Source organism: Xyrauchen texanus, chromosome 32 (genome assembly GCF_025860055.1).
Source record: "Xyrauchen texanus isolate HMW12.3.18 chromosome 32, RBS_HiC_50CHRs, whole genome shotgun sequence".
In the NCBI taxonomy this organism is placed as follows: domain Eukaryota; kingdom Metazoa; phylum Chordata; class Actinopteri; order Cypriniformes; family Catostomidae; genus Xyrauchen; species Xyrauchen texanus.
Window position 1 is genome coordinate 21,717,441 of NC_068307.1, and position 72,089 is coordinate 21,789,529.

Here is a 72,089-nt window from a genome sequence, read left to right on the forward strand (position 1 = left end):
CCAAAGCTTTTAAGAAGAGCTATGGTACCTTCTTATTGAGAGAGCAAAGTGAACTATTTTAAAAGTAGTGTAGATGTACATCAAGAATCTTTATAAAGGAATGTAATTTTGAGTCCAAGAAGTTGAGGTATATACCGTATACTTGAAAGATCAGTGGTGGGCTGTATATGGCTATGCTTGGAATGGAATACTAGCATGTTGCTTATTGTGTACTGCACAGAAGACACTGCATACTGCCTATTGTTTTTCATAGTATGTGAAACTATACAATATGCAATGTTTCAGTCAGTACTAGTATGCTACATTATTGTAACATGACCTACATACATGTTTAATTTTGTCCAGTTATAATCTTAGAAATAAATACATTTATTTTACAGTTATATTGTGGATGCTATTCTGGTTAAATACTCACACTGGATATGGAAGGTCAGGTCAAGTGCATTGTGTTGTGTAGATATAAACATAGAAGGTAATCCAGTTAAAATTGGCAAAACTATGCACAGTATACATTATATATATATATATATATATTGCAGATATAGTACAAGTGATATGGTAGCATACTGTTTTGAACAAAAGAAGCCCTTGTTTTTGATTGTCTTCTTTAAACAGTTCTATTCACTTTTTTAATGGGGCAAACAAGTGGTAGAACATTTCCAAAGAGTAAAATATTTTTGCATATTAAAAATAAAAATGAATGATATATAAAAAAGCTTTTGTGTAAGACTGGATAAAGAGGATTTGGATTGTAATATTAATTCACAAATAACTGGTCAGTTCTGTTACCATACATTGATGGCATTTGTAATGCCAAAATTGCCTGAGTAAGAACTTTTTAAGTGCCTTTTTTATTTCACTCAGAAACAGGCAAATGCCTGCAGAAAGTAAACCACACAAAATAATCATATAAATTCTCACATTTTTTAACCATTAAAGGATTAGTTCACCCAAAGCTGAAAATTCTCACATAATTTACTCACCCTCATGCCATCCCACATGTGTATGACTTTCTTTCTTCTGCAGACCACAAAATAAGATTTTAGAAGAATATCTCAGCTCTGTAGATCCATCCATCGATGACAGCAGTCTCTAGAGACTTCAATGGCAAGATGTACAGTGAAAAAGGACTTATATTTTAGTCTGTGCTCACCCAAAACCAACTGAATTGCTTCAGAAGACAATGATTAAACCACTGGAGTCTTATACTGACTTTATTTCCTTTTTTGGAGCTTCAAAGGCCTGATCACTATTCACCATTCATAGAAGGACCTACAGAGCTGAGATATTCTTCTGGAAAATTACGTTTGTATTAAGTAAAAGGAAGAAAGTCATACACGTCTTAAATCTGGCATAAGGGTGAGTAAATAATGAGAGAATTATTAATTTTTGGGTGAACAATCCCTTTAAAATTTCTTTAATGCATTTAAGCAACATTATGCCAACACTGTAAACTAATCCTACTCAAACATGTGACATCAAATAAAAAAGAAAACCACAACTTTAGTCATGTAATTTGTAATCAGTATCAGATTAAATTCAAAAGTCAAATTAGATTATTTTAAAATGTAATTCAAATTACATTACTGACTGCAATTTTAGTCATGTAATTTGTAATCTGTATCAGATTAAAATTCAGAAATAATCTACCCAGCACTGGTACCAAGGTATAAAATATAAACCTGATGAATTGGTTTTATTTTTATTTGTATTCGGGTCGATGACAAATAAGAAGAAAAAAGAAATCTAGATCAGCCCTTTAATGCATACCTCTGGTCTTTCGTGACCAGAGGTATGCATTAAATAAAAAGTTATTTTCAATACACTGATCATCATTTTAAATTGTAATGTATGAAACAATTACATTAAAATCAGTTTATGTGTAGGGTCTAAATTTCCCTTAATGCCGACAGAGTGTAAGTGTTGTGAATAATATATGTTCAAATAAATGCTAAATAAGCAGGATCACTTGGCACGTCATGTCCTGCACAATAGAGGAGGTTGAGTGGGCATGGGAAAAGATGTATGGTACAGGTACATCACGCTTAAAAAGGAAAATTCTCTCATCATTTACTCACCCTCATGCCATCCTGGATCTGTATGACTTTCTTTCATCAACAGAAAATTTCAGCTCTTTTGGCCTCTTTTTCATGAAAGTGAATCAGTGCTAAATTATTGAAGCTCCACAAATCAGATAAATCAGCATAAAACTAGTCTAATCCAAATGCCTCCAGTGGTTTAATCCATGTCTTCTGAAGCGATATGATAGATGTGGTGAGAAACCGATCAATATTTAAATTTCACTATCTTCTTTTGTTTTTGGTGATTCACATTCTTCATACATATCGCCACCTACTGAGCAGAGAGAAGAATTTCTAGCAAACATTGACTTAAATATTTATCTCTTTCTCACCCACACCTGTCATATAAATTCTGAAGTCATGGATTAAACCACCAGATTATGGATTACTTTTATGCTGCCTTTATGTGCCTTTTGGAGCTTCATAGTTCTGGTCACCATTCACTTAAATTGTATAGACCTACAGAGCTGAAATATTCTTCTGAAAATCTTAATTTGTAATCTGAAGAAAGAAAGTCATACAAATCTGGGATGGCAAGAGGGTGAGTAAATGATGAATTTTTGTGTGAATTATTTCTTTAAGTAGCACATGGGGGGCCACGTTGTCCTCCTTTTGAGATAGATTGTTCAACACTGATTTAGTTCTTGTATCTTTTAAGCCCAGAAATAGTTGTGTTCTCATTATAATGCATGATGCGCAATTCTAGTAATTTATTATACTAATTAACACACTCTAAATCAGGGGTTAGTATTTTTTTTTTATTTTTTTTTAAACGAACAATATTATTAAAAATATTATTATTAAATGTATTCTATTACATTAATACTTTTAAAGCTACTAAAGTTATTCAGCCAGTTCAGGTTTTCTAGTTTCCTTGTTAATGTTGTTTGATTAATAGCCTAGTCTTTATATGACATAGCCTACTAGACAGTGCTCAATTCCATGTACACTTCAAGTCCGACCATTTGATGCAAATTAGCTTTTTGCCCCACTGTTTAAATTCACTTTAGACATAAATGACTGCGTTTACATTAAATCCTCATCAAGACGGCCATTGGCGGAATTATAAAGTGTATTTGATAATTTCGCATCGCTCAAACATTAGCCGCCTGTCAATCAAACAACACGTCTACAGACATCAGGAAATATAAAGTCAATCTTTTATATTTCATCTATTCTAGATCGACCAATCATTGGTGCTCTTGCTATCGCGATTGATGAAATTAACATCCCTGTTCTAGATGTAAAACATAGGCTAATTACTGAAAACTACTAAAATGTTTTATCGAGGACATCTCTCTTTTTTCCGATAAACATCTAGACATTTTATTGCCCAGCCCTATTGATAACGTTGCATTAATCTCTCACATCAGCCTAATAATCTCAGTGATAGATAGTTAAATTACAGGCAACATTATAGACACAGAATCTAGTAAGCAGACATGAAATTTACCTCGATATGTTTCTTCAAATTAGAGGCAGGATTCATGCTGTTCATGCGAAAATCCCTTCCAGGTGCGGCCGAGATGCTCAGGTGTAAACTGCCTGAAGCATCCATTTCAGATGGCGCCAAATCTGAAGCTTGAGGTTTTTATGTGTGATTTGATTGGATGTGAGTCACAAGACTCTCCCTAGCCAATCACGTTGATAGATATAAATAAAATCAGGACAGGGAAGTAGCGAACGCAGACGGTGGGAAAATGGCACATTAAAAGTACAGTTACAGCACATAAAATGTACTCAAGTAAGAGTAAAAGTATACATTTTTAAAACTACTTATACTGTTGATACGCACCCCCTTTTTGAGCCCAAACCATGAACATGACATAGGCTACCTGAATTTATTAAGGCTCCGGCTTTTAAGACGACACAAAATCTGACTGCACTGCTTGGCTATTATGAATAAAACTATGCCTCATTTTTAAAAATAGACTTTGGAGACACGCTCATTTTGTTTATGAGACTCTAATATATAAGATATTATACAGTTTTACAACATGAATGCTGCTCAGATTGCATAGTTTGTTGAAGAACGATGACGAAGGGTAAATATTTCAGGCAAGATCTCATGTAAACAATGGAGAATATATCAATATTTCCTGGATTTATCGCGTTTATGAACAAAAAGTGCTGGATTCATCTGGCAATCACATTTTCATAACAAAGATATGAAGTCCCGTTTTGATATTGCATGTTTGTTTGTTTTTTTTTTTTGCTGTTTCTGGAGCATTGCTATCGTGAAACAGAGATCAGATATCAATGTTGAACCCTTAGACCTTTGAAAAGATGTATAATTTGTTAACATTAATTACATTTATAGACATTAAATTATATTGTAAATGTAAACAGAGTAACATCACTCCCGAGTGCGGTGAAATTGCGTATCAACAGGTTAAAACACAATTAGTACAATTCCTGAGAAAATGTAGTTAATTACACTAACGTGACTATTTGTAATTCGTTATATCTGCATTTCACCCCACGCTTCCTGTTGCACTTGCCATAAATGTGGCTGTCTTGTCGGCCACTTATCATGCACCTTACAGTCTAGCTGATCTCACAAAAGCTCATTGGGGGTTAAGATCCATATCTCTCTTTTCCAATTATCTGTTGTACAATGTCTGTGTTTCTTAACCCACTTTAACCTTTTCTTTTTGTGTTTTCTGTTTCAAAAGTGGCTTTTTCTTCGCAATTCTTCCCATAAGGCCTGCATCCCTGAGTCTTCTCTTTACTGTTGTACATGAAACTGGTGTTGAGCGGGTAGAATTCAATGAAGCTGTCAGCTGAGGACATGCAAGGAATCCATTTCTCAAACTAGAGACTCTGATGTACCTATCCTCTTGTTTAGTTGTACATCTGGCCTTCCACATCTCTTTCTGTCCTTTAGAGTTAGTTTTGAAGACTGTAGTGTACACCTTTGTATAAAATCTTCAGTTTTTGGCAATTTAGAGCACTGTATAGCATTCATTCCTCAAAACAGTTATTGACTGACAAGTTTCTAGAGAAAGCAGTTTCTTTTTTGCCATTTTTGACCTAATCTTGACCTTAAGAGATGCCAGTCTATTGCATACTGTGGCAACTCAAAAACAAACACAAAGACAACGTTAAGCTTAATTTAACTAACCAAATAGCTTTCAATAATGGCAAGTGATTTTCTAGTACCAATTTAGCAATTTAGCACGATTACTCAAGGATAAGGTGTTGGAGTGATGGCTGCTGGAAATGGGTCCTGTCTAGATTGGATAAAAAATGACTTTTTTCAAAAAGTGATGGTGAAGTAATGTCTTAACTATACTTTGTGATAAGTTGTAGTACCAGTTTCTTTCTGAAGCTAAATCTGTACATTATTCCTAACTTTTGTCCACCAGTGTGAGTATATATATTATTACTGCATACTTACCAAAAGTGTATAGGGCCATTAAAGACCCTAGATATGTAATATGAAGTGGAGGACTGCTCATCCATAAATCATATTTTTGCTATTCTTTCATATCTATATAAGTTTACTATCACAAGATATATATCTTTGTTTATAACAAGTATAAATGAGTACTACATTCATACAAATGACTCCTATAACACATTTATATTCTGTGTGACAACGGTGAATTGTCAGTATTCCATATGCGTGTACACACACATACTATTCATGTTATTTCTTTCTCAAAGTGTTGCTGATGTGTCAGTGATTGACTTGATATCTGACATTGCTATTTGACGAAGAAGCAGTGTGAAGTAAACTACAAGTGTAACACATGAACAGTATGTTTTGGCTATTGTCCTTTGGGTGTACTACTGAAATTATTAAAGTTTTGCAACTTTTTAGACTCAACAATTGCCTGATAAATATACACCTACAGGCCACTTTATAGGTACACCTGTACATCTACTTATTCATGTGATTATCTAATCATCCAATCGTGTTGCAACAGTGTAATGTATTAAATCATGCAGTTATGGTCTGGAGCTTCAGTTAATGTTCACATCAACCATCATTATGGGGGTGTAGAGGATTACCTAGTGAGGACACAGGAGGCAGGTTGATCCAAACAAAGGTAACGCTCTTTATTTCGTCAACTCAGCACTTTACAGCTTCACAACTTAATTCAGCTCTTTTCAGCTTCACAACTTAATTCAGCTCTTTTCAGCTTCACAATTATACTCAGCTTCACAACAGCAACTTCTATCTCTCTCCCCGTCTGGAGGTTCTGTGGCCGTTTTTATGCCGCTCTCTCCCCATGCTCACTGAAATTAGAGACAGGTGTTAGACATAATTTAGCTCAGGTGCAAGCGCCCTTACCGCTTTCTCTCCCCGGACGGGCGCTTGACCAGCCCCCTGCCACAGGGGGACAAAAATGTGATCTCAGTGATTTTGGCAGTGGCATGATTGTTGGTGCCAGACGGGCTGTTTGAGTGTTTCTGTACCTACTGATCTCCTGTGATTTTCATGCAGAACAGTCTTTAGAGTGTAAAGAGAATGGTGCGAAAAACAAAAACATCCAGCAAGTGTCAGTTCTGTTTGCAAAAAAGGCTTGTTAATAACAGAGGTCAGAGGAGAATGGCCAGACTGGTCCAAGCTAACAGGAAGGTGACAGTAACCCAAATAAATACATGCTACAACAGCGCAATGCAGAAAAACCTTTCTGAACAAACCAGAAGCCCCTCAGGGTACACTAATGTCAGCTTAGAACAGGAAATAGGGGCTGCAGTGGGCACAGGCTCACCAAAACTGGACAGTAGATGATTGGATAAACATTGCCTGATCTGACAAATCTGGATTTCTGTTGAGGTACACAAATGGTACTGCATCCTAGGTTTTCTATTCTTGGCTGACAGAAGTGGAACCCAATGTTCTCTTCTGCTGCTACAGCCCATCCGCCTCAAATTTTCGATATGTTGTGCTATTCTGCTCACTGCAATTGTACAGAGTGTTTATCTGAGTTACTGTAGACTTTGTCAGTTCAAACCAGACTGGCCATTCTCCGTTGACCTCTCTCATCAACAACCCAGATAGCACACGTACATCTCCGAGATGTTTGTTATATATCTTTTCATCTGGAAAGCATCTAATTTTAATAAACATCTCCTAAACATCTTACAAAGATCAGATTTATATACATTCTAAATCAAAAACATCTCAAAAGACATCTGCTGAATGTTTGATTGACAACGAGAAGAAACATCTTATAGACCTATTGCAGATGAGCAAACAACCTAAAAAATATGTCTACCAGATGTAAACACATACATCAAAAAGATGTCTGGGTGATGTACGTGTGCTATCAGGGAAGGCAATCCTGTCTTCAGAAATGCCACTCACTTGCACTTTTCTGAGTAAACTCTTGACACTGTTGTGCATGAAAACCCCTGGAGATCAGCAGTTACAGAAATCTTCAAACCAGCCCATCTGGCACCAACAATTATGCCAGTCGAAATCACTGAGATAAAATTTTTCCCCATTCTGATGGTTGATGTGAACATTAACTGAAGCTCCTGACCCGTATCTGCATGATTTAATACATTACACTGCTGCCACATGATTGGCTGATTAGATAATCGCATGAATAAGTAGATGTACAGGTGTACCTAATAAAGTGGCCTGTGAGTGTATATGTGTAGCTCAAAATGTGTTTGACAGCAAGTTGCATCTCAAACAATGTCAGTGTGGAAGTAATAAATCCGGTTCTAGATTTATTGCATCATCTGAATGATATGAAAAATAAAAAATCTAAATATATCAGAATATACACTGCCTGGCCAAAAAAAAATTATAATAATTCTTCTTAAGAGACTATGATAGGATCTTTAATGCAGTGATTATTTTGTTCAGCTGGCAACAATTATTTTAACACTAACTGATGCAGTGTGTTCTCATTTCTTAAACAACCATGTCGGAAGACATATCTCGTGGTTGTGGAAAAGATGTTACTGTGTTTGACAGGGGGCAAATTATTGGCCTGCATCAAGGAAAGAAAACAACTAAGGAGATTGCTGAAATCAATGGAATTGGGTTGAGAACTGTCCCAACGCATTATTAAAACCTGGAAGGTTAGTGAACCATCAGATTCACGGAAGACATGTGGTCGGAAAAATAATAATAATAATAAATAATAATACATTTTATTTGTAATGCACTTTACACATGAAGGAACATATCTCAAAGTGCTACAAGTGCACAGGTAAAAAAAAATAAAACAATAAAAATAGATTGAAACACTTAATAACAAAATTAAGAACAATTGGTGACAACAAAAACAGGACATGTTTTAAGAAAAAGCAGTTAAAAATAAGTGGGTCTTTAATTTATTTTTAAAAACCTCTATAGACTGTGGCGCCCTCAGGTGATTAGGCAGAGCATTCCACATTCGAGGCGCAGCTACCTGGAAGGCCCTATCTCCCACAGTACGGAGTTTGGACTTAGGAACCTGGAGTTTGTAGCTGTCAGAAGAGCGGAGATGTCGGTGTGAATTATGCAAAGTAATGAGTTCTTTAAGGTACACTGGTGCGCTACCGTAGACACACTGATAGGTCAGGAGACAGATCTTATAATCAATCCTGAGTCTAACAGGGAGCCAGTGAAGTTTTTGGAGGATGGGTGTGATGTGCTCAATTTTACGACCCCCCATCAGGACCCTGGCAGCGCAGTTCTGAATGTACTGCAATCTTTGTATGCTCCTGCCAGGGATCCCAACAAGTAGTGAATTGCAGTAGTCAAGCCTGGAGGAGACAAAGGCATGCACCAGCATCTCTGCATCAGAAAAGAGAGGGAGGGGCGGAGTTTGGAAATGTTCCGGAGATGAAAAAGTGCAGTTGTACAGGTGCGTTGGATGTGAGTGTTAAATGATAGGTGGAAGCCAAATCGAACCCCCAAGTTTATTATAGAGGACGTCAAGGAAATATCGTGGCCAGCAAATGAGTAGACTGTCAGGGGGGAAGATCGGAGTTGGTGTGGGGTCCCAATGAGGAGACCTTCAGTTTTGGTGCTGTTTAACTGGAGGAAGTTATCCGTCATCCATGCCCTTGTCTCCTCCAGGCAGGCATTTAAAAAAGTGGAGAATGAAGTAGTAAATGATATGGGGTCCAGCTTGACATAGAGCTGAGTATCATCAGCATAGCAATGGAAGGCAATGCCATGCTTGCTGATGATGTGGCCCAGTGGGAGCATATAAATGGAAAAGAGAATAGGGCCGAGAACAGAGCCCTGGGGCACTCCACAAGTAACTGTGTAGGGCCTCGACCTGGCTCCCCCCAGGGCCACATACTCAACTCTATCAGTCAGGTAGGATCGAAACCATTGAAGTGCTGTATGTGAGATGCCAATGAAGTGTTGCAGACGATGGAGTAAAATGGTGTGGTCAACAGTGTCGAAGGCGGCTGTGAGGTCCAAGAGAATAAGGAGAGATGGAGAGCCCTGGTCAGCAGCCACAAGAAGATCATTTGTGACTCTGACCAGGGCTGACTCTACGCTGTGGCCGGAGCGGAAACCAGACTGAAATTTTTCATAGAGACTATATGAATGAAGATGATTATGAATTTAAGTTGAAACAACTTTTTCAATGACTTTAGAGAGAAATGGAAGGTTGGAAATGGGCCGATAATTTGAGAAGATATCCGGATCGAGGGATGATTTCTTGTCTTCTCAACCTGTCTATGTGTAGGAAGAGTGAAATGAGAGAGTATTGGTACAGAGGTTGGGGTGATGGATGGAATGACATTGCGTTGTATTAGGTTAGCGCGGATGGTAGTTATTTTTGTGGTGAAAAAATCAAGGAATTTGTTACACTGGTCGTCAGTATTGTTTTTATGCGTCAGGGCAGGTGGACTGAGAAGATAATTTATTGTTTTAAAGAGCTGTTTTGGATTTCTTGGATTATTGTTAATGATATTGGAATAGTATTGTGACCGTGCCTGACTGAGTAATTTGGAATATGATCTTTGGTGCTCTCTATAAGCGATTTTATGGACAGTGAGCCCAGTGGCAACATAAGCCTCTCAAGGACCCTCCCAGCCGCCTTCTGTCTACGAAGCGCATCAGTGTACCACGGAGCAGGGCGTGTAAATGTTACAGTCCGTGTCTTGAGGGGCGCATGGACATCAAGTATCCCTTTTAATCCACTATTATAATGATCAACAAGCGCGTCAGTAGTAGAGTGATCGGCTGATATGATTAGTTTTCGTAGATCATGTGATAGATGTTCAAGGTTAATTTCTTTTGTTTTGCGAAAGCAGATTTTGTGATTAGGTTTATTGAGTGAGGTCAGCAATGAAAAGTCAAATGATATGGCATTGTGATCAGATATGCCAAAATCATGTACATGAACATTGTTAACTGGAAAATTTGTTACAATGAGATCCAATGTATGCCCTTTGGTATGTGTAGGGACTGTCACGAGTTGCCTGAGGTTGAGTGAATCAAAAAGTTGTAGTAGTTCTGTAGTATATAGACTTGTTGGAGAGTTAATATGAATGTTAAAATCTCCAAGAATTTCCAAAATTATTGAATGATAGTGATCGGAGATCAATAAAACGATTGGTGAAAATCACATTGTAAAGATTGATAGCTGGACGTGTAAACGGTGAGCTTTATGCACTTTGCTAGTTTTTAATTACTTTTATGCCATAAACCGGTGAGATTCGATACACCCTGCTACATATCTGTTCTTTGAAGTCAACATGGCAAAGAATTCAAAGTCCTTGGGCTCTGGAGTTATTTATAAACACTTATGTGCTCAAGTTTGGATGGTGCGGTGGGAGAAATCCAGCGGCAACTGGCGAGCATGTCTGTGATGCTACCGAAAGTTGTTGCTGTAATATGCCGATCAATTACTGCTATGGAAATTAAATTCTGTAGCACGAGTTGGTTACCCCAAATTATGTATCAACAAGTTCCCTTTTTGCTGGTCAGAGTGAATTGTGAGGGGGGTTACTACACTTGGTGACCTATATGAGAGTGGAGTGTTGAGATCCTTTCAAAATTTGGTTAAACTTTTAGGGATTCCCAGATCTAAGTTCTATAAGAATTTACAGCTGGGCCACCAGCTCTGTACCATTTTTGGGAGTAGTTTACACGCCCCTAAAGCAGAAGATACTCTGGGAGAGGTGATAACTGCTTTTGAGGCATCCGTGATGACTCCCTGCTGATTCAGAGTCTGGAGGACTGAGCTTTTGTTTCTCTCAAGAGATTATGGGAGAAAGATCTGAACTTGGTATTGGAGGAGGTAGTGTGGGCTAGGATTCTAAAAAACATCAAGTCTACATCTAGAGATGCAAGGGTTCACCTTATGCAATTCAAGATTTTACATAGAGTCTTTTGAGGAAGGGGCATCCAGAAGACTGGGGAATTTAGACCTGTTTGTGGAGAAATGGGGCAAATAATATCTTTTTTGGAGAGAGAGGTGTAGTGGATGTGTGTGATTATCATATTTTATGTTTTTTGTGTCTATAGATATATGACCAAATATGGTTAAATATTGATTCTGTTTATTAATGTTTTGTTGTTCTAGTTTAATAGATTAATCAATAAAAACACGTTAATCACAAAAAACAAACAAACGTCCTGGGACGTAACGAGCAACCCAATAATCAAGTAGTGAAACAACAGATCAGCTGAAAAAAATAAAATGCTATAATTTGCAATGGGTGCTATTATATTCTATTGGCAGCTCCTCTGCAGTCGTGACATCAGGGATGCAAGTTAAGTGTTCCCACCTTGAACAGAAATTGCACTGCACATATAAAGATTCAAGTGAATTAAATCAACAATACATCAAATTAGGTTTATGCTGTGAACTTGGTGAATCTAAGTGTCATTTACCATGGTAAAGCTGTCAGAGATATCATTGCATGGGTTTATTTTGCTCCTGGCTGTGCAGAGGGCATTAACATTAATTTGTGGGATAAAGAGAGGGGTATTTACCAAAAAATACTCCATACGATCCACTTTATCAATACATTGTGCTTGGTTATGGAACCTAGATAATAAAGAAATATCAGCAATGCCAAGTATATGCTGATGAAGAATACAAAAAGGACTTCTACAGACCATCATATCAGCCTCCAGAAATGACTTTAAAAGGCGATTGTGAATTTTACGGCAAATAAACTTACCGATATGCTCAATTATTGTGCATGCTATACAATTTCTGGACATTTCCACAGATTTTGGATCCATCTGGACATTGAGAGCTGTTCCTTTAGGTAATCCTCTGCAAACTAACAAAAAAAGTTAAGCAAGAACATTATTATACATAATGTAAACCAAATCTTTGCTGATTTTTAAATACTTTGTTTCCCTACTTTTAAAACTAAGACTCCACAGCTGCTCACATTCATCTGTTGCTCATGTTGTAAACTATGTGTAGTCCAAGTTGCAAGCATCAGATTGTGACTTTGCATGTTTAAAAATGTAACCTTTAAAAAGAAATATTTTATATTTGAGAGCACAGGTAAATTTTGATAGACACCAGTAAATAATTTTACTGCTTATGAAAAGTAAATCTTAAAGATGCAATAATTGTTTTGCCTCAGAAACTGTTTAGGTTTCACTGACCAATATGAAAGTGGTCTTGGACTTATACTAACACCTATTATTACATGGCTGTCTGGAATCCTCAATTCTGATTGGTCAATGGCAATCTAGTGGTCTGATATCTCCTTGTAACAGCCTGAGAAAGACATATCAGACCGGTCACCAGGGTACTGCCTGCCATCTTTACTGCTTCTCGGATCTTTGCATTCTCTTCTAGTAAGCTAATCAAATATTTTCAACTCAAATTAATGTTTCATGTGCATTTATTAATTAATTTGGCAAGTAGTCTTATAACAGGCTCAAAAAGTTAGATGGTCATTTTCATAAAATTCACAGCAACAAAACTCAGAGGTGGATTCAAGCAGTTCAACATATATGTTCTCACATAATTTCAACGCAGATCAATGTTTCATGAACATGTATTTGTTTATTTCCAAGTAGTCTTGTAAAATGCGTAATAATTAAGAGTCAGATGGCCATTTTTACAGAAAAAACTGAAAAAGAAATCTGACACAAACCTGAGGCGGATATACTTTAAGCTGTTCAGCGATTTATTTCTTCTAACATAATTACATAACCTTGCACTGCTTGCCTCTGTTCAGCTAACATTTCTTTTGTGTCCCCTTTTTTGCGTCCTTCCTTGTATGGTTTTGCAAGGTTTAAATTGTATGTGGTTTTCAAAATAAGTCCTTCCTGATTTTTTAGTACAACCATCTTCCCTCTGATAGTGGAAATGGAGTAGGGCCCAGAAAAATCTGGCTGGAGTCTACCCCCCTTCCATAATTTTTTTTTTTTTTTGCATTACAGAGAAAAACCTTGTTACCAACATTGAAAATGATGTGCTTGTACATTGTTTTTTGGAAGCGTTTTATATAGGCCTCCTGTTACTTTTTCTGGGATCTCACTATATCTTCACTTATTTTTGCCCTTTGTTTTAACAAGTTCTACTTGTTCTGCTCTGGTTTCAACAAATGATTCAGAAGTGTGGGGGAGAACAATGTGTGACAGCTAAAAGGTAAAAAAAAAATTGTTAGTGCACCTTTACCATAACTCAAGTGTTAAATAATATGCAGCCTATAGGTGCTGTTAGAAACTCAGTTAATCATAACAACAATGCTATATTTACACTGCTAGACTTAATGCACAAACCTTTGACACGTATTATATTATTTCTTGCTGTCCCACTTGTTTACTATTAATTCTAATCTCATGTTACAATTAATATCTGTTAGTCTTTAAAACATTGCAAACATCTATTCAGTCCTTTCTAATATTTTATATATGGCTAATTGATATTGGCACTAATAACTTTAATTCACATTTTCAATTATGTATTTTAAGAAAATGGAAACAGTTCTGTAAAGCTGCTTTGAAACAATGTGTACTGTGAAAAGTGCAATACAAATACATTTGACTTGACATTGACAGACGCATATCCAATTTTTGTCCCACTTGTTTACATTCACTATAATATAACCGTTTGTTATAAGGTTTTACATTAATATTAACACATTAATACCCTGCAAAAAGATGGAAACTAACATGTCTTTCGCGAACCACTTACAGAATATTCATGTACATAATATGTGCAAACAAAGCATGAAAAATTATTCTCGTGATTTCTACACATTCGTTCTACTAACGAGCTGATGAGATAAATCAGGTGTTTGATTAAGGAGACAATGTAGTGTTGGGAAGCACTGGTCTATGACCAGGGCCGGCCCAAGCCTTTATGGGGCCCTAAGCAGAATCTGATTTGGGGGCCCCTCGGTGCCGGCAATATGATTGAATATTGTCAATGCTTGATTATTCACACACTATAAAATCTAATATGTTGTACTAATAATATATTAAGATGTCAAGGCTATTTACGGATGATTAATCAAACTTTCCTAAAAAAGAAGATATGCTACATAGGCTATGTTAACTAACTAGCCAGCTAATGTTAGCTCATAACTTAGCCTAGCTACTTAACATACCTTTATCGTGCTGTTTTTTCTCTTCCTCTGTTTTCTTCTTTTTCCTTTCCTTTGCACCAGAGGATATGTCCTTTTTTGTGACATTGCTGTTTTGCTGTCTGAATGTGCTTGCATCCTGCAGCCCGTTAACATAATATTGCATTTAATATTGCGTTTTTGTATAATTACCATTGTCCATTGACAGTATAATCACAAAAAAAAAAAAAATTATGTGCTCTTGGGGGCCCCTGGTGGCCACCGGGGCCCTAAGCAGCCGCTTAGTTCGCTTATGCCTTGAGCCGACTCTATCTATGACCATAAACATCACCACAAAGACGCCTAACCAATTTAATATATTACGCTAGCATAAAAACGTGGTTGTTTTTTCATTTATGATGTCTTGTCAGTTACAAAATTCTATAAGTTATTTGTGCTAAACAAAGTTCCATTTGAGTAGATTTCAGATATCATTCTATTGGCTAGTTGATTTTACGAACGTTCCATGATTGTCAGACGTCACTGGTGGGCGATGGTATTTCCGGTCTAACATTACGTTAACTTCATCGACGATGCCGGTAACTGTCAGGTAAGACTAGCACCAGATAAACATGGCTTTCTACACCAGATCCCTTCAACATCTGCCAAGGATAACGATAAACGACGTACACCGAATAATTCAAGCATCATCATCGGCTCCCAAGAGCAAGAGGGAAAAGGGTTTCAAGATATACGTCTCTTCATTCATTGACAATTATGAAGGTAAGTTACGCTATGTCTTTAGCTAGCTGTAGCCCTAACGTTAACGATGATGCAAGGTGACGTTAGGCTAGAAAGTAACCTTTACAAAATATTAAACGATTAATTTTAGTTGTTGGTCACATGTGGTTTATTATATGCCTATTTTACTATCTGACATTGAATAAATGTATGAGCGTTTCTTCAACAAGGGGCACTTTTAGGCTTGTGAAGTTGAATAAAAAAACTTGTTCAAAAGTCACATAACAGTCTCATAAGTTTAAATAATTTGTCTAGTTTTAAGGTCTGTAAGAGGACAAACTTAGATTACAAGAGAAGTTATGAGACTATGTTAGTCTCATAACTAAGAAGTTATGAGTTATTCTGTTTTTAAATAACAGCAGTGAAATGTCATTTCCACCACATCTCAATGCTGTTATTTAAAAACAGAGTAACTTATGTCAGTCAAGAATTGTCTAAGATCATTTTTGTAACTAGTTTTATCAGTTTTTCCACAATGTACAATAATTATACATTTGTCAATGAGATAAATTAACTGCCCTAAGGACCAAACGGTGAACTGTGCACCTGTCACACTCTGAAATTTAATATTGGTTTGGGCAAGAGCTTATTAGAAAATAAATGACTTGCATTTTTATATTAAGTAGAGCGTGATCTCGTATATTGTGGATACATTTTTAATGTGTGATGAGAACTTTTTAAATATTTTTAAAAAATGTGTGTGGTGATGGAAATGACAGGGTGGTGGTGGAAATGACAATGAATTAACGTGGAATGTACAGAAACAGTGGAGATGTTTATTAGAAAAACAATTAAACTCATCACACTCAGTAAACTCAATTCACAAAGCCATTAAACATAACCACAAATGTTTTTAGTGTAGTGCTGAGTTTGATGTATACAACTGATTTGTCTCACAGATGAACGGTTACAGTGCATACTGTAAATAACTGACACAACTGATGGCAAGGCAAAAATATAAGCAATAAATGATGCAACAAAATTGAATTTTCATTCATCTAAATGAAATCAATTAATATAAAAGTATAATTTAGAAATAAAAATAATATTATAATCTAAATATTAAAAGTATTGTAATTTATTATAATATAAAAAGTATTACACAAATCTACTCTTGCAATCCATATCAATTGTACTTTGGTCATATTTTTAAAAATGACATTTATGTTTACAAAGTACATAAAAGTGCCCATAGTCTAAGAATCACCATATACTAATGACTTGTGTTGTTCAGTTACATGTATTGACAGTATTTGGTTATCCCCAGTATCAAGTAAAGATCTACAGACAGGGAGAGTCAGCATCCGTGCTACCTGTCATAGATCTTTGAGGAAACATGAGAAACCTCACACTATCAGAGTACGATGAAAGACAGTTCAGTTGTTCGTCTGATACAACCAGTTCTGTTCCAGTTATGTTCTGGGGCTTCAATTTGGCAATGATGGGTTAAACTGGCAAACAAATGTATAATTACCTAAACAAGTTGAACATCTTAGACAACTATCTAGCTAGCCAAACGTTTGAAGTAGGTAACACTATGATGACACTTGCGTGCCCTATTAGTGTTCTAGTAGACCTACCATTCCTGTATGAAACCCCAGCAGCTGGTTGTTGAGACAGATGCTTTGCTGTTTATATTGTGTTGTGTTTAACTTATTTACTTTCTTACTAACCCTAAAGTAACCTCATTCTCTAACTCGTAGCAGCTAACTTGAAAAATAATGCTTTGACTTTTGAGATATCTGATCAGTTTGTGATCTCTGCTGATTATAACACACTTTTTTGTTTTTTAAAAGATTGTCCTTGAAGACTCCACCCCTGTTCAGCTCTATGAGTTCGAGTGCTCCTGTGTGGCTGGCAGAGCCTTATGCAATCATAATGTTGCATTACTGTATCAGACTGTACAAAACATGTTTGTGTGAAAATCAATGTTAATGTAAATAGTTCTCTTTAAGAAATGCACATGTATGTACATAAACAACAAACCTATACAAGGTACCTTTTGTTATTATGAATTCAGTGTTAGAAGTTATTAGATTACATTACATTTTATTGTCATTTAGCAGAGTACAGGTACAGAGCCAATGAAATGCAGTTGACATCCAACCAGAAGTGCAAAGAAGCATTAAAGTACTGTTGAGTACTCTATTATGTTCAGTTATGTGGACTAGTTATCTACAAACTCATAACTCATACAAAATGTCAAACGTTGTTATTGTTAATATCACCATGTTATTGTTGAGTGTAGTATGACAGCTTGTGTCTTTGTATAATAAATGTCTGAATTAACTCATGTATTTGTGTTCCTCCTGGCAGTGTAAAAGACAATAAATGACAAATGTAAACATTGTCAATATTTCAGACAATTTTCTGAAAGGTATATCACAAGATACAAAAAAACAAACCGCATAATAAATTACAAAATATATAAGCAGTATATGGAAGCTCATAGAGAAAAATACAGTCCTTGGCGCTGGTAAACAAAAATTGTTCCACTCAAAAAGACATGGCACAGCTCCTTGAACAAGTTTTCGGCGTCTTGTGGTTGTTATGATGAAATCTTCTAGCTTAAAATGTCGACTGCAGACCCGGGTGTTATCGGTAGGAGTGAAGTTCTCGCGTCTTATCTTGACTAGCCACTGAGCTCGTACCTCAGGCTGATGCGGAAAACGATGAAAACTTACTTCAGAATTATACCTCGATGAACACTACAATGTCATTTAGAGTTGCCAATTTGACACTGATATGTAAGACGTTTCTTATTTACTGTTAACATTTTACATACGGTACTCTCTGATAGCTTGCCACTCACTCTTCAACAACATCTACATCGGAAATACCGGTAGTAACCTAAACCGGAAGTCCCCCCGCCCACCACACAGATTTCGAACGTTCGTCGCGTCACCCTGTGCACAGAGCGAATAGTATTTAAAAATATATATTTAGACACCTTTTTCGAACACACGTACGCTTCAGACGGTGGTGTTTAACCGTCAAATTCCTACCGCGTATTTGTATCTCAGAAAATGCAGAAATTATTATAATTATTGAGATTTGTATTTACCATAAAATACTATATATAATTGTTTTATTATTCAACAAGATTTTACTTACTTTTCTCACCCAAACTCGTGATTTTAAAGGCAAGTTAGATCAGAATTATGGGCGTGTCTTCAGATATACAATTTCCAAGCTAGAAAACGTCTTGTGCATGCGTAGTGCGTGTGGGTAGCACATTCTGAGAGGTAAGTCAGATTGTCGGAACACCTGTTCTCTACAGCCATGAATAATGGTCACATTGCGTCCTCTACTGGTGAGAAAAAGCTGGTTCTGGGCAGCGAAATCACAGTAATCCTCAGTTTAAATCGCATATATATATATCCCTAAATATGTAATCTCACAATGGAAACATACTTAGCTGAAATAATTGATTAAACAAATGTACAAATACACTGAATCATATGAATGAAGTGTAACAAAGATTGAGGGCAGTGTGTGTAGCGCAGTCCATCCCAAACATGACACCCTTACAAAGGGGAGGAACTTATTAAATCACATGATCAGTCATCTCTTAAATTAACGCATAAGATCCTGAACAGATTCAAATTCAATGATTTTTTCGTCCGGAAAATGTCTTACATACCCGGTCAGCCTGTCACAGCTGTTGTGGTGAGTATGTTTCGGTCACAGTGTTTATTAGCGTGCGAAGTTCTTCTATCAACTTTGTGTTCAGTGTATCACTTTTTAAACGGACATTGGATACTTTTTTTTTTTTATCTCGTTTGATGTAGAGATTGTCAATGTATTTTAAGTTAAACACGATTTTCAACACAAATTCATAAGATGACAGGACTGTTTAATTAAGTTTGAGTTGAAGCTAACAATTGATGTAATGGAAGGATTTAGCACGCTAGGCTAACGTAAGCGTGGGGCGAAAAAGAGTGAAATATATAATTTACTTATTTATATTCATTTATTCAGTTCGTTTTTAGAATTGTATGTACTTGATATGTGAAACAAAACATACGTTTTATAAACACTAGTGGAGCAGATGTAGGGACTATCAAAGCTTATCAACTCTGAGATTCTTCGTTTGTCAAATAATGTTATTTTGGGAGCTAAATAATGCCATATGCTGAATTGAGTGTATAGTTTAAACACTGTACTATGGACTCATACCTCAATTCATCATGCTTGTAACACCCATAAGTGTTTGATATAAGCAGGCGTGGCTCATGTTTTTTCTGCAGGTAGTGCTGCCATATATGGTTATATGGTCATAAATATACGTGCCATTGGCTAGTAAGCTGCCTACCTAGACAACATTTTTGGGCATGATTCCCAAAATGCTCTTTAGGTAGGGAGATTATGAAGTTTTGAGATTGTGTGCCTACTTAATGACTGACATAATATATGTAAGAGGGTTTTACTCCGTATTCCCCTGTATTTTAGCAACAAATTGAAATTCAAAAACTACGGGATGGTGTTAACTTAATATTAGGATTCAGCATTGGAGGAGGAATTGACCAAGATTCAAGCCAGAATCCATTCTCTGAAGACAAGTCAGACAAGGTGAAGCACAAAAGATTTTACCTCTTCCTGCAAAGCATGAAAGATCTTGTTTAGTAAACTTAATGTCTGGCTTAATTTAAATTTTGCTGTAGACTATGCCATTGTTGTTGTGACAACCTGCTGCCAAGGTCAGTGTCATTCAGAGTTGACCCTTCTAACTTTATGTCTTAGGGAATCTATGTCACTCGTGTGTCTAAAGGTAGTCCAGCAGAGGTGGCTGGTCTCAGAATGGGAGACAAAATCATGCAGGTGAGCGATATAAATGTGTTGTTGCATGCCATAAACTGTGATTTCTCACAGTGATGTTGTCAGACAAAGCACTTGATTTATATAAAAAAATGACCATCCATTAGAGTGTCATTTCATTATATGTTTTATTCATTCAGTGTTCTTGCTTAAAGGATGCTCTGAATTTTATACGAACAGCATCTGTGTTTGTCCACTCATCTTTCAATTTGTAAAAACAAACATGTGTTACAGTAATACATTTACAGTGGAAGTCTGTGAGGCAAGATATTGATCCAGAATGAATGTTAAAATACACCTGTTTTGAAAGTGTTGTCACAAGATTTTATTATACAGGTTAACATGAGAAAAGTGTTCTCAAATCGCTTACCAACCTAGAGTCATGTCCAGTCTGTCAAATGCTCCTAGAGCTGCTGTTGTCAGATTACAAGGATGCTGGAAAGGGCTGCAACTCAAGTACTGTTTACATGGACCAAACTCCACCCACAGGGATTAAATCAGCAACACAACCTTATTCATCTGCCAAGAACAGTTGCCCCACAGCTAAAATGAATCAATACAAGTAGGATGATAAAATAGTTCGAAAGCATACAAAATGCAAGGCGAGCTGCACATGAACCCTCTAGTATGCGTTGTCCCATAGTTTTCCATTTAAAGTGCATTATTTGAAGCAAGTTTTATTTGTTTTTACAAATTGTATTGAGTAAAAATTCATTTCTGAGGTAATGGACCGTATTTAAAAATAAAAACGTGTTTTTATATAAAATCATAACCCTTTTGCTTGGATGTGCCAGCTGAGAAAAAAATGATCCAAATATTAATAACTACAGTCTTGACCAACACCTAAATAGGTATCATTTTAAAGCTTAGAAGCTGTACTTCACAATGCATGTAGGTGTTCTGTTTGGTAATTAATAATAATTTTGCACTGCACATTTTTGCAAAAATATAGCAAGTATCAGCTATGTACATGTCTTTGACATGCATGTTATATGTAAACAGGTGTCACTTATATGCTTATTTTAGCTTATAACTTCATGAAAAACAAACTGAACCTAAAATATATATCACATGACTGTACTTTGAGGAGATGATTATCTATAAAACAAGCCCACACACAATGTAATCCGATGTGTGGATTATCTAATGATCTATGCAAAGCATTATGTGCACACCGTACATAATGTGTTATCTGGCTAAAAACACGTTAGCTTTACTTTAAGATAAATTAATTGGAAATGATGTTGTACGTTGTCCAGTGCCATGGAATGCTAAACCAATTGTATTAGGATTATGATGGCTGCAATCAGATGTGGAAGCCATGCAAATATGGGCAGAGAGGATCGTTTACTTTACATATGGCCACCAGGAGATGTTGCCAACTACATGACAGAATCGATGGCTCAAAATGACACTGAATTGAACTGAATAAGATCTTGTTACTCATGCCTGCATGCTTTGGATAGAGAGTCATTGTTGTATTTGCATGTGTAATTAGTTATGTTTTATTTGTTTGGAGAGGCTTTTGGACACAAGGATACATTATTTTTGTAACGCTATAACTTTTTGATTTTGTTGTATCAACAAAATTTTACTCCATTTTGTCCCCAATCATGTCACCTGTAATGTTTTTTTTTTTATGAGCTACCATATTTACACCCTGAGATGTATAATGTCAAATCAGAATTTTTTTTTTTCCCCAGCAGTTTCTTAGGCTAAGAGTCTCCTCTCATAATCTATATAATTGAAAGTGATACCAATAAGTTTGGTATTATATAAGGTTGAGTAAATGATGAGAGAATTAACATTTTTGGTTGAACAATTCCTTTAACATATCACAACTCAAATATTACATTGTTTCTTTACTCACTGACACAAGATGTCTTTTGTACATATTATGTAGATAACTTCATAATACCTGTCGGGTGATCTCAATGTTGATAACAGGTGAATGGCTGGGACATGACCATGGTGACACATGATCAGGCACGAAAAAGACTCACCAAGAAGAATGAAGACGTGGTCCGACTTCTCGTCACTAGAAAATCTCTGGAGGAAGCAGTTAGACAGTCCACGATGCAACACTAATGCGATCTAAAACTCTCTAATTGGAGCTCATTGAATGTCATTATTGGTTAATCATGTTTAAAGCACTTTTTTTTTTTTTAATTATTAAAAACAAACAGCCTCTTGCAGCCAAGGGGTAATGACTTAATACTCTCATTGTGGATTAACAAGGACTTTTTCATCAATTACATCTGTTAAATCTTATTTTAATGTATTGAATGAGAAACAAGAAGTTACAGCTCTTTTAATAAAGTAAAGTGTTGCATTCCATAATTTGCATTGCTAATTTTAATGTATGGCAGGGGTCGGGAACCTTTTTTCACTAAGGAGCCTATTTGTTTATTTTTGGTTGACGCGTTTCTTTGAAAGAGCCATTCCACAAACTAATAATTTACTATTTTCAAAAACATGTTTATATTGCCCATAGACTACTCAAAAACAAACAAATATGCAAAAATTAATAGGTAACCTGTTGCAATATGGATTGATTACATGCGTTCGTCTGGGTCTCCATAAAATTACTTCAATGTACAATTGTTCATGAAAAATTTTACTTAGCTTTTGGGCTGGGCGATATGTAAAAAAATATTTTAATGATAATCCATTAAATATCACGATATCCGATTATATGGTCAACCCCCAAGGTCAGTGAATATTTTTGCTTCAAAAATATCATTTGTTTATTGAAATATGAAAAACTTGCGTCTTTTTATTTAATACAAAGATACCTGTATATATTACTGAACCTGCAGACTTGCATTCACAATGTGTATGAGCAAGCTGCTTCGTGGAAATGAAGCAAAACTCACTGCACGTCACAAGACGATCGGAGATCATTCTCCTAGATTACATTATTCTTCCAAACAGTTTTCCATTGAGAATTTATGATAACTCTTTACATGCACTTGTTCCACAGACAGGGTCCTGTTGCACGCCTATTAACAAACAGCAAATCAGACACAAGCACTGAAGGCTTTTCTTTTGTCTGTTCTTACAAATATAATAGTGTGTTTCTCCAAGCACGTCTTATAAGTCACCTGCCTGTAGTGGGTAGATGAGCAAAATTACTCGAAATTGAAATGCATTTGGACGAGGAGCTTGCGAACTGGATTGAGTCTTGTCGCATTTTGCGGGTGGTGGGTGCTATTTCACACCCTGGGTGCACATAAAAATATGAACATTCATAAAACGGAGCTCACTGCACACATATAAAATCAGATGCGCATTGGCCAGATTTTTTTCCATCTGTTCTTCAAAATGGAATCCCGTTTCGTCAAACGCGCATCTTTGTGTCTAATTTCTTGTAATATATCACTCCGAGAAGTCTTGCAGGTCACGTTCCACAGTGGCTGGTACATCAGCAAAATACTCCGCATGAAAAATCAGCATTTGGCGGGTGTTCATTTCAAACCTTGTTCACCAGGAGTAGGCTTTAGGACAAACTCGGGAGAAAGGAAATCAAAACAGTGTCATTGACTTCAAGCTTTGCAACCGCACCCACACTTTCTGTTGGAAATGTATCTCTAAAAAGTTTTAAACAATCGTGTTGGTTAACAGTGAGACAGCCAGCCAGCCACTTGATGTTTAAAAAATTGCCACTTGTGGCTTGCGTTCCATGGGTTCCTGACCCCTGAGCTATGGTGTTTAAGCATTCCTTTATATTACTGCGATTGAATTTGGTGACACAATATGCCAAATAAGAATACATTATTTATATACTTTATATAACCTACTCCTGAATGTATTGTGGACTCTAAATTCCATATAACTTCCATTTCTAAAGGGCTACAGTGAGATCTGTGTTCACCTTATTTTTAACATGTACACCTTTTGTAAGTATGCTAAGGAAGAACAATATTAAGCAATGCAGGAAAACTTATGACTGTAAGAATACATGAGCTGTACTTATATGACCTCTAATTTTGTTATTGTTTTGTGGGATTTTGTTTTTATTTTAGTTTTTTATATAACTTAATTGTATAAATTTGATTGTGTGTGTGTGTGTGTGTGTTTAAACCATATAAGCCTAATGATGCTAGCAAAACATTGCATGAGCATTATTCATCAGCATTTTAAAAATAAGTTGTCTCATCGAGATTGGGCCCCTATAATAACACTGCAGTTTTGTATTCAGAAATCCTTTTTCTTTTTGATACAAAAATTTTTGTCATTTGATTGTATGAAAATATATTTTCAGTTAAATGAATAAAGAATTTTCTAGCTCTTGGTTTGTGAATTTGAATAGTAATAGATTGCAATTGCACAGTTAAAACCGCTTACGGTCTCAATTCTGATGTCTAATTAAGCTTAAAGTGTGAGGTGACATTTCGAAGTAATAAATCTATTTCCTGACCTTTTGCCATTTGGTCAGGCAGTTTTGTACTTCAAGATGCTTTCATCTATAAAGCTATTAGTCAAAGGTGAGCATAGAAGCTTGTATGTTTGTAGCTGAAAAGGTGCTCTAAATGTGCTGTTTTTCTTAGTAGCGTAGCACTAGCTTTCGCAGTAACAATTCTCAACTGTAAAAAAAATATTTTCCTGGGATTTTTGGGTCTGACCTGCACTGAGTATCACTCTGTATACTTATTTTGGTCTTCAGACACTATGTAAGGGATATTTCATGTCACTTGCAAGAGCATTTCCAACAGAGTGAGAGCATATCAAATAGGATTAAGCATCCAAATAACTGAACAGGATTATTTATGACATTTTAATATGCACATTTACAACAAACTAGCATTCTCTAGGACAGTGGTTCCCAACCCTGCTCCTGAAGGCCCCCAACACTTTTTTGATATCTCCCAAATCAAACACACCTGATTCAACTCATCAGCTCGTTAATGGAGACTCCAAGACCAGTATTGGGTGTGTTAGAAAAGGGAGATATATAAAATATGCAATGTTGGGGGGTGGGGGGGGCCACTGTACTAATACATTACTGTGAGGATATATCCAGAAATGTAATAATGCTGTGTGAACTATATAAAAGAAAGAGTTTTGAGAATGGTTTTAAAATGCCTTTTTGTTCCTCGTTAAAAAAAGTTTCACTTCTGAAGAAATGTACAGTACTTGTGAAACATATGTGTAAAATCATTCCCAGTCACATGAGATGAAGACTCCAGTCATATCAGTAACTTGTTAAAAGCTGTTTTATTTTAAATGGAGAGGGTCCCCTCGTGTACCTTGGTCCACCACATGTTGTGATCACACGATTAGCTGAATTTTACTTGCAGTGAAATCAGAAACAATAGGTTGACTTTTACTAAAATCAGTCTGTGCTTACTGAAATTTGAAATACCTGCAATACAGTGAAAAGGATTGCATATTTTATAAACTGAACCCCCCACTCCAACCCTCTAACCATCAAAGGAGTAAAAAAATGTATGTTAGAGGGAAAAATGCAGTGAACACGATTACTTCCTGGTTTCAATGCAGAATTTAAACCCCCATGCTGCTGACACAACATGCTTTTTGTCAAGCCACATGGTAAGGTAAACCGGCTGGAGCCGATGCCATAATGTCTGATAGGAGATGGTGCTTGTAAGTGTGTTGGCATAATGTGGCTTAGGGTATTGAAAGTCTCAGAAACAACATGCCAACATCCCATATGATCATGACTGGACACATTAAATGATAAATTAAATGAATCATGGCAAACTGTGAATACTTAATTTTTTACAATGGCATAGGTAGCTGAAAACTGATGAATTGAATGATGCTGGATCCACACCCATGTGACGGTGTAAGTTCAAAACAACATTTAAAAAATACTAAGTGCACCTTTAAGTCACAATAACAAAATAAAAAATAAAGAGTTTTATTGAACCACCAACATATTCAATACAAACATGGTTTGAACAAAGATTGTTGCAATGTAAAACTAAGGAAAATGGCTGTAAAAAGAATGTAAAAGGAAACAGCTCAAGTGCAAAATAGGCTGGAACAATAACATTTCAGAGGACATCAGAAGAAGAGTTGTTGAAATGGGAAGGGCTAGCAAAAGATTTGTAATGAATTGTGCTTTCATTAGTCCACAGTCTGTTTCTCTTCAAAAATTTTGGAAGTTATACCCACACCCTTTTTAGTGCTCATCAACCTTTTACTTCTGAATAGTGTTACAAAAATGGCAAAATGGCAAAAAAAAAAAACATGTTTTATCTTAATTAAAGTGTATATAGGGTCATTAAAGACCTTAGAAATGTAATGGTTTCGTTTCTTTTCTTTTTTTTTTGCTTCTATAAATCATATTTTTATGATCATCTAAATAAGTTTATCACAGGATATATATACACTGGTGGCCAAAAGTTTGAAATAATGTAAATATTTTTTCTGTTTCAGAAGGAATTGGTACTTTAATTCACCAAAGTGGCATTCAACTGATCACAAAGTATAGTCAGAACATTACTGATGTAAAAAAACAGCAAATCTAGACATCCTATTTCCAGCAGCCAACACTCCAACACTTTATCCTTGAGTAATCATGCTAAATTGGTAATTTGGTACTAGAAAATCACTTGCCATTATTGAAAGCGATTTGGTTTGTTAAATTAAGCTTAACATTGTCTTTGTGTTGGTTTTTGAGTTGCCACAGTATGCAATGTTAGGTAAAAAATGGCAAAAAAGAAACACTATTCTCTAGAAACTTGACAGTCAATCATTGTTTTGAGGAAAGAAGGCTATACAATACTTGAAATTGCCAAAAAACTGAAGATTTCATACAAAGGTGTACACTACAGTCTTCAAAGACAAAGAACAACTGGCTCTAACAAGGACAGAAAGAGCCAGATGTACAACTAAACAAGAGGATAAGTACATCAGAGTCTCTAGTTTGAGAAATAGATGCCTCGCATGTCCTCCGCTGACAGCTTCATTGAATTCTACCCGCTCAACACCAGTTTCATGTACAACAGTAAAGAGAAGACTCAGGGGTGCAGGCCTTATGGGAAGAATTGCAGAGAAAAGCCACTTTTGAAACAGAAAAACAAAAAGAAAAAGTAAGAGTGGGTAAAGAAACACAGATACTGGACAACAGATAATTGGAAAAGAGTGTTATGGATCTTAACCCCATTGAGCTTTTGTGAGATCAGCTAGACTGTAAGGTGCATGATAAGTGGCCGACAAGACAGCCACATCTATGACAACTGCTACAGGAAGTGTGGGGTGAAATGTCACCTGAGATTCTGGACAAACTGACAGCTAGAATGACAATAATCTGCAAAGCTGATGTGGATTTGGAGGATTTTGTTTTAGGAGAACAACCTTGAAGAATTTTAAGAAAACTAAATTATTTTCAAATTGTAACAGTAATTTTTCACGTTATTAATCCTGACTAGTCCTGACTATACATTGTGATCAGTTGAATGCCACTTTGATGAATAAAAGTTAAAATTTCTTACCATAAGAGCACAATCTGTACATTATTCCAAACCTTTGGCGCAGGTGTATATTTATTTGTTTATAACAAGACGAATGAGTACTGTATCACGTTAATTTTCTGTGCAAAAATTGTGAATTATTAGTATTCTATATGTGTGAGCATATCCATATAATTCATGGTATTGTTTACTCATCGTGGCACTGATGTGTCAGTGATTATCTTGATTTTTATTTGACATTGCTATTTGATGAAAAAACATCATCAAAGTAAACTATAGCAAGTGTAACACATGAACAGTATGATATGATGATTGTCATTTGGGTCTACTACAGAAATTATGAAAGTTGTGTGTCTTTTTAAACTCAAAAAGTGCCTAAGAAAATATATACTGCATTTGTAGCTTATGTGTAGTTTATGTGCTATGTGTAGTTCAATATGTTTTTGACAGCCAATAGCATCTCAGGAAATTTCAATGTGGAAGTAATGAACCCTATTCTATGTTTAATGCATCATCTCTTTGATATATGAAAAATAAAACATCAAAATATATTCTATTTTATTATTTTCGAATTGCCTTGAAATGCGTTGAAAATTTGACACTATATCTGGGCATTTTGTAGATCCATTTGTGATAGATATACGTGCCAGGTCACTAAAGACCCAAGTATGTAATAATGTTTGGTGAAACACCCATGCATTTAAGAGTTCAAATGCAGTGGAAGACAAGATACCTATGCAAGCAATCTGAAGGTGTATAACCTTTTTATATTGTAACTTTGTTACTTTCTTTGAGTTAAACATTGTACAATTTATTATCATTTATCTCTGTGTGTGCTTATAATTGTAAAATACGAGATGAGAAATTGCCGCAAGTCTGAGCTTTGATCCTCATTTCCTAAGTTGCTTTGCATCAGCATCAAACAGAAGATAAAATATACATCACATTTCCAAAATGTACATTAATAGATTAATTGACCAAAAAGATCCTAAAAGGCCCAAGATCCTATCTGAATAGAATAAATATACTGCATGATACATACATGACATGGCATTTGTCACTGCTTAGCAGGTAATTTATGAAGAGAACACTTACACTGTATGAAACAGTAAGTATACATTTCATGATTGCATTAGTTGCATCTAATTCAATTAGTATTAGTAGTTAAATGCATTTCATGCCTGTTTTTCAGCAGCTGAAAGTGTAATGATAGTAGCTGAATGTAGAACGTGTATGCAACATACCACCCACACTCTGGCAGGCCCATTGTGTTTCCATAGTGATGCAATCTGTTACTGTCACATTTCAAAAATGTGAAATGCACTCTTTTATGTTAAATCCATGTTCTAATAAACACTAGAAAACCGATATGGTTAAAGAAATATTAAAGGAAGCTTGTTTTGATTAAAATATATATATTTTTAGAAAAGGTGGCGAAGGGGCATCGTGTAAATATAGGGACAAAGGTTATAGGGCAAAATTTGTCAACTTAAGTTTGAGAGAGCAACATGCTTTTTTGAGTACCAAATTAGGATAATATTTATTCAAAATAACCACTTCAGAAAAGGGTTAACCATTTTATGTTAATTTCAATCACATTTGGCATTTCATTACATCTAAATTATTATATAAACAAATTAATCTCCATTGTGATTGGATCCCACTTTCAACATTCATAACAAATCTATTCACCCCACTTAAGAAAAACAAGGGGGGCCTTTAGCCCCTGCAACATGGAGGCTTTTCACCCTAAATACCATCCTTTCACTTATTGAACAGTTATTCAAAAACTTGAACAAATCTTAAAATGATAAATAAGCATTTTGTCTAAAAATTAACGATAAGATCCAGGATTCTCATTAGCAACATTTAAAATTAAATCAAATGGCCTCAAAACAAATTTTAGACACCATATGCAAATATCTCACGAATCACTAATATTTTGCAATATATAGTGACAAACGGTGTTTAGGAAAGTACCAAGGCAGTTTTTGTTGCTATTTAGTGTTTTGGGAGAAAATAAATGCCCTGGGGGGCAGTTAGCCCTGTTGTACCCTACACAATGTTTTTTAGATTTATGCATTCTAATTTTATAATGAAATTCCATGAAATTAAAGCATAATATTGAACAATTGAATAAATCTGAAAATATCTAGTTTACTTTAATTCCATTGAAGTTTACTCAATTAAATTTGATGGAACTTTGTTATCAAATTGAAATGCGTAAATCATTTGTGTAGTTCTAGATACTGCTTTCTGAAATAAAAAGGTTTTGATGTGCTAATTTTGCTAATTTGAGTCAAAAACAAAAGTAATTTATTAATATAAAGAACAAAGGCAAGGCCAACAAACTCCCACAAGCGGGACAATGGAAACTCTGGACTGGGAACAGGACCGACTGGACCAGGCAGGGAAGAACAGGACCAAAGCTGACAGGACCAACAGGATGCATGAAACACAGCTTATAACAAGACAAACTGACACCAGACAGAGCCAACAAGGAGGCGGGGTATGGCATCAGATGCCATGGTCCCATCAGACCAAAACCCAGACTGACAAAGTGAAGGGAACAGTGACAGTACACCCCCTCCTATAAGTCTTAGTGGCTGTGAGCTCAGAACATGACGAGGGACCGGCCTCCATGGCTGGGAGCGCCGTCAGTAGAACAGCCTTCGTGGCTGTGGGTGCTGGCTGCGGCAGCAGGGGAACAGCCATCGTGGCTGAAATGCTGGCAGCGACTGAGAAGGTGCCCTTCTCCTCCTCCTTGTCTGGGTTTGGGAATGGCTGGGGGCTTGGCAGTCTACGGCTGGAATGATGGAATGGCCAATGCGGGAAAGCTGCCTGTACTGCAGGGTAATCCATTCCTTCCAGTGATTGACATAGCCCACAAAATCCTTGAAATGGATGAGCCACAGCCTTTTCATCTCCCACGTTCCAAGAGGCTCCTTAAGGCATCATTAAACAGATCCCTAAGCTCAGAGTAACCCAACTTGTCCACCACAATCAGGAACCTGGAGACGAGGTCTCTGACATCACCCTCTCCTTCCTGGAGAGTTGGTTGATCTGGGTCGATCGCTGGCTGCAGGTGGCCTCTTGGGAGGGAGAGGGGAAAAGAAAAACGCCCATAGTGGCCTCTGCTGGGTCCTTCAGGGTCAGATTGTAATGTCATGGGGTGGAGGCAGTGGTATGAACCAAATGCAGAGTCAAATACAAAGTAATTTATTAATATAAAAACAAAGGCAAGGCCAGCATAAACTCAACCGAGGGGAACCAAAAACATAAACAACCCCGAAGGGGACAAGGGGAAATCCGGACTGGGACCAGGGGCACAGGACCAACCAAACAAGGTAGGGAAGAACATGACCAAAGCTGACAGGACCGACAGGATGCATGAAACACGACTGATAACAAGATAAACTGACACCGGGTAGAAAACACCAGGAGCCTAATATAAGGAGAGAAATCAAGTGGTTTAACATGCAAGTAGGTATGACTAATGAAACAAAAATAAGCAAACGCCACAAGATGCACGCAACAGGCAACAACACGAAACAGGACACTTGTGTGAGAGTTCGTCCACACACGCACCCGATACTGAAGACCGAATTGACCGAACCTCAGCACAACATGAAGACAGCTCGCGACCCGGGCGTGGGTGGATAATGCCACGGTCCTGTCAGCCGATAAACACAAAAAGAGCTTTATTAAGAAAAACTCAAAAATACAAATGTCCAGGCAAAAACAAAATAACCCATGTGAGGTAAACAAACCAAAATGAAAAAAAAAAGAAATAAAAAAAAAACAGATATAAAACAAAAGAAAACATTTATAAAAAAAGACCCAGGAACAAACCATGACTGCCAAAAAACCACGATCAGACAGGAAACTACCATGAATGATCCAACATTTATGTGTTTATGTACCTACTAGTGAAAGTGAATGTTAGGATGCTAAATACATGCTGGTTGGAAGCACAACATAGTGTAGATTAATGGGGTCATGACATACTCTGTTTATATAATTTTATTATCTTCCCTGAGGTCCACTTAGAATGTTAGTAAAGTTGTTTTGCACCAACCAGTTATAATTTAGTCATATATAATAATTTCCCACTCTGTCTCTGACCCTCTGTATGAAATGCTCAGTTTTAAGCTGTCTGGTCCTTTAAGACTACAATATAAACACCCACTGTTGTGATTGGCTAACGTCATGCAGCCCTTCCAATTCAGGCATATTTGAAATGCAATCCGAAGTAAGGAACCGAATCAACACAACATAAAACTACATGTTAACACATAATTTACACCAAACACATTTCATACTGTTCACTCAAGTGCAGCATAAACCATCAATTAGTCATGACATATTAAATATTCATGGATGAAATTGGTTACTTACAGTTTTTCATCTAATAGTCCAATTTTAATAATAGTTCCTTTGCAAAGCTTGAATCATATTGTGACTGTTTCACAAGCAATTCATACTGAAACCTTCTAAATACATAAACGTAATACAATCCAAGGTGATGTTGGGTGCTTCAACTGGCTTAAACAGGCCAAAGCAGAGATGCTGGTCTTCACATCTTACTGTTTCCCAGTTTGTTTACACACACATCGCAGGAAATGCATCAAAACGATCAAAGATGTTTACAATTAAAAATATTGCAGATGGGTGCAGCACAACAGCAAGACAGCACAGCTGAATGAAACACAATGGGGAATCTTTTTTAGAGCTCTAACTTGACATTGTGTCTTTTAAAAGCAGCGCAAGATGTTTGATAATGGTCAAAGCTGTTTGGCTAGTGAACGTTTATATAGAAAAACATTTATATCCAGACAGGCACATGAAGGTGTCCTGTGTAAGTCCACTTTGGATGAATCTCACTCCTCTTCACCTGTGTGACTGACTGAAAACTATTCTCTTCCTATCTAGTCACATGCAGTGCATGGTTGGAAATGGAAATTCCCTGCAAAGTATTATCAATGCTACATTAATGCCACAGAAAGTATTCATGTCATCCCAACTCAAACGACTGCACTGCCAAGGACCCCTATGTCAAGCTTCTGAAGTTTGCAGACAACACTACTGTCATCAGCCTCATCCAGGATGATGACGAGTCTGAATAAGAAGGAAAGTCGAACAGCTGGCCGTCTGGTGCAGTCAAAACAACCTGGAGCTGAACACACTCAAAGCGGTGGAGATGATGGACTTAAGGAGGAAAACCCCAACATTGACCCCAATCACCATTCTAAACAACACTGTGGCAGCAGTGGAGTCATTCAGGTTCCTGGCCACTACCATCACACAACCACCACACAACTTGAAGTGGGAGACCCACATTGACTCCATTGTGAAGAAGGCCCAGCAGAGTTTGTACGTCCTTCACCAGTTGAGGAAGTTCAACCTGCCACAGGCGCTGCTGATACAGTTCTACTCAGCAGTCATTGAGTCTGTCCTCTGCACTTCAATAACTGTCTGGTTTGGTGCAGCTATGAAATCGGATATCAGAAGACTACAAAGGACAGTTCAGACTTCTGAGAGGATTATTGGTTGCCCCCCTTCAAGAACTGTACACTTCCGGAGTGAGGAAAAAGGCTGGCAAAATCACTATAGACCCCACTCACCGTACCCACTAAATTTTTTGGATGAATTGTTGAAACCATCAGGCACAGGAACAGTTTTTTTCCCTCTGGCTATCAATCTCATTAACATTTAAAACTGCCCCATTAAAAATTATGTGCAATACACGGTTTAGTCTTTTTATATTTATCCACCACATCCTACCTCTTCTGCCATTACATTCACTAGCACTGTATATAACAGATTTGTATTTGCACTACGTATATATATATATATATATATATATATATATATATAAACATATAAACATTTATATCCAGACATACACATGAAGGTGTCCTGTGTAAGACCACTTTTGATTAATCTCCCATGACAGGCCATGTCTCTCCTCTTCAACTGTGTGACTGATATTCACACAGGTATATATATATATATATATATATATATATATATATATATATATATATATATATATATATATATATATTGTGTATTCTTTACATACTTGCATTTTCTGTTAAATTTTTATTTTTATTATTTTTTATTATTATCTCTGTCTTGTTGCTGTTTTGTATTGTTGTGCACTGGAAGCTCCTGACACCAAGACAAATTCCTTGCATGTGCAATAACTTGGCAATAAAGATGATTCTAATTCTGATGATTATTGATATTCCTGATCCCCAAGCGCCCCCCAAAGAACACACACATCATCATGAAAATACATGAACAATATGCATGCCCAAAGTTAAACCTTTAACATTTTGAGGTTCCTTGGGGAAAGTTGCAGTGAAAGATTAAGAGGAGTTTATACAGCACAAGCTGTGTAGGTGGGTGAGTAGGTAGATCGGCGTAGGTCATTAACAAGTTCAAGCAGGCACGTTGTCATGGTAATGAGATACGCAGGATGTTCGACTCTAAAGCATTTTCACCATAAATGCAATTTTATTTATCATCTTATAAAGACCAAAAATATGCACACCATGTTACATATTTATACATATATATCACATCCACATATATCACATAATAACTTTAGATTTCCTTATTGAACCGTCAAAAATTAAGTCAACAGTGTAAACGCAGAACGTGTTGTCGCTGCATCCACTCAGTTTTAAACGCCTCCCCCAATGATACTTTTGATGATTCTTTGCACTACAGTGTGTCAGGTCGCTTTTTCTTCACACAGGAAGCATCCCTTAACATTTACATCCCACGCAAAAATCACTTGCAAGTAGTTTCTCGGTGATTTTAATATCTTTCTTTCTTTCGTTGTCAGTGCAATATATCGCGGGATCTCCAGTTAGATCATCGCCCCTCAGCTGCGAGCACAATTACCAGAACGCACAGGAGGAATTAACTACAAGAAAAAAACTGTTACGAGTGAGTCAATCTTATATTGTTGTTTTAAAACATGTATATTGTCTATACAATATTATATAGTCAGGAATATGTGCTTATTCTTTCTTTAGCAGGCAGCACTGGTCAAATCTGTATCTATAAAGCTATAGATTGAAAACAACCTGCTCAACCTCTGTGATGTTCTAGTTCAGGTGATATCAGGTGCTGCACTTTTAGGGGTTTGTTGACTATTGGGAGAGTGGACAAGATTATGGTCTGAGTTAGCTTTGTAGTTTTCACCTGGGGTGTTTGTAGATGTTAGAGTATTTACACTGCTTTGAGATCAGTGATGGGTTCATCAAGTAGGGATCAATGAAAGGGAGACTGGCCCTAGATCAGACTGCAAGGGCTGTGGTGTTGCCCAGTATGTGGTCACTGGTAAGGTGAGAGAAGGTCTGAAGGTCAGGCCAGATGACAAACCTTTTCATGTGTGTTTGGCACACAAGTTGAGCTTTACCTGCGACCAAATAAGCTTTCAGTGCTGGAGTAAAGAGAACAGTCACACATTCCTTCTATAAGAGACATACCTCAACGCTGTGTAAGCATGAGTGGTGAGTGACCCATGTAAATACTTTATTTAAAAAACGATTTAAAGTAAAGTGCATAGAGATGTGGAATAGCTCTGTGATAACATGGAGTTTATTTACCCTAAAATTTGGAACTGGGAGATAATTTATCCAAAAATGTGGAATGTTAGGAGTATTTTCAGTGTTCTTTTTATTGGCCAGTTCATAATTTTCTGGATATTGTTTATGGAATCTTGGTAATGCATTATATGCATTAATGCATTTAGGCAATGTATGAAATAAAAAAAATGCAATGGCCTATTATCCAAAACTACCTTTTTATATTTTCTGAGGAAGTGAGTGGCGCTTGCTAGGCTGCTGTGGTTAGTTGACAGGATGTTGCTATACAGTTGCTAGGGTGTTCTGTGCGGTGGGAAGCTTGGCAAAATTTATGTTTCTAAATGATAATTAAAAAAACAACAACATTAGACTTGTCCTTATGTGCTCCAGTCTGCTGTAAACCTGTTCTGTCAGCAGGTTCACCACACTCTTTCTCCAGAACAGCCATGAGCTTACACATAATGCCATGCAATGCCATGTAATGCCATGCAGTTGTGCATCTGAAACATCTGTGCATTTGTTGTCTTCAGGATTAGCACCTCATTATGACATATATTTTGCATTTATAGTTTAATAAATAAGAGTATGTCATAACTGCAGCTTTTTCTACTTGTAGAGTCAGAATCTCATTAAATGTGTTGTAACCACTGATCTATCAGTGGTTGTAGCCCAATAATGATGTCGTAACAGAAGTATACTAACATGCCATCCATGTCCCCTACAGGAGCAGTACTGTATTCTCTTAAAGGAATAGTTCACCCAAAAATAAAAATTCTCTCATCATTTACCCAAACTCATGCCATATCTAAAAAAAATAATATCTCAGCTATGTAAGTCCATACAATTCAAGTGAATGTTGACCAAAAATGGTGAAGCTCCAAAAAGCACATAAAGACTGCATAATCGTAATCGATGATTCCAGTAGTTAAGTCCATAACATCTGAAGCAATATCATAGGTGTGGGTGAGTAACCGATCAACATTAAGTCCTTTTTTACTAGTAATCATCACCTTCACATTCTTCTCCTTTTGGTTTTGGTGATTCACAGTCTTTGTGCATATAACCACCTACTGGGCAGGGAGGAGAATTTTTAATAAAAAAGGATTGTATAGTATTGATCTGTTTCTCATTCATACCTATTATATTGCTTCTGAAGACATGGTGTAACCACTAGTCTTATGGATTACTTTAACATTATATTGCCTTTATGTGCTTCTTGAGCTTCTAAGATCTGGTCACCATTCACTCGCATTGTATGGACCTACAGAGCTAAGATATTCATCAAAAAATCTTTGTTTGTTTTTATCAGAAGAAAGAAAGTCAAACACATCTGGGATGACATGAGGGGGAGTAACTGACAAGTTTTCATTTTTGGGTGAATTATCCCTTTAAGTACCTGTTCAGCAACATCAAACCAGAAACATGTTCCTATATACATCGATCAGCCACAACATTAAAATCAGCTAAAACCTAATATTATGTAGGTCCCCCTCGTGCCGCCAAAACGGTGCCAACCGAATAGCATTCTGAGATGATATTCTTCTCACCGCAATTGTACAGAGCGGTTATCTGAGTTACCATAGACTTTGTCTGTTTGAACCAGTTTGGCCATTCTCTGTTAACCTCTCTCAACAAGGTGTTTCCATCCACAGAACTGCCACTCACTGGATGTTTTTTGTCTTTGACTCCATTCAGAGTAAATTCTAGAGACTGTTGTTTTTGAAAATCACAGGAAATCAGCAGTTACAGAAATGCTCAAATCAGCCTGTCTTATACTGTATGTTCAGCTAAATAAGTGTTACCCACTCAAATTGACACTATTTACACACATAAATATATTTTTTTAGTTATTTTAATCTCTTGGAAGAATTTACAAGGGGTATCCACGGGGTATCTCCATGTACCCCGTGGAACCTCCTTTAAGCAAATATAGTAGGCCATCTGTGTATTCCATGCATACAGAAAATGTGCATAACTATACTATGCACAGTATACTGCAGAAATGGCAGGGGTATGGTTGAATGCAATCACCCACAATTATAGTTTACAACTGGGGAGTGGTGGGATGTAGTAGTTAATAAGAATTGCTGGTAATTGAAGCATTGTTTGTTAAAACCCCACAATGGCCAATGGTTCTTATAATATTTAAAATGTTCTGCCTCAGTTTCCCATGAAACCCTGCTGGATCATGTATTAGAGCTGATTATGAATGAGAAGACTCCTAACAGCACCAGTCTGTTTTTGAGTGAAGACTCTGAGAAGCCACAGCGTGCCGAGGAGGGGCTCCAGCGTCTCTGCAGAGCTATACAGAAGCAGATGTCAGGAGGCAGGCGAAAGATGGGTGGCATCACGCGAGACGGCGTCAAGACCTTCCTGCGAAGGAACACATTTGTGATCTTCACTGTGGCTGCAGTGGTTGTAGGTAAAGCAGATCATCAGCCAGGAGCAATACACGCAGTTGTAATCGTAAAGCTGTTTTTATGATAATGGCAGAGTGAGGGAAGTTTAAATTGAAAGACCAGACAAACCAACACCTAAACTTTCACATTTAACTTATTTGATATGATTTATTAATATATATATATATATATATATATATATATATATATATATATATATATATATATATATATATTTTGTTATGTTTTGTATTTTATTTAATTTGGCCATCCACAGCTTCTATGTACTTTGATGGTGGGCTACTTCCTTTGTCATTCAAAAAGACAATTAGAATTAGAGTTGCCTTTACCAAGTCCAGTATAATAGACAACATATTCACTTAGTGTGAGGCACTCCAGAAGGTTTAAAAGCAGAAATGTAAAGATTGTATTTTTGCAAAAATGTGTTACTTGAGCTTTAAAGTTGACTAAATCTTGGATATACCTTTTTGGATCTAACTAGCACAGACAAGGTTTGGTGATTTTATCACAATAGTCTGTTAACTGTGTTTGACTGCGTTCTTCAGGGGTGCTGCTGGGTTTCGCTCTCAGGCCTCATAACCTGTCCATCAGGGAGGTGAAATATTTTTCCTTCCCTGGAGAGCTGCTCATGAGGATGCTTCAGATGCTCATTCTACCTCTCATCATCTCCAGTCTTGTCACAGGTACACCAGCAAACATTACTCTGTATAGCTCCTTCAGAAGGAATAATTCACCCACAAATGAAAATTCAGACACCATTTATATATTTACTCATGTTGTTCCAAGCACGTGTGATTGTCTTTCTTCCATGGAACAAAAAAGGAGATGTTTTGAAGAATGTTCATGTTGCTTTTTTTCAGTACAGTGGAAGCATGTGTTGACTAGGGGCTGTCCTTTTTGTCACTGGGACTTGCTTTCATTGTATGGGAAAGAGCAGCACAGGCATTCTTCTAAATTTCTCTTCATGTACGACAGAATTTTCATTTTTGGGAGAACTATTGCTTTAACTTTAAGATTAATGCCTAATCGTAGACTTTTGGTCTGTAGGTGCCAGACTTTGCCTCTTGTCTTTGCAGGAATCTCATCCTTAGACAGCAAGGCATCTGGGAAGATGGGAATCCGGGCCATCATCTATTATATGGTGACCACGTTTATAGCTGTTTTCATTGGTATTGTTTTGGTGATTATAATCAGGCCAGGTAAAGGGAGCAGGGACAGACCAATGGCCTCAAGTGGCAGCATTGAGCCAGTGCAGGCTGCTGATGCCTTTCTGGACCTGATAAGGTGAGGAAAAGTTTAGATTGGCTGTTGCAAACAGTGTTTATTTTTTAGATGTTATGGGGTCTGACTTTTCTCATTGTTTTTACAGAAATATGTTTCCACCTAATTTAGTTGAGGCCTGCTTTAAACAGGTTTGTAAATCCTGTTCTGCTGCTAGATCTATTCAAACAATGTGCCACAATCTCTCAAAGTGACGGAAATAACCAATCATCCATATTTTGTTTCAGTATAAAACACTATACAAGAAGACTGTGCTGACTAAAAACATCAGCATCATGGTCAATGTGTCAGACAGCTTCAACTATAAAGAAATTGGCCAGGAGTCCAACTTCAGCACAATCTTGCAGACCATCCAGGAGACCATGGAAGATGTTGTCCCCATTTCAGGTTCTTCTAATGGGGTGAATGCCCTGGGACTGGTGGTCTTCTCCATGTGCTTTGGTTTAGTTATTGGGAACATGAAACAGCAGGGCCAGGCTCTGCGGGACTTTTTTGACTCTCTGAATGAGGCCATAATGCGCTTGGTAGCCATCATCATCTGGTTAGTGCCTGATTATGTTGTTCTGATAACTCTCCTGCTGAGATGTTGTTTAGTCACAGTCTTGACAACAGCGAGGCAGCCATTTATGCATTTATCCAAAGGCTACTATTTTTCTTAGATACACACATTCATACTTAAAGAGATAGTTCGTCCAAAAATGAAAATTCTCTCATCAATTACTCACACTCATGACTTCCCATATGTGTATGACTTTCTTTCTTCTGCTGAACACAAACTAAGGTTTTTAGAAAAATATCTCTGCTCTGTGGTTCCATACAATGCAAGTGAATGGTGACCAAAATTTTGAAGCTTCAATTATCACATAAAAAGCAGCATAAAAGTAATCCATATGACTCTAGTAGTTAAATTTATATCTTCAGAAGCGATATGATGGGTGTGTGTGAGAAACAGATCAGTACTTATGTCCTTTTTTTCTACAAATTCTCCTCCCTGCCCAATAAGTGGTGATCGGCAAAACAATTTTTTATTGAAATTGGAGATTTATAGTAAGAATGGACTTCAGTATTTATCTGTTTCTCACCCATCCCCATCATATCACTTCTGAAGATATGGATTTAATTAATTAAGTTGTATGTATTACTTTTATTCTGCTTTTATGTGCTTTTGAAGCTTCAAAAGTTTGGGTCACCATTCACTTGCATTGTATGAAACCACAGATCTGAGATATTTTTCTAAAAACCTTAGTTTGTGTTCAGCAGAAGAAAGAAAGCCATAAACATATGGGAAGGCATGAGGCTGAGTAAATGACGAGAGAATTTTCATTTTTGGGTGAACTATTCTTTTAAATGTAAAGTATGTAATTTCTGTGCCACTGTCGTAACCAGACAGAATTGCAAAAATAACTTATTCAAAGTGACTTTAAATTATGCTAAGCTTGTGTTCACTGTAAAATAAATATATTAAATTACTATTGTCCAACTACCTCAAATGTTATTATTTTGGCATCTTTGCTATAAAATAGCTTCCTCTGATCACACTTCTACCTTGTTGGGTAGGTATGCTCCGGTGGGCATCCTCTTCCTGATTGCGGGGAAGATTGTGGAGATGAAGGACCTTGCACTGGTGGGCGGACAATTAGGGATGTACACGGTGTCTGTTATTGTTGGGCTGCTCATCCACGGCCTGATTGTTCTGCCTCTGCTCTTCTTTGTGGTGACCAAAAAGAACCCATACACCTTCATCGCTGGGCTGCTGCAGGCTCTGATCACTGCTTTGGGTACCTCATCCAGGTAACCACAGTGGGTGCAGTACAGAGCACCGTACAGGGCACCTACAGCTTAAAAGCTTACTTTACTTTTATGTTTTGGAAAACCAATTCTTACTAAAGTTGTGCTAGCTATGTTTCTCTATGGATTATGCCTGTATTTCTGCTCTTCAGTTCTGCTACCCTGCCCATCACCTTCCGTTGTCTTGAGGAAAACAACCACGTGGACAAACGTGTGACAAGATTTGTGCTGCCAGTAGGAGCTACAATCAACATGGATGGCACAGCTTTGTACGAGGCAGTTGCAGCCATTTTTATTGCCCAAGTCAATGAGATGGACCTAAATTTTGGGCAAATCCTCACCATAAGGTTTGTTATGATAAACTCAAGTACTACTCAAGCATCAATCTCTAAGGAAATGTTCTTTCAATCATATTTAGAACATTATTTCACACTTATCGCCTTATCGCTTATGGGCAATGTTGGATAGAAAGTTACTAAAAAAAGTTATCAACTACAAATTACTAACTACTTCTCTAAAAATTATAATCAGATTACATTACTGATTACTTAATTGGAATCACATTACTAATTACTTTACTTTTAATTTAGTTTCTAAAACACTTGTCACAAATATTTTGTTTTTCCACTCAATAAATTCTAAATAATGTCTATTTTCTCTTTGTTCATTGTTGCACACCCATCTGCTGTCACTGAAATGCAAACAGACATACATATGAACATATTAATTCACATTTTAATTGTATTAAACCTAAAACATATTTGTAACCAAAGTAATTACTTTCATTACTTTCACTGAAAGTCAGTATCTGTAAAGTACAATCATTTAAAATGTAATGCATTACACTACTTTGTGCCCTTAAGTAATTAGATTACATTAACTAATTACTTTGTAATCCAATTACACACAACATTGACCTCTTAAATGTAATCTGATACTGATTATAAATTGTAGTAAAATGGTAAAAATACATTATAATATGTAATTTAATCTTTTAGATTACAGTTTTTAAGTAATCTAATATGAATACTTTTGGATTACTTGTTGCATGCTTTATTAAAATTACATTTTAAGTATATTAATTAATGAAGTCTATTATTTTATCAGGATTACATGTAGTCCATTATTACCCAACACTGCCAGTGGGCTATTTTGCATTAAACTTGGGTGTTTTGCCATATTAAAAAGCCCTCATCTTTTCACCAGCATCACGGCGACTGCCGCCAGCATTGGAGCAGCAGGTATCCCTCAGGCTGGGCTGGTTACCATGGTGATAGTATTGACATCGGTGGGACTGCCCACAGAGGACATTACACTGATCATCGCAGTGGACTGGTTCCTGTGAGTCTCTTTCAAATGTCACGTTGAAGCATGCGGCTCAAGTAGAGAGCACTCTCCCAAAGGTTATTGATACATAATGCAGACTGCTAATCTGGAGGTCTCTTGGTGCTGTTAACATATTCTGCTTTCTAATTGTGCTTTGTGGAAACAATGAATATTCATTTTCAGTGGCAGACACAAGGTTGCATGCTAAAAATGTTGCTCTAAAAGATTATGGAAAAAATAATGCTGCCACACTTTTATGCATTCACATTTTGCAAAAGAATATTGCTCTATAAGGCTTCAATTGTACTTGGATATTTGTAATTAGTGGTTCTGGCTAAGCCAAGCATCACGATTAGATTGCTCATACTAAATGTGTGTGTGTGTGTGTGTACAGCGGAACTAAGTTGTGACATTTTATATAATACCAACCTATAGAAAGTCAGATTTCTTTTCGTTTTTTATCAAGTGGTTTATGTTTCCAGGAGTGATGGTTATTTGAGTTTTTGAGACATTACAAACATTGAATCAGAAATAATTGTGCTAATTTCTGATGTAAAGCATCATCCGATCATGGCAACCATGTTAAAATAAAATTATACATTATACATTTTTAATCCATGTACTGATTACCATTGTCCCATATCTGCCAAAAATGTTGAGTGGTCCAAACATCATCTGCAGCCTGAAACTGAACTTTTGGTCAGATTTTTGGAGTGAATGCACTTGGCTGCATAAAGAGATATAGGATGCTCCCTTACTCCCAATTTAGTGAATGATTGTCCTCCAGTGTGCTGTCTGTCTGCACTAGTCTCAGAACAATTGGAAATGCACCTTATTTTCATCCTAACTCTATTTAAAGCCTCTGAAATCAACATTTTTCAGTTTTTGGATGAACCCATTGATTCTCAATGTGATAATGCACAATAAATATAGTATTTCTAAGGAAAAAAATGCATTTACATTTACATTTATGCATTTGGCAGACGCTTTTATCCAAAGCAACTTTCAGAGCCCTTATTACAGGGACAATCCCCCTGGAGCAACCTGGAGTTAAGTGCCTTGCTCAAGGACACGATGGTGGTGGCTGTGGGGCTCGAACCAGTGTCCTTCTGATTACCAGATTACCAGTTATGTGCTTTAGACCACTACACCACCACCACTCCAAATGCAATCAGATGGCAAAATGGCATATCAGATAACTAGAACTAGAGACTCTAATCTTTTGACTCAAACAGGTTTCAATATAAAAACTTAACTGGGTCTCTTACCGGATGTAGTTTTGTTTGTATTTCTCCCAAAGACAAACTCTACTGTGATAAGCTCCATATTGTTTTGTCACATGACTCTGTGCGTCGAAAGTTTAACTATTTACTGACAGCCCAGAGTCTGCTTTAATTAATTTAAATTATGTGTCGCATATAGCGAAGCCAATATATAACATCCATGCATGTGCACGCAGGGTCTAAGGAATTGACCGAACCCCAAACTGTAAGTATGAAACTTCAGTGCAACTTGTACCACATAATTTAAGTGATCAGACTTATTTTCACCTGCTAGACAATACATTTAAAAAAAATAACAAATCCCACTTACATTGAAAGGAGGGATCTGAACCATATCCAAAATAGCATAGACATGGAGGTAGGCTCTTTTGACTTGAGTCGGTAAGCAACCACCTATAAATCAGTCAGAACACACTAGCAACCACAATATTGCTTGTAGAATAATTATGACAGACTTGTAGAAGTTTAGCTGAAGAATATTGTAATCTGTGTGTTTTTTGTTTGATGTGATTTGTGTTATTCTCCAGGGATCGACTCAGGACCACCACTAACGTTTTGGGAGATTCGTTTGGTGCTGGGATTGTTGAACACCTTTCACGACAGGAACTTCAGAACCAAGACGTGGAAATCGTCAACTCTGTTATTGAGGAGAATGAAAAGCCATACCAGCTCATCTGTCAGGATAATGATTCTCTCAAACACTGCAACAGCGAAACCCCTATGTAACAGCCATGGCATTCAAAAATCATTGTTCTATAGTGTACCTTAAGCACTGTTAATTAGAAACATTTTCAGAAAATCGAAATGTGCTCAGTAGAATGCTGTAAAAAAAAAAAAACATCAGAATGTTACTAAATGAAACCCCAATCTGAAATGTATTGTTTGTTGTTTTTTCTGTCTATTTAATTATTTTTTTTTTAAGTGAATGACATCTAAGGCAAAGTAGCACCCTCTTATAATATCACTATGCTAGTTTTATAATGCCTTTTTTAAGACTGTTAAAAACATTAAGGACTTTATAATAGTTTAAAATATAAATAAACTTATATATGAGTGTTTTGAAATGAATAGTTTGTTAATGTTATTAAACCAGCATTATAACAATGTCATTCAGATGTTTGACCTCTTACCTCAAACTCACGATGCCAAACTCATTGATGAAATCACATGTAGAGACAAAGGGAACCTTTTTCAGTTATTCTGATATTTATGATCTGCTTTTGGTTTGCAGTCACCAACATGTGTTTATTATTTATCTATAAGGAATATTCCGGTTTCAACACAAGTTAAGCTCAATTGACAGCATTAGTGGCATAATGTTGCTTACCACAAAAATTATTTCGACGCCGTCCCTCCTTTTCTTAAATAAAGCAAAAATCGTGGTTATAGTGAGGCACTTACAATAGAAGTGAATGGGGCCAATTTTTAGAGGGTTTAAAGGCAGAAATATTTCATAAAAGCACATACATGAATTGTTCTGTTAGATTACTACTTTTATTATTTTTAGCTGTGAAGTTGTTTAAATAATTTTTTTGCAGGATTACAGGATTTATGGTGTTACATTGTCATGCCAACGAAGTTATAAAAATGTATATATATATCTTTACATAGAAAAGGTTAGCAAGAGATTTTATCACACTAAAATCACGTTAGCACACACATTGTTTACGTCTTGTGGCTCTACTTTTGAAACTGAGTATTTTAACATTTACACATTGGCCCAGTTACTTCCATTGTAAGTGCCTCAGTGGAATGCAGATTTTGGATTTTTAAAGAAAAGGAGGAAAAGTCGAAGTTATTTTTTGTGATAATCAATGACACAAATGTTGTCGATTGAGCTTAACTTGTATTGAACCCGGAATATTACTTTAAGACTTAAAATCATAAATTTTTGTAGATGTTTATTTGATGTTGCATGATCTTATTTGATATTTGAATGTAACTTTACTGTACTGTGCTTTTACTTTATCCCTTGTTATGTAATAGACTGTGAAGTATGTAAAAGTATAATTCCTCCCCTAAAAATAGCTTTTAGTGATATAATTTGCTTTGGTTGTGTTTTAGTAGTACATATCAGCAGGATGTAACATTTAGCTGAGTGGTGCAAGTAAAGACAGTGTAGAAGTTTGTGAAGTGATTAATTTTTTATGAAGAATCAGATTTTTGTTTTACCTTGGTTATTTGGTTATGCTTCGCCAGCCAAGTTGTGTTATGCTATTACATTAATTGTGTCATTATTCTTGAGACTTCTCTGTCTGCCAGCTCTATAAATGTTTGTGCTGCCCATCTAAACAGTGTGCCTGGGTAAAGCACTTGACCCCATTCTCCGACTGTTCCATACTAAGTCTCCTGTCAGTGCTCATATGAATGGATGAACTAGACTGTGTATAACACTTGGAGATTGTTACTTTTAAATGCAAACTATGTGTAAATTGCATTATACTGTATACTCTTTGTTATTTATAATCCTTTATAAAAGCATTTATGGAATAGAATAGAATTTTGTTTTATTGTACTTTTTCTTTTTTATTGCATATTGTGGGCATATTTGGGTATTTTGAAGACTGGAAGATGAATAAATGTCCTGAGACATTTTAAAAATATATTTTCCAGTGTTTCTCTTGTCCAATCCAACCACAACATGCTGTCAGTGAGTGCCAACATATCACTTTATAACATACACAAAAAACAGCCTCATCTAGTGGTGAGTAAATGTAGGATTGAAATTTAAGTGGCCTTAAAGCATGTTTGAATGCATGCAATGAAAACATTCCACTCATTGGCACAAAATGCCTGGCCAGAAAAAAAGGGCCTATGTTTGTATCATTATTTCAGTGATTAATATGTTTTAGCTGACAACAGTTCTTTTAACCCTAACTGATACAGTGTGTAGCTTCTCATTTCTTTAACAACCATGTCGGAAGACATACCTCGTTGTCGTGGAAAAGATGTTACTGTGTTTGATAGGGGGCAAATTATTGGCCTGCATCAAGGAAAGAAAACAACTAAGGAGATTGCTGAAATCACTGGAATTGCATTGAGAACTGTCCAACGCATTATTAAAACCTGGAAGGATAGTGAACCATCAGATTCGCGGAAGAAAAGAATCTTGAATGATCATGATCGGTGATCACTAAAATGATTGGTGAAGTCACATCGTAAAAAATCGACAGAAGAACTCACGGCTATGATTAATAGTGAAAGTAAGAGCATTTCCACATGCACAATGTGATGATAACTTACAGGATTGGTGCTAAACAGCTGTGCGGCTACTTGTTAGCGAGGCTTATCAGAAAAAAAGACTTCAATTTGCTAGGGAGCATAAGGATTGGTCTGTGGAGCAATGGAAATAGGTAATGTGGTCTGGCGAGTCCAGATTTACCCTATAACAAAGCGATGGGCATGGCAGGGTAAGAAGGGAAGTGCATGTAGTGATGCACCCATCATGCATAGTGCCCACTGTACAAGCCTCTGCAGGCAGTGTTATGATCTGGGGTAGCTTCAATTAGTCAGCTCTAGGCTCAGCAACGTTATACAGAAATAAAATGATGTCAGCTGACTACCTGAATGTACAGAATAACCAGGTTGTCCCATCAATGGATTTTTTCTTCCCTGATGGCACGGCATATTCCAGGAAGACAATTTCAAGATTCATCGGGCACAAATTGTGAAAGAGAGGTTCAGGGAGCATGAGGAATGATTTTCACACATAATTTGGCCACCACAGAGTCCTGACCGACTCCCCATTGAAAGTCTTTGGGATGTGCTGGAGAAGACTTTACGGAGTGATTCAACTCTCCCATCATCATAACAAGATCTCGGCCAAAGATTAATTCAAATCTGTATGGAAATAAATGCTGTGTCATTGCATAATGTTGTTGAAAAACAATGCTATGACGAATATGCGCCAGAATCAAAGCTAAAGGTGGTCCAATGAAATATTAGTGAATGCAATTTTTATTTTTTGGCCAGGCAGTATAGCATGGACTTTGATTCTAAAGGAAATTAATGAATATATCACTTCGAAAATGATATATCTTTCTGATATCAAAAAGTATTTCATTATGTTTACACTTATAATATGTTTGTCAAGTTTAATAGTGCAATTCTCTTGTGGAAAATAAAAATCAATTGAGTGAGCCAAAAGCGATTTTTTAAACAGATATATAAAAATATATTGTTCTTGGCACAAAGCACAAGAATACAGACTGTATATAATGTGATGTGGTGCAATAATATTTGCTAGTTAAGGCCATTTTGGGCCTGAGATGGGACATTTGATTTCTTGAAAGTGCATCAGTAACCTTTAAAAGAAATTATTTAAAAAAATCAATAAAATAGATTGAATTTCACTTAATTTGGCAATAACAGTAATTCAATCTTATCTAATCTACAAGCTGGAGAAGAATTCTTTTTAGAAAAATAAGTTTGTAAATTCTGCTCAAGTCATTGTCCACTGAGATCGGGAGAGCGTCCCTGACTGTCACAATAAAAACAAGACAAATTGGACTACTTTCAGTTATTTATATATATATAAAAATCAGTTGTGTTTTAACATACTTAAGAGAATCTGTAATTGCACTATAAATTGCTTGAGAACAGTCTTAACAGCTTACTGGACTCTATAGAAGAGCTTGTACTGTATAATAAGTTATAGAGACTATACATAGCTGCAGAGATTATGAACAACCTTTAACAAGTCTCAGAGAAGAATACTTTGGCATATAGATTAACAGTCATTTGAGAGAACGTCTAAATATCACAATATATCTGGATAACATACTGTTTGGTAGTGAATGTTATGAGTCTACGACGTATATTTTCTTATACATAAGAAAACAGTGACACACAAGAAGGCTGGAGACTCATCGATCAACTTTCCTCCCTCACCTTTCACTTGGTCTAAAAGGAAAAATACAAACAAAAAAAACAAAAAAGTGAAAAATAAATAAATAAATATGAATAATAATAAAACACACCTGGTATCACTTAAATGTTTTCAGGAATAACAAAAACTTTAAAGGATTGTTCACCCAAAAATTACAATTCTCTCATTTACTCATCCTCATCAATCCCAGATGTGCATGACTTTCTTTCTTCTGCTGAGCACTAAAGAAGATTTTTAGAAAAATATCTCAGCTCTGTAGGTCTTTACAATGCAAGTGAATGGTGACCACAATTATGAAGTTCCAAAAGCATATAAAGGTAGCATAAAGTAATCCAGAAGACTTCAGAAGCTATATGAGAGGTGAGAAACTCAATATTGAATTCCTTTTTTTACCATCAATCTCCTCTTTCACATTCTTCTTTTTATGTTTTTGGCAATTCTCATTCTTCTTGCATATCACCACGTACTGGCAAGGGCAGAGAATGTAAAGTAAAAATGGTCTTAAACATTGATCTTTTTCTCACCCACACTTATGACATCACTTCTGATGATTTGACCACTGGAGTCGTATGGATTACTTTTATGCTGCCTTTATGTGCTTTTTGGGGCTTCAAAATTTTGGTACCCATTCACTTGCATTGTATGGACCTACAGAGCTGAAATGTTCTTCTAAAAATCTTAATTTGTGTTCAGCAGAAAAATTAATGCACATCTATAATGGCATGAGGTTGAATATATATAATGAGAACTGTATTTTTTGGGTGAAATATCCCTTTAAGATCTTCAAAGAGATGACTGATAAACAAATCTAATAAAAAAAACAACAACAACGGTTTAATACCAAAATAGAGTGCAATGGCCTGGCCACTTTTTTTGGCATCCTGGGATTTGGAAGTTTTTCCCATTCATTTCCTCCATAGGAATTTAAAATAATTCTTCAATAAACACATCTAAGCCATCCAGCCCTGAGATGAATTACAACATTTTGTTTGAAACAATATTTTAAAATCATAAAAAACAAAAACAATGACTGTACTTTTTTGTGAGGGAATTAATTTCTCATACCATGAAGCATTGCAAAAAATGTAATCAGAATTGACAGCGCAATACAAAACTTTTGTCTATTAGTCATTGATTATAAGTACAAGTTTATAGCTAAAAATTTAAATAAACAAAATAATGAACGGAATAATAGTGTAGGGCGACTGACTTGATTACATCATTCATAATGCTTTATGGAATTGGGCCTTTTTCCCCATGGTTCCCGTTTTCCTGTTTACTTCTCTGATTGTTGAATATCTCTTCATGTTTAAGGGTAGTGCAGTTTTTTTTACTGGGAAATTTAGCAATTGCACTTTTGTGGCTTCTAGCATATACCATCATTAAACAATCTCTAGTCTCATGGTAGGTCTGTCTTAAATGTTTCATACATTATTGCTATAAAATCTATTTCTCAATAAGAAAATGAATGTGATTTTTACTTTTGGCACCTTACTGTTGCACTCTATTTAAAAAAGGCATCAATTAGATCTTATTTACCTTGTTCATCTTTTGGGAATTAACAACAGCAACCTGTCAAAGAGAAAATCATACTTCAAGACATCCAATTTCTGGATCACAGAGCAGAAGGTTTATTAGGACACCAAAACAAACTCCACAATTATGTGGGCATCCTACCTCCGACATCACAGGCAGATTCATATGCGGATGTAGCCACATGGTCCTGCGGGCTTTGGCTCCCTGCCTTTGGACCAGTTTCCGAAGTAACCTCTTCACCTTCCTGTCTCTTGGATCGGCACACTTCACCACCTTTTTGGTGTACAATCTGCCATGATTTAAACAGGCAAGAACGTCAGCACCAACCTCTCCAAACTCCATACAAAAACTTAAGAGTTCTTTTAACATACAGCAAATCTCTTAATCTGCTGTGCTTCAAGTCAGCGCAGGCCAAAATGGTCTTGGTAAAAAAACAGTTTGGGCATTGTCCACCCAGCCTGAGTGCATTCTTTTGCCCTTCTTGCCTGACAATTACTGCTCTCAGTAATACAAATCTGACCTGCTTAGATGGCAACGTCTGTGAGCTTTAATAGGGCATATTTTCCATGTCTGTGATTGCTTCAGGATGCCTGGAATACTTGCATGATGGCTCTTATGCTGCAGTCTGGCCCCTCCGTCTGCACCTCAAACCTCAGGACATCTTTGGTCCGGACTTTGCCGTGAGAGTACTGCATGCAGCACTGGACATCTCGCTGCATTTGCACACCTTTCCCTGCAGGAAAACATCACAAACCAGCACCAGAATTCAACACAGATTCTCAACTGGCCCCCGAATCCCCAAGTCAAACATCGTAACTGATGAAATACTACATTTGGTCTGGCACGTTCAACAGTTGAACCATAAATTGATTTTGTACCATAATCAAATTTGGATTCTTTTCATCCTATTTAGGGATCTCAATGCAGTAGTTACGTTGTAGTCTTCTATCTAGCTGCAATACACCTATATCCTCAAACATGCATGAAAACTCCAGCATGCAAGCTTCTAAACCAGTCTGGCTATCATAGGTTTCTGTCTCCATCACTGTGATCTAGTTCATGCTGCCCCATTCCGACAGCACAATCAGGCACAGGAGAGAGTTTCACCTTACCTTCCAGGCAGCCGAAGAGTATGGCAGAGAGGAAGAGGATGGAGACTGTCTGCAGGAACATGGTGAAACCTCAGAGGGATTTTATCCTCCGTGCTGCCTGCTGTCCTCTTGTGCTGTTTTTATTTCTCTCCTCTCTCCCTCCCTTACCCTACACGCTTTCTCTCTCTTTTTCTCTCTAGCACTAACACACCCACATTCTCCCTCGCTCCCCCCCTCGTGTGCTATTTTCACAGTCGTAGCATCACCCCTCTCTGTTGAGAAATGCACAACTCTGTCCAATTAGCACGTCAAGATATGCAACTGATGGTGCTATGCATGGCACAATTACTACAGTTTCGAGACCATCGCCCTTCGACCATCTGCATGACAATTTACAACTGCAAATTATTAACAATAGAAATAAAAATATGGAAAAAAACAACAGCAGTCTGAAATGAAATATGTGCCTGGAGTTAAATGTTGAATGAAAGGCAACACCTTACATGAAAATTACAAACTTTTCTGGAAATGCTTGATTTATTTCAGTGCAAAAATTTTGAAGTTAGATTAAATGCAGTCCTGAGGTCTGTTTTGCAAAGGGAGGAGTTTGATAAAACATTTGAACCAGCGCAACATCAGGAATCAATGTGGGTACTCATGTGCAGACATTTAGATCCCATCATAATGTCAAGTTCTTGAGTCATGTGGATGGACTGTAAAGAATTTACGGTTTTGGCATACCTGAGATCATTAGATTGAAAATATGCCATCTGCATGTCCCAGGGTGTGTGTGTGTGAAAGGCATGCGAGAGTTAATCTGCGAAAACATACCCTCCCCATGACTTCATTATGTGCACAAGCCAATTGTATTTCCCTCAAATCTCTTTTCACTGCACAGCTTGTTGAATGAAAAATGCCAGCCACTGCTCAAAGAAACTTCATTTTGTGGACGAAGATCAGCTTCATGGACTATGACAAATAAACAGCTTTAACAATTAGTAAACAATTATTTACACCAAAGTACAAACACTCAATATTTAATGTGGGTTTGTTTCATTGGGCTTGAGAGCTCCTAGATTTCTGGCATTCCACCAAGACATCTATGCAGATACCTATTAGAATTGAAGTTGTGTGGCCTAGAGGTTAAAGATCTGGGCTCATCACTAAACGATCTGATTCATGCAAGGGGCAATCCATAAACTTTCACCACTGTACCCTTTAGCAAGGCACTTAAAGGTATAGTTCACCCAAAAATGAAATCTCATCAGTTACTCACCCTCATGCCATCCCAGATGTGTATGACTTTCTTTCTTCTGCTGAACACAAACTAATATTTTTGCAAGTAAATGGGTACCACAACTTTTAAACTCAAAAGGCACTGTAAAAGTAATCAATAAGGCTCCAGTGATTTAATCTATATCTTCAGAAGTGATATGATAAGTCTGGGTGAGAAACAGATCGATATTTATTTACTATCAATCCCCACTTCAACTTCCAAATTGTTATTATTTTTCTCCCACTGAGCAGGGAGGAGAATTTATAGTTTAAAAGGACTTAAATATTGATATGTTTCTCAACCACACTTAAGAAATGAATAAAAAAAAAATTATGGATTACTTTTATGCAGCCTGTATATGCTTTTTGGTGGTTCAGAATGTTGGTACTCACACAGTTGCATTGCAGGGACCTACTGTGCTGAGATATATTTTTTGTAAATCTTCATTTGTATTCTGCAGAATAAAGTCATACATATCTGGTATGGCATGAGGGTGAGTAAACAATGAGAGAATTTTCATTTTTGGGTGAACTATCCCTTTTACCCTAGCTCGCTTCAAGAGAATTGTCAAAGTAACTTAACTTAGTGCCATTCTATGGAAAATGAAAGTGGTGGAAATAAATACCACTGACTCTTGTTGTGTAGTGTTAAACAGAAGATCCAGATTTAGTACTCACTAAATATAATAAACCTGGATTTATATATTTTCTGAAGAAAATTTCCTGGGTGGTTGCCAGGGCACTGCTAGGCAGTTGCTGTGTGGTTACCTATTAACCCAAGTCAAAAGAACCCAATCCAAGTCTCTGTGATGTTCTGTGCCTAGATATGTCTAGGGTCCCTTTTTCAATTAAGTCTATGGGATTTTTTGCCAGCGTTATTTTCAGACCAGATGAGAATTGTGAGTCTGATCGCTCCTCAACAAGCCGCATGATTTGAAGTATAATTCATGCCTGGCCAAATGGTGCGGGATGAGTTGTGCACCGAAGATGAATACTTGGGGTTATGGGGTTTGTTCAAATCCCTAATCCGAAGTATAAGCATGTTACAAAAGCCCAGCCATGCAAAGGCAGTTATGCAAAGAATTTTCAGCATGACATCCTACAGTTCTTTATCATGGTCTTAAATTGCCTATGCAATGACTGACATACTTGTTTGTCTTAATCTAGAATTAATTAATTTTATGTCCTGGATCAGGAACCAACATACGAACACAAAATATTGATTTTCAGTTTTTTGGCAACATTTCTAATTCTGCTGGATCGACAGCATCTCTCACGCTGATAGACCACCAGAGATTGTCCATTTGGAGAAGACTGTTTTCACTGTGGAGAACTGTATATTTCACTTTGTTTTCTGTATTTGGAATATAATGTTTTCTGAATATCCATTCACGGGAGACTAGGGCGCAATTATTTGAATGAGTTTTTCCCCCGCCAGTCTATAAATATAATATGATAGATATTTGATTTAGGGCTGTCAATCGATATTTTATTTTTAAATCAAATTAATTACATGGTGTCCTGATTAATTAATCGCGAGTAATCGCATTAAATCTCATATACAAATATTTGCAGAGAAAAGCCCCTCATATAACAATAACTCGATATATAATGATTATACATATTTATATCAATATACAATTATACATAGTTATCTTTAAATATTTAAAAATTATATATATATATATGTACACAGTATATATATATATATATATATATATAAAAATATTCAGATAATTAAAATGCTTTACATTCTTGTGGCAGAAGAGTTAATCATTGATAAGACAATACAAAAAGCTCTTTAGAATACAATGTATTTTTACTACCATATTATTGATCATAAGTCAATCATTGGCACACAGTTCACAGCAATCCATTACACAAGTGAATTTGTCAATCAGTTGGAGATTTATTATGAGGGCTTGTTTAAGGGCCCGTCAATTTACACCTCTCGGGTGTGTTGCGTCATAAACAAAATGTTTAGATCACTGTGTGAAGTTAAATATAGTTTAAACTTTAAACACATCTTGAGATACCTTAGATCGTATTTGCGTTCCTTCGATTTTTTTGAACGCAAGAACGTAATGCATATTTGTGTTGTTCTGCCTACTGAAGTGTTTTCTTCACTGTATAAACTGTGCGTTGCTCATACAGCTGAAATTTCACTTACTGCCCTCTGGAGTAAACAGGTGGTACTACAAGCATGCATTTCTCAGGAATCTTCCTTATTATGGTCCGTGGGCATGCGATTAATTGCATAAATGTTTTGTAAAATTAATCACACTGAATTAATGTGTTAAATCGACAGCCATAGTAAAAAACAAACTGAACTCTTATTAGTCACTTTACTTGTCAGCCAGATGGTCTCGTCCTGTCTAGATGGGAGGGTCTTGGCCAAAATACACTACAAATGTGCAGATGCTAAACATTTTTGCTGAGCAAGTCAAATGAAAACATAACACTGAAGTAATTATATAAGAACCTCACTTTTATTTAAACATCACAGTTATATGAATCTTATCATACTGAAAAATACAATCAGCACTTTCCAACTTTAATAATCACACAACTTCTGAACAAACCAATTTCAAAATGAAACAAATGAAACAAACCGAAAAAAAGGACCTTCAGAGCTCGGTAACAGTCTTTATCTGAGCTGGTCCTGTCAATCCAGAATACCTATATGACAGTGATACAGAGAAAAACAAGCAGATGAATTTAAAGCTGCAGTTTGTCATTTCCACTCAATCAGTACCAAACAAAAATCGCAAAGAAAAAAAAGGCCCTGACATGTCCTGTCTACCATTGGCTGACACACACACAGATAGTCCTGCCCCAACATAACATCATTAGTGATGTCAATGTTGCGGTGTTGGGCTGGTCAGGATTCTGAAATAAATGGAGCATGCTATGAAAACACCACAGAGGCACAGTTTTTTAAAAAAAAATTTTTTTTAATAAAAACAAAGCATAATAAAGGAATTGTCCATCCAAAAATGGAAATCCTCTCATTATTTCCCCACCCTCATGCCATCCAAGACATGTATGACTTTATTTTCCTTCTGCTGAACACAAAGATTTTTAGAAGAATGTCTCCGCTCTGTAGGTCCATACAATTCAAGTGAACAGGGTCCAAAACAGTAAACCTCAAAAAGCAAATAAAGGCAGCATAAAAGTACTTCAGTGGTTCAATTCATGTCTTCAGAATATGATAGGTGTGAGAGAGAAACAGATCAATATTTAAGTCACTTTTTCCTATAAATTTCTCGTTTTATCAGCCCTCCTATGCACGTCCACAAGAGGTCGTCTTTTTTGGTGATTGACATTTGTGCATATCGCCACCAATGGGGCTGTTGTGCAAATATGATTTATTTATTTATTTCCTTTATCCCTCTGATTTGTTTCTTATTTCATCACCCTACCCAGTAGGTGGCGATATGCAGAAAGAATGCTAACGGCAAAAAACAGATGAACTCAAGAGAATGTGAATAATGAAAATTTAAAGTTTTAGTAAAAAGGGAATATTAATTTCTCAACCACACTCATCATATCATTTCTAAAGACATTTTAGAGATTTAATCATTGGAGTCATTTGCCTTTGTGCGTTTTTGGAGCTTCAAAATGTTGATATGCATTCACATGCATTGTAAGGACTTGCAATTTGTGTTCTGCAAAATAAAGTCATTCACATCTGGGATAGAATGAGGGTGAGTAAATTATGAGAGAATTTTCCTTTTAGGGTGAACTATTCCTTTAAAACATTTATTCATTTGTGAGACACAACAAATGTTAGGCAGAATGACAGCTTTTGACACTTTTGACCTTCACTGCATGGAAAAAAGATGTGAAAAGACAAGTGAAATTGAATGGTAACTGAGGCTAAAAATTCCTAACATCTTGATTTGTTTTATGGAAGAAACAAAGTCATAACAACAACATAAGTGTGACAGCATGATGACAGAATTTGCTTGAACTATTCCTTTAAGTTGAGATAGTAAAAAGTATTTTAACACAGAAAAATTATCTTTGTTCCTCCTATCATGTACTCCTAAAATGGATGTTAACTTCTCTTTAAAGGATAATATATTTAATGGTTCAGCTACATAGGTGACCACCTAGCACCATCGCTTCGGGTGCACCAATAAACCGAGCCAATTTAAGCATGTGTCCAATCTGTGTCGCCCTCCATGGAACATGTACCTCCATGGAACGTGTACTGAATGTGCCTTACTACCAAACTACTTTTACTGTTTGTTAGATAGGTATTTGGCAAAAACAGTGAGGGTAGCATGGATGGAATACCATTGTGACTGGAGGGTCTCGCCTAGGGTGCCAAATGGGGTAGGACCAGTGTTATGGATCGTCTGGGGATCAATACTGGGGATGTGCGCGCGCATGTGAATACTTTTACTTGCATTTTCAGCAGATTCGTTCAATGTGAATTGCCAAGGAGCCAAGAGAAGACGTTTTGTAAATTGTAAAAATTTTTGGTATCATTATTAAACCGAGCTATTTCATTGATGTTTGTTCTAATGAATTTTACAGTTTAAGAGCTTTTAACGGTTTCCATGTTAATATGGGACAATGGTTTGAATGGAAACATCTAAGTTACGGATGTACCCTCCATTCCCCGATGGAGGGAACGAGATGTAGGTCTCTCTTGAGTGCCTTTTGCATCTCTGATCTATGAGAAAAGGCCAATGAGAAATTGGCAGACAGCATTTTCATGTCCCGCCCCCGGACATACGGGTATAAAGGAGGGGAAATGCATCTGTTTCATTCAGGACTTTTCTGAGGAGCCGAAAATGATTCGGTTGCAACAGTGGCTCGGTTCAGCAACATGGCCGAGAGGACATGACGTCTCGTTCCCTCCATCAGGAAACAGAGGTTATATTCGTAACATTCAACGTTGTATCGAAGAAGCGACATTAGGAGTCCAATTTAAATCACACCATGCACCGAGCCGTGTACATGTACTGCTGACACAGGAGCGGACAGGTAATTTATGTTCCAAAGTGACCAGCTGTGTCAGACTGCACGTACCCTTCCCTCATGCCCCATAAAATCGAGAGCCTTCTGGTTCTTTACCCCCGACAGGGTTGAACAAGGCGACGTGCCAAGCATGGGAGCAGGCCGCGCCTTTTCTCTCTCTGTTTCTCGCATAGAGTTAAAGGGGCTGGGGCCATCTTAACGCTATCAATACACATCGGGGAAGGTGATCTTACCCAGTTCCTATTCTTTCAGGGGGAAAAGACCCTGCGGAGACCAAACCTGCCCATACTGGGGGAGGTAAAGTGTGGTGAAATACATCACATGGGCTTTTAGGTCACAAGTGAAGAATGGCACGGTGGTAGATCCTACTTCATTGGGTGGGAGGAGTTGCTACAAACACTGCAACCGGGGGTCCGTGAGGACTGCCCAAGGGAGATGCAGGTCCGCTCACAAGGGGACAGTTCCAAGTGGGCCAATAAGGAGCCATTAGAGTGAATTGTTCCTTGTCCTTCCTGACCTTGCACAGCACCTGTGCAAGAAGGCTCACTGGGGGAAATGCGTACTTGCGCAGTCCCGTGGGCCAGCTGTGTGTTATTGCGTCTGCCCCGAGGGGAGCCTCTGTTCGGGCCTACTAGAGTGGGCAGTGGGATGTCTCTCGGGAGGCGAACAGGTCTACGGTCTCTGTGACCATCATGGACCTGAGGGCGAGGTCAGTCGCTGAGCGCAGTTCCTGCAGCACGTCGGGATTAGGACTACCCAAGTGCAGATCTTTAAGTTCCTTGGCCTGGTGGACTTGCAGGAGGGACATGGCATGCAGGGCGGAAGCGGCCTGTCCAGTGGGACTGCAGGCTCTAGAGGTTAGTGAAGACGTCATCCTACAGGCCTTGGAAGGGAGCACAGGGAGGCCCCGCCAGGTGGTGGCGTTCTCGGGGCACAGGTGGATCGCAACCGCTCGGTCCACCTGGGGGACCGCCGTGTACCCGTGGGCTGTTACGCCCAGTTGAGTCATCTGCGTCAGACGCCGGACTGCTCGCCGTTGCAGCTCATCAAGCTTGGGGGGCACTCTACCGCATCCAGGAACTACACAGGGGCGTAAAGGCATCTTTATAAAGACGCGTCCTGAAAAGGACATTCAACGGCAGCTGTGTTATTGCTCTTTTAGCGAAATAACTCTTTAAGGGAAAATCAACTCTTTTAGTTGCACTGTCAAAGCGCCCAGGGGCAAACTGCACTGCCGTGCAGAGAAGGGAGAAAGCCGCTGATATGCACCGTAGATCCAACAGCAATCGCTCAGAGATGAGAGGAATAGTGTGTGACTCGCAGCTCGCTGCATACACAACCATCGGCTCCGAAGAAACTTTCTGAATGAAACAGATGCATTTCCCCTCCTTTATACCCATATGTCCGGGGGCGGAACATGCAAATTCTGTCTGCCAATTTCTCATTGGCCTTTTCTCAGAAATGAGATCAGAGATGCAAAAGGCACTCAAGAGAGACTCCTAGTGTCGCTTCTTCGACACAACATCGAAGTGAGCGACAGATGGGGAACTGGCAATTACATTTGTCAGAGCACTACATATGTTGAGGTCTTTTATTTGGAACATTAAAGCATCATAAGCTGACTGTGACAGGGCGGGGCCGGGTCATGATTATATACACCCAGTCCGTTATCAGGCTAATTAAGCCTCCGAGAGCCACGGCCGTCTGCAGGGGGACGGAGGAGTCAGGCCGCCTGGAAGCGGAGGAATGGCCGCTGACCGCGAGGGGAGAAGGGGCTCGCTGCCGAACACCTGGAGTGGGAGAACCGCTGCCAGGGGTGGGGGAGACCCCTTCTGTTCCCCGAGAACGCGGCGTGGCGTTCCGTCTGCCAGGGGCTGGAGGTCTGCCTCCAATCCGCCCGGAGACATGTGGCTGTCATCCGTTAGAGGGTGGAGGAGTGGCCGAGGAACAAGCTACGGCGTATCGGAGAACTGGCGATTAAGTGTTTTTTTCATCTCTCTCACCTCTCTCTCTCTGATCCGTGTGTGCCTTTTCCCTTTCGTTTAAATTTTATAGTGTTATTTTGGGGGGTACTACACTGTTACAGGAAGTAACCCCCCATTTTTTATATTTCTGTTTCCCTCATCCAGGTAGATGGGGATGACCTGCCGGCAGATGGGCTTAGGGCACGCCGGGGGCTCCCCTGCCTGAGAGAACGAGGGAGGAATGTGACAGGGCGGAGGGCGAGGCCGGGCCGTGATTATACACACCCGGTCCCTTATCAGGCTAATTAAGCCTCAGAGAGGGATAAAGGCCGATTGCGGAAGGTGGTGCGAGAGAGAGAGAGAGACAGAGGTCATTTACGGACATGTCTGTCATGTTTGTCTTTTGTTTAAGTTAATCATTAAAATATTGTTTATATCGCCAGGCCGGTTCTCGCCTCCTCCTTTCATTGAACTGCTTTACATTGACATTTGTCAAGAATATATTTTAAATTGCTTTTATTTCTTTACAATGAATAAATGGCTTGATTAACCATAATAGTTTGAGTAACTTTCTCCTACCATTAAAGATTATCAAAGTAAATGAGTAATCTGATTTTGGATACTGGTCCAGCAGTAAGTTCACTGGTCATGCACAGAGCGGCCCGGTTCAAATCCCGATCAAACAGAATACATTTATAGCTTAGCCGCAGATTATAATGTTGTAAAATAATTTTGTGAAACACACATACATTATATTGTTATAAATCGATCAATCCAAATTGATACTGGATCTCACAGACAGTTCTGAGAATGGTTCAATTGAAAGATAAAAAATATGAACTATATTCTCCAAAGTTAACAGGCTTTTTAAAACTGTCAAACAATTTTAAGGTTTAAGATTGAAAATCTTAAGATTTTGCCAAACAAACAAAACCATTATGTTTCTGGACAACTTTCTCAGAGTATCCTTTATTCTTACCCATTGGTCAGTTTGGCCTTTGTTCTTACTCTCCACCAAAAATATGCACTGTTCTGAAATATCATCTTCTGGCAGTGTCATGGGTAGTCATAAACATACGACGTTGTCATTCACAGAACCTTTGAAATATAAAAGATGCTGTTATCACAATTTAAATAAAAATGCAGATGCTCACAGGGGAATTGAACCCAGGTCTGTTTGCAGTTAACCATCACACTATCACTAGACCAATAAGCCTTCTAATTAAATTAGTCAATTATTTTGCCAACTTTACCAAGCTATTGTATTTTCTTTTTCATATATATGTTGACACATATGATGCTTTAATGTTGCAAATAAAAGACTTCCACATGCGTTTTACTGCTCTGACAAGTTTAATCGCTAGTTCCCATTCAAATCAATGTACCACGTTAACATGGGCAACCATGTTACCATGTGAAACTTAAACCCAGTCAAATTCATTTAAACAGACAGCAACCATACATACATACATAGACAACGTGTTAATAATGATATATAACAAAAATATGATCTGCAAAACCCCTTTTCTTGGCTCCTTGGCAATTTACATTCAATGAATCTGCAGAGAATACAAGTAAAAAATGGCTTCGACATTCTTAGAAGATGAGAAACGAAGGAAAGCAATGAAGGCAATCAGAAAGATCTATAACTCTCTCCCTCACTTTTACACTATTTCCAGCTGGAAATAACATAAAATTATGGCTTGCTTACTTTCTAAAAATGCTAATTCATCTAATGCTTCAATAGCATTGTCTGCCAAAGAGAAAAGGCACAAATCATTAACTCATCAATTAATTAACAATACAATCATTAACTCACTGATGTTTCTAGTTTAAATTATTTTTGAACCATTTTCAAAATTCATATTTCAACACACCCAAGTCTTTTCGTTGTAGCGTTTTTCTCTTTCCCTGTTGTGCATAAACAAGAGAGTCCTTTGCGATAATTTCTACAAAAAGTTCCTGTGGGCAAAAAAAGAATGAATGTTGTCTTGCGAACTGAGATATAGTGAATAGGCACAAGCAGTGCAATATTTAGATATCAACATATACTGCCTATTTTGAATCCAGAAACATTACCTGTACATCAGGTTCTCCAGAAGCATAACTTAAAACACTTTTATTGAAAATACACAAATTCAAATATCAATATAATTCCTTTATTAAATTATGCATGCAATAAATTAATACATTATATAAAGGACTGGAGTAGATAGATATAAAACTGTTTTCTGTCTGTACATCTATTTAAAAGCCAGACAGAACTACACAATTATAGATAGATATGAAACTGTCTATAGTTGTTCAGGCAGATAGACAATTGAAACTTAATAAAGTGAGATGTTCATCCGGGGCTGGTTGCACCAGCTGTGCACAAGTTAGAACTTAAATGGGCACTAAGTCACAATTTACGCACCACTAAATATTTGAGCGTTGCACCATTAAACTTAGGTAAGACGTAACCCTACGTATAAACTAAATATTTACGGAAGCCTCCGACCAGGCATAACTGATGGAATAAAAAAGCAGACTGAAATTGTATGACATCAATGAGCTCATGTTTTGCGTAACAGGCATCAATCATTTCAACTTACATTATGATGTTGACATTTACGAGAGAAAGAGAAAGAGAGAGAGAGAGAGAGAGAGAGAGAGAGAGAGAGAGAGAGAGACAGAGAGAGATGTACTTTAGCATCTCTTTAGCATGAAACAGATCTAATGGTGCAGTTTTTAGGATGTATTGCCCGGTGTCAAGTTTCAACACATTCAAATTATATATAGGATCAGTGGTGTAGTGGTGCCTGGAGAAGTGGGTATACTCTTAATTTATGCCCCCCATTTATTTTTAAAGCGGCCCAGCAAAGGATGAATATCCTGTGTTATAAACAGAGACATGTACAGGTGAAACTCGAAAAATTAGAATATCGTGCAAAAGTTCATTAATTTCAGTAATTCAACTTAAAAGGTGAAACTAATATATTATATAGACTCATTACAAGCAAAGTAAGATATTTCAAGCCTTTATTTGATATAATTTTGATGATTATGGCTTACAGCTTATGAAAACCCCAAATTCAGAATCTCAGAAAATTAGAATATTGTGAAAAGGTTCAGTATTGTAGGCTCAAAGTGTCACACTCTAATCAGCTAAACACCTGCAAAGGGTTCCTGAGCCTTTAAATGGTCTCTCAGTCTGGTTCAGTTGAATTCACAATCATGGGGAAGACTGCTGACCTGACAGTTGTGCAGAAAACCGTCATTGACACCCTCCACAATTAGGGAAAGCCTCAAAAGGTAATTGCAAAAGAAGTTGGATGTTCTCAAAGTGCTGTATCAAAGCACATTAATAGAAAGTTAAGTGGAAGGGAAAAGTGTGGAAGAAAAAGGTGCACAAGCAGCAGGGATGACCGTAGCCTGGAGAGGATTGTCAGGAAAAGGCCATTCAAATGTGTGTGGGAGCTTCACAAGGAGTGGACTGAGGCTGGAGTTACTGCATCAAGAGCCACCACACACAGACGGGTCCTGGACATGGGCTTCAAATGTCAAACGTCTTACCTGGGCTAAAGAAAAAAGAACTGGTCTGTTGCTCAGTGGTCCAAAGTCCTCTTTTCTGATGAGAGCAAATTTTGCATCTCATTTGGAAACCAAGGTCCCAGAGTCTGGAGGAAGAATGGAGAGGCACACAATCCAAGATGCTTGAAGTCCAGTGTGAAGTTTCCACAGTCTGTGTTGGTTTGGGGAGCCATGTCATCGGCTGATGTTGGTCCACTGTGCTTTATTAAGTCCAGAGTCAATGCAGCCGTCTACCGGGACATTTTAGAGCACTTCATGCTTCCTTCAGCAGACAAGCTTTATGGAGATGCTGACTTCATTTTCCAGCAGGACTTGGCACCTGCCCACACTGCCAAAAGTACCAAAACCTGGTTCAATGACCATGGTATTACTGTGCTTGATTGGCCAGCAAACTCGCCTGACCTGAACCCCATAGAGAATCTATGGGGCATTGCTAAGAGAAAGATGAGAGACATGAGACCAAACAATGCAGAAGAGCTGAAGGCCGCTATTGAAGCATCTTGGTCTTCCATAACAGCTCAGCAGTGCCACAGGCTGATAGCATCCATGCCACGCCGCATTGAGGCAGTAATTAATGCAAAAGGGGCCCAAACCAAGTACTGAGTACATATGCATGATTATACTTTTCAGAGGGCCGACATTTCTGTATTTAAAATCCTTTTTTTATTGATTTCATGTAATATTCTAATTTTCTGAGATTCTGAATTTGGGGTTTTCATAAGCTGTAAGCCATAATCATAAAAATTATATCAAATAAAGGCTTGAAATATCTTACTTTGCTTGTAATGAGTCTATATAATATATTAGTTTCACCTTTTAAGTTGAATTACTGAAATTAATGAACTTTTGCACGATATTCTAATTTTTCGAGTTTCACCTGTAGTCTTGCATATTTAGTTCACCTCAAAATGGGCACTTAACTTCTGCTGCTTGACTTCACGGAGTAAGGATGATTAAGAAATTAATATTAGCCACAGAAGAGGTGCATATTTTGCAATCAAAACTGGCCCAAAGACTATAGGAAGAGACAACTACATAATTGTGAATTTTGCGTGAACTATTCCGTAGTCCATATGCACATGAAATTTGGACAACTATTCTCTAACCTTGCAGGTAGTCTACGGCAGTCTTTACTGGGTGTTTTTAGGGTATATTTGCATTTATTCACATGCGATTGCAATGTTTCCCACGGGATTTTGTGAGACTATGGGGGGTGGAACTCCGACCCTCTAGGGGTGTTCGGGGGCATACTCCCCCATAAGAAATTTTTTTACATTTTAAAGTTAAATACTTCCATCTGGTGCACTTTGAGAGCAAAATAAAGAGGCTAGTGTTGTGCTCTTGTAAACAGTTTTGCTTAACAGTTGCAGTAGGCAACTTTGAAATAAACTGAATTGAGAAACAGCACCCCCAATTCTTCCCCATATACATGATGCTCTTCACCTCCAGCCAGGGTTTTATTGGCAGCTGTTCACAAACAGAGAAAAGGCCTGCCTCGCCAAAAGCGATTGGCTAAAATTCGCTGGATTGACACTACCTGACCCACAATTTTCACTCAGCGCTAGAGTCTGTGGTGCTAACTAATCTCTCACAGGGCCTCATTTAACAAGACACCATGTTTATTTACATTTACATTTTACATTTATTCATTTGGCAGACGCTTTTATCCAAAGTGACTTACAAAAGAGGAAGAACATCAGCGAATCATCTTAGGGAGACAGTGGTACAAAAAGTGCCATATTACAAAGTTTCACTATCATCAGAATAGTACACCAAACAGATTTAAGTGCAACAAGAAATGTAAATATTTATTTATTTATTTTTTTAGACATATATATGTTAAACATATATATGTTTATATAGACATTTCTTTTTCAATGAATAAATATTACCTACTGTAGCTTTAACAATTTCATGCTCTAACCATTCTGAAAAGCAGTGTACAAACTAGGGATGTCAGTTTCAGCTTTTTATCTTTTAATGTTACCTCAGACTGCTAACGATAGCTAGCTAGTGAAGGCATAAGCGGTGTAATGTTATGCCAATTAACTTAGTAATGCTAACGTTAAATTGATAATCATCATGATGCTAACTTCAGCAGTAATATTATCTGTTTGCTCTTGTACACTGTGGATGATAAATTGTGTGTCGAGTAGTGTATAAATGCAGTGAATACATTTAATGTTAGTGAACAACCCTCTACGATCATGTTGGAGAAAAAAAATCGTCATTGGATAGTACATTTTTGTTTTTACTTGCCATACGTTTGACCACATGTAAGCACAATGTAACTAAAAGATATATTAAGCAAACTGAGAGAGGGGGCATCTTCATATATATTCACACAATATAGTATATTGTAATTTTTATTTGATTTTGCTTTATCAATGTAATCACATTTTAGCTTTTTTTTTTAATGTACAAATTTCACATTATATCAATTTTTATGATGTCATGAAATTGCATTTTTACTAATGAGACAAGCTGTTGTCACTGTTTGAAATTTCATATTGTTAACAAAAAATTCACAAGGTGGGAACCTAATAATGAAAATTAGGGGCTGACAATTAATTATCAAACAAATAAATGTGATTATGATGTTTAGTTGCCTGTTTTAGGTGTTTCACGAATATGACGATTAATTTCCATACAAACTCACTATGACCCAGCCAACCTGTACAACAATTATATTGTATTGTATTGTGCAATAGTAAAATATTTCTGCCTTAAATTCTTCACTTTCATACATTATTTTAAGGCTCTCTGATTAACTCACAAGCCCTTATTTCTCATGAAGGAAGACTTTGAGATTGTGTTTCTTGCATTTGATCATCTCCACAGAAATAGAGCAGGACATCTGCTCTGTCTCACTGCTGCACTGCGTGAATAAACCTCACTTGCATTACATGGCCGTTAATTGAAACTGTAGACCGTTGCGTTTACAAAATGAACAAGTTTATACCTTGTTTATTTTTCACGGGAGTTTGGCGAAAGTCTCTGTAGACGGCATGCACATCGGAACGCTTGAGAAGTGATTCAACTTCACCTCTGAATGACACAATTGCTTTTTCCCGCGCTCATCAGACAACATGCAGGGAAAGACTAGGCTGAATCCAGATTCAACTGTTTGTATTCAGTAAAAGGGACTCGGTGTTCGAAACTACACAACTCTATCACTGGCGAGTGAAATGTTAATTTCATTATTGAAAGTGCGGCATCATTTTATTATGCCTCACTTTACTTGTTGCCAGTGGCTAATAACAGACGTTTTTTTGGTCTCAGAGTGAGTAATTTACTCGCATATGTGAGATAATTATTCGCAATGTAGAAGGCTGAGTTAACGTTACTTACCTCAAAGATTTGTCGTCGTCCTCAACCAAATAACGGAGGGAATTCTCCAGCGCATATCTGCGAGTGTGTGAGTTTACAGCAACGGGCGAGGAACTACTGACTGGCGCTCGAGAGAGAGCGTAAAACACAACATTTGATTTGATGTTATTATGAGACTGAGAAGTGCAAAAATATTTTAGATGAGAAGTGTAAAAAAAAAATTTGGTTCATTATGAGACCGTGGCGGGGCAAAATTAATGGGAAACACTGCGATTGTATTAGCTGAATGTTTTTGGCTAATGCAGGACACTGAATGATGCGCACCAGAGGGGATTTAGAAGTGGGTATACGCAATGCAGACTTATAAAAAGTGGGTATACGTCGTCTACCTGCGTATACGCAGGGTGCACTACGTCCCTGTATAGGATATCACAAATGTCTGTTTTTCCAGCATTTTGTATTTATCAGCCCTCATTTATTTTAGATACAGTTTCTATATTATTGTTATTTACAATATTAGCAAATCTACTTTTATTACGTATCGTATTTTACGTGAACAAAAAAGGTTTGAACATCAACCATAACAAGACCAAATTGAAGTTCATGGATTTGTAACACTTCTGTGTATAAATATGAAGGCTGTTCATACAGGTACGTCATAATATGCGACTATGCATTACTTTACGGAGAGCTTACGACCTACTAGTTAAATCTTAACTTAAGAACATGTGTTTGTGTATTTGTATTGTGTGTCACCTCACCGTGGCTTTGGCTATTGTGAACACGGACTCCTGACTTGCCAGACTCACATCCGGGTCAGCTTTCATCAGGGCCTTTATGCGGGAGAGTGGCAGCTTGGCGAGTCGGAGGGGCCCAGCCAGCGCATTCCCTGCGTCCTCTTCCGAGCCGGTGCTTCTGGGCTCGTCTTCAGCTCCGCTCCTGTCCAAAACAGATTCCACGAGAGCTGCAAGCGCGACCGCCGCCATTGACACACGCGGGTACTGCTGTGTGCTAGTGTGCGCAGCTCTCAGAGTAGAGTAGCACGCACTCTAGCAAATCTGTCCATAAACACAACCTCGAGGGGGTGTACGGCGAAACATACGTCACAGCGTCATGTTAGCTGTCAACTCATTCCATTCGGTAAAAGTTAGATTAAAGAGCAGAAAATGACAGATTAAATGGTGAAAGACTACGTTTCTTATTCAGTTCAGAAACAGTGATTGGGCATTTCTCAGATTAAGGGCCAAATTGGGTTTCTGCAATTTTGAAAATTAAAATCCCAAATTTGACTTATGAGCTTGGTTGAGACCATAAGATAAGGGAATTTATGATTTTTTTTTGCCATTTTTTAAACTACGTCACGTAAATGTGTCATTACCATCACATCATCGAATACATGTAAAAAATACAATTTAAATGATAAATCAGTGCTTTTAAAACATTTTGTGGTTTCACATGGAATCTATTTTATCTTGAACTTAATGGGATTGTTGATGTTTACTTGCAAGATGAATTATTGTCATTTAAGTATCTACATTTCTGATTCATCAATCTACCCTGGCTTGGAATATAAGCTTATTTTAAGTGAATGCCATATATCAAAACTTTTTTAATACAGTGATCATTTAGACTGTCCAACATTGTCAGAAATATATAATTGAAGGATGTTTTTGTAATTTATACATAATTTATTGGCAAAAATATGTATGGTGATGGTGATGACGTTGCAGTTCTGGTAATGACAGTTTGTTGCGGTGATGACAAATCACTGATCATAACCTATAGTAATTTAAGAGCCTAAGTGACTTCAGACCAACAACAAAAAAAAAAACACCAGTTAGTAATTGGTTTAAACATCAAAACATAGTTTAATCTGAGTATGGAAGACCAAACAGGAATTGTGTTCCTTGTGAACAGGATTGAAACAGGAGGGCAGTTAAGAACAGGTAAAACACTGAAATACATTAGTCATATTACGTATCCCAAACAACTAGAATCTAATCTGACAGTTTACTTAAACTTTTTGTTCAACAATGCAAAAAAATGAAACACCACAAACATGTCATTGATACCAAATCTTCCACAAAACCGACAAAAACTTGTCAAACTTCCATCCTCTCATCCATCATGGACGATACTTTATTCCAGACAGAGACATCAAGCATCATATGCCTCTTGGTGACTGGTTTTGGCTCTGGCACAAGCCCCAGGAAATCTCCATGCCTGTACAACAGGATGTCTTCTTTCAGAGGCCAAAAAAAAAAACGGTTAACCCCAATGATACACATTGTTTTCACCTGAACAGACTCTTCATCGACATCCTGGACCACACCTGGGTAGGCCTCCCCTTCGTAACAGACCACACACCATTCTCCCACCAAAGACATGGTTATTTCAGGCGTTGTATTGAGCATTCCTTGGCATGGCTCTTTCTTCTTAGTGGTTTTCTTTTTCTGTGCTTTGTTGAGGACCACAGACTCAGGGGCAAAGCAGAGGCAATCTTCAGGAGCTGAGCAGAAACAGCTTAGGATTCGCCAGTTGATGTGGCCGGAGTTGGTGGTAAAAATCTACAAACAAAAAGCACAACAGTCATAATTTTACACAACACAAATATAAACTAAAAGAAAACCAACACTTTGGACTGTGATAAATAAATAATGTTTGAGATATGGCACGACATGTGAAAACTTTGGTGGCGGACAACACCAAAACACAGATATTGTACCACAAAACACCAATAAAATGTGTTAAAATCATAAGTAAGATCAGCCATAAAAAAAGTCTAGGCTTGTTTTTGTTTATACTAATTAGTGGTACTAAAATGTATTAGATTTAATTCGTTTTTAATAGAATTACGCCCTGTGGACAGAAATAGGCCAGAATTCTGAGAAATACCCGATTATTTGCAAGGGGTAAACCTAAATTATCAGAGGCATGTCACCTGCAGAAATAGATAGTGTAGAACTTTCACTTCTTTTCAGTACATGGTTTGTGGGGGGAAAAAGGATTTGATGAGGTGTTTTATAAATCCGTATTTCAAATCACTGACAAAATGGGTGTAATCCTTAAATAGAATATATAAAAACTATTTTCATGCACATGGATTTTTGTATATATTTACCATGGTAATACCACTTCATTCTTTTAAGTACTTTGGAATACCATTTAACCCTTGTGTTGTGTTCATTTGTGCTGCACCTTTTGTGTTCTCAGTCAACAATGACTGGCCCACGATTATTCATAAATCTTTTATATTGCATATTTATCCCAAGATATTGCATTCAATCTTTTTGTCAATTTGTATATTTATTATCCAGCCAGGCTTCCAAGCAACCAATTGGTCCAGTTACTAGGGTGGGTAGAGTCATGTGGGTTACCTACCTCGTGGTCGCTAAAATGTGGTTCTCGCTCTCGGTGTGGCGCTTGATAAGTTGTGCATGAATGCAGCAGTGAATAGCAAGCCTCCACATAAGTTAGGTCTCTGCGGTAATGCACTCAGCAAGCCACGTGACCAGAAGCACGGGCTGACTTTCTCAGAAGCGAAGGCAACTGAGATTCGTCCTCCGCCACTCAGATCAAGGCGAGTCACTGTGCAACCACAAGAAACTAGAGCGTATTGGAAATTGGACATGCCAAATTTGGAAGAAAAGAAGGTAATATATATATATATATATACACACACACACACACACACACACACACACACACACACACACACACACACACACACACACATGTTGTGTTTCCATGTTTTATGGGGACTTTCCATAGACATAATGGTTTTTATACTGTACAAACTTTATATTCTATCCCCTAAACCTAACCCTACCCTTAAACCTAACCCTCACAGAAAACTTTCTGCATTTTTACATTTTCAAAAACATAATTTAGTATGATTTATAAGCTGTTTTCCTCATGGGGACTGACAAAATGTCCCCACAAGGTCAAAAATTTCAGGTTTTACTATCCTTATGGGGACATTTGGTCCCCACAAAGTGATAAATACACGCTCACACATACACACACACACACACACACACACACACACACACACACACACACACACAGTGAATCCGGAAAGTATTCTCAGCGCTTCACTTTTTCCACACTTTATTATGTTACAGCCTTATTCCAAAATTTATTAAATTCATTATTTTCCTCAAAATTCTACAAACAATACCCCATAATGACAATGTGAAATACATTTGTTTGAAATCTTTGCAAATGTATTAAAAAAAATTAAATAAATATCACATACATAAGTATTCACAGCCTTTGCTCAATACTTTGTTGAAGCACCTTTGGCACCAATTGGGCAGTTTCTCCCATTCTTCTTTGCAGAACCTCTCAAGCTCCATCAGGTTGGAAGGCGAGCAGCGGTATACAGCAATTTTAAGATCTCTCCAGAGATGTTCAATCGGGTTCAAGTCTGGGCTCTGGCTGGGCCACACAAGGACATTCACAGAGTTGTCTTGTATAGCCACTCCTTTGTTATCTTGGCTGTGTGCTTGGTGTCGTTGTCCTGTTGGAAGATGAACCTTCGCCTTAGTCTGAGGTCCAGAGTGCTCTGGAGCAGGTTTTCATCAAGGAGGTCTCTGTACATTGCTGCATTCATCTTTCCCTCGATCCTGACTAGTCTCCCAGTTCCTGCCAATGAAAACATCCCCACAGCATGATGCTACCACCACCATGCTTCACTCTAGGAATGGTATTGGCCAGGTGATGAGCGGTGCCTGGTTTCCTCCATGCATGATGCTTGCCATTCAGGCTAAAGAGTTCAATCTTTGTTTCATCAGACCAGAGAATTTTATTTCTCATGGTCTGAGAGTCCTTCAGGTGCCTTTTGGCATACTCCAGGTGGGCTGTCATGTGCCTTTTACTGAGGAGTGGCTTCCATCTGGCCACTCTAACATACAAGCCTGATTGGTGGAGTGCTGCAGAGATGGTTGTTCTTCTGGAAGGTTCTCCTCTCTCCACAGAGAAATGCTGGAGGTGTTTGGCTGGACCTCCTTGACTAAGGCCCTTCTCTCCCAATCACTCAGTTTGGCTGGGCGGCCAGCTCTAGGAAGAGTCCTGGTGGTTCCAAACTTCTTCCATTTACAGATGATGGAGGCCACTGCGCTCATTGGGACCTTCAACAGACAATTCCTTGGACTTCATGGCTTTGTTTAGGCTCTGACCTGCACTGCTAACTGTGGGACTTTATACAGACAGGTGTGTGCCTTTCCAAATCATGTCCAATCAACTGAATTTACCACAGGTGGACTCCAATCAAGTTGTAGAAACATCTCAAGGATGATCAGCGGAAACAGGATGCACCTGAGCTCAATTTTGAGTGTCATGGAAAAGGCTGTGAATACTTATGTACATGTGATTTTTTTTGTTTTTTATTTTTAATACATTTGCAAATATTTCAAACAAACTTCTTTCACATTGTCATTATGGGGTATTGTTTGTAGAATTTTGAGGAAAATAATGAATTTAATACATTTTGGAATAAGGCTGTAACATAACAAAATGTGGATAAAGTGAAGTGCAGTGAATACTTCCCGGATTGGGCTAATAATAGCCAATCGTTGAGGTAATTCAAAACACGTACTAAGGGATGCGGTTGAGCATAATGTGTGGAATGTATGATGTGTGAAGAGGAAATGGCCCTTTTTTTGAGAACGTGTGAGCTTCCCGTGTTTGTACAACGGCTGCTTTTTTCTCTTTTGATACACACAGAAGCAACATTTTGAACAATGTCCTGTTCCCGATGAACAGTATTAGAAATGGGGTGTTGAGGAGGGTGACTTTCTCTGCTTGCATCTCCGTGAGAGTCAGACAAATATGCCGGTCCAGAACCACCAGGTTGCTCATCGTTTTGCCGATGGCCTGAGCAGTAGCTTTCGTGGCTCGCAGCTCCAAATCTGTAGCCGTGTGGAGCTCTTTGAACAGTTCTGGATTGAGACCTTGCTTATCCATTTGTTTGAGGAGCTTAGGTTCAAAATTGTCACGAACCCCTTTCCTCTGCCCCATCTCCGCTTCCTCGAGCACGCACCCATACACTCCGCGAGCATGCTCGCTTCCCGCTCCCTCGCTCCGCCCCCTTGAGCGCGTACGCTCTTTTCCTCCCTCGAGCACTCACGCTC

The 72,089-nt window shown here is 37.5% G+C and overlaps 4 protein-coding genes across 9 annotated transcripts in view; 3 read left to right on the forward strand and 1 right to left on the reverse strand.

Moving 5' to 3' along the window:
- The window catches only part of nr2f6b (nuclear receptor subfamily 2, group F, member 6b), a 23,707-nt gene extending 22,214 nt beyond the window's left edge, over window positions 1-1,493 (forward strand). For all 3 annotated transcript variants that reach the window (XM_052101817.1, XM_052101816.1, XM_052101818.1), the window contains one exon: window positions 1-1,493. This exon is cut by the window's left edge and continues 603 nt beyond it. The gene's annotated coding sequence lies outside the window, so the exon portion shown is untranslated.
- A 17,408-nt stretch (window positions 1,494-18,901) lies between these two features.
- LOC127626052 (tax1-binding protein 3-like) lies at window positions 18,902-24,131 on the forward strand. The gene is made up of 4 exons (XM_052101581.1): window positions 18,902-19,013; window positions 19,797-19,916; window positions 20,088-20,165; window positions 22,110-24,131. The coding sequence occupies exons 1-4, from the start codon at window positions 18,975-18,977 to the stop codon at window positions 22,248-22,250; spliced, it is 378 nt and encodes a 125-aa protein (XP_051957541.1). The 5' UTR covers window positions 18,902-18,974; the 3' UTR covers window positions 22,251-24,131.
- Window positions 24,132-34,360: 10,229 nt separating this feature from the next.
- Window positions 34,361-45,889, forward strand: LOC127625941 (excitatory amino acid transporter 1-like). 2 transcript variants are annotated; one of them, XM_052101436.1, is made up of 10 exons: window positions 34,361-34,564; window positions 37,373-37,630; window positions 38,174-38,311; window positions 38,705-38,912; window positions 38,998-39,040; window positions 39,137-39,450; window positions 40,467-40,700; window positions 40,850-41,044; window positions 41,904-42,038; window positions 43,834-45,889. In XM_052101436.1, exons 2-10 carry the CDS (start codon window positions 37,414-37,416, stop codon window positions 44,030-44,032), a joined length of 1,683 nt encoding a protein of 560 aa, XP_051957396.1. In that variant the 5' UTR covers window positions 34,361-34,564; window positions 37,373-37,413; the 3' UTR covers window positions 44,033-45,889. The 2 variants fall into 2 exon arrangements, with proteins under 2 accessions (XP_051957396.1, XP_051957395.1); XM_052101435.1 differs by lacking the exon at window positions 34,361-34,564 and adding an exon at window positions 35,116-35,133.
- Window positions 45,890-54,583: 8,694 nt separating this feature from the next.
- On the reverse strand, window positions 54,584-66,963 carry LOC127626295 (DNA polymerase epsilon subunit 4-like). Of its 3 annotated transcripts, XM_052101993.1 has the most exons (3): window positions 66,717-66,963; window positions 60,930-61,014; window positions 54,584-54,775 (listed from the first exon to the last, which is right to left on the reverse strand). In XM_052101993.1, exons 1-3 carry the CDS (start codon window positions 66,939-66,941, stop codon window positions 54,762-54,764), a joined length of 324 nt encoding a protein of 107 aa, XP_051957953.1. In that variant the 5' UTR covers window positions 66,942-66,963; the 3' UTR covers window positions 54,584-54,761. The 3 variants fall into 3 exon arrangements, 2 of the variants coding, with proteins under 2 accessions (XP_051957953.1, XP_051957952.1); XM_052101992.1 differs by lacking the exon at window positions 60,930-61,014; XR_007968434.1 differs by lacking the exons at window positions 54,584-54,775; window positions 60,930-61,014 and adding an exon at window positions 60,045-60,150.
- Between the last annotated feature and the right edge of the window lie 5,126 nt (window positions 66,964-72,089).

Excerpts from the sequence above, each read along its gene's own strand:
- LOC127626052 (XM_052101581.1), top strand. The coding sequence starts at position 18,975 with ATGTCTTACATACCCGGTCAGCCTGTCACAGCTGTTGTG. Across the intron at positions 19,917-20,087 it reads CTGAAGACAAGTCAGACAAG|GGAATCTATGTCACTCGTGT; the intron begins GTGAAGCACAAA and ends TTTATGTCTTAG. Across the intron at positions 20,166-22,109 it reads TGGGAGACAAAATCATGCAG|GTGAATGGCTGGGACATGAC; the intron begins GTGAGCGATATA and ends TGTTGATAACAG.
- LOC127625941 (XM_052101435.1), top strand. Across the intron at positions 38,312-38,704 it reads CATCTCCAGTCTTGTCACAG|GAATCTCATCCTTAGACAGC; the intron begins GTACACCAGCAA and ends TTGTCTTTGCAG. Across the intron at positions 39,451-40,466 it reads TTGGTAGCCATCATCATCTG|GTATGCTCCGGTGGGCATCC; the intron begins GTTAGTGCCTGA and ends CTTGTTGGGTAG.
- LOC127626295 (XM_052101992.1), bottom strand. The coding sequence starts at position 66,941 with ATGGCGGCGGTCGCGCTTGCAGCTCTCGTGGAATCTGTTTTGGACAGG. Across the intron at positions 54,776-66,716 it reads TCACAATAGCCAAAGCCACG|GTATTCTGGATTGACAGGAC; the intron begins GTGAGGTGACAC and ends ACTGTCATATAG.